The sequence below is a fragment of the Notamacropus eugenii genome, chromosome 6, assembly GCF_028372415.1.
Source record: "Notamacropus eugenii isolate mMacEug1 chromosome 6, mMacEug1.pri_v2, whole genome shotgun sequence".
NCBI classification, from domain to species: domain Eukaryota; kingdom Metazoa; phylum Chordata; class Mammalia; order Diprotodontia; family Macropodidae; genus Notamacropus; species Notamacropus eugenii.
The window spans coordinates 42993764-43065852 of record NC_092877.1 but is presented as its reverse complement, the minus strand read 5'-3'; the positions used below and the strand labels follow the sequence as shown (position 1 = coordinate 43065852).

The 72089-nt window shown below is 36.9% G+C and overlaps 5 protein-coding genes across 5 annotated transcripts; all 5 read right to left on the bottom strand.

The window, feature by feature from the left end:
• Positions 1-4575: 4575 nt before the first annotated feature.
• On the bottom strand, positions 4576-5529 carry LOC140512043 (olfactory receptor 5P80-like). The gene has a single exon (XM_072621414.1). The coding sequence runs from the start codon at positions 5527-5529 to the stop codon at positions 4576-4578; it is 954 nt and encodes a 317-aa protein (XP_072477515.1).
• Positions 5530-15710: 10181 nt separating this feature from the next.
• On the bottom strand, positions 15711-16592 carry LOC140512564 (olfactory receptor 5P80-like). The gene has a single exon (XM_072621729.1). It carries the CDS (start codon positions 16590-16592, stop codon positions 15711-15713), a length of 882 nt encoding a protein of 293 aa, XP_072477830.1.
• A 17541-nt stretch (positions 16593-34133) lies between these two features.
• LOC140512866 (olfactory receptor 5p57-like) lies at positions 34134-35066 on the bottom strand. Its single transcript, XM_072622234.1, has one exon. It carries the CDS (start codon positions 35064-35066, stop codon positions 34134-34136), a length of 933 nt encoding a protein of 310 aa, XP_072478335.1.
• Positions 35067-45948: 10882 nt separating this feature from the next.
• LOC140512042 (olfactory receptor 5p57-like) lies at positions 45949-51873 on the bottom strand. The gene is made up of 2 exons (XM_072621413.1): positions 51509-51873; positions 45949-46165 (listed from the first exon to the last, which is right to left on the bottom strand). Exons 1-2 carry the CDS (start codon positions 51871-51873, stop codon positions 45949-45951), a joined length of 582 nt encoding a protein of 193 aa, XP_072477514.1.
• Positions 51874-68034: 16161 nt separating this feature from the next.
• On the bottom strand, positions 68035-68973 carry LOC140512865 (olfactory receptor 5p57-like). Its single transcript, XM_072622233.1, has one exon. It carries the CDS (start codon positions 68968-68970, stop codon positions 68035-68037), a length of 936 nt encoding a protein of 311 aa, XP_072478334.1. The 5' UTR covers positions 68971-68973.
• Between the last annotated feature and the right edge of the window lie 3116 nt (positions 68974-72089).

Sequence of the window (72089 nt, the reverse complement as noted above, 5' to 3'; positions counted from 1 at the left end):
GAGAGAGAGAGAGAGAGAGAGAGAGAGAGAGAGAGAGAGAGAGAGAGAGAGAGAGAGAGAGAGAGAGGATGCTTTAAAGCCTCATCCAAAATTGAATTCAATACAAAGTCTGGCTTAGCAAGTGGAATAGGTCCCCTTGAAATGAGCTGCAAATCTGCAAATAAAAAAATTATATCTAAGTATTTTTATAGCCAAACCAAGAACAGCAGTGGTACCTATTGCTTCAAGAAGATGATAATTTTCTACTCCAAGTAATTATTTTTGCATGACAACACCAGATTTATGTTGAGTTCAGTAGCATTTGGGATATAGCCGATTGAGCACCTTAACTCCACAGATAGCCTACATCATTAAAATGCCTTTTGAAATCTACTGGGTTGGAGAAAATTTCAAACACCCAGAGGAGTTGTGTGAGGTCTAAATTCTCCAAGGCTTTCATTTATTTTTTTTTGTGTATGTTTATCCAAGATTTTTAAAAAGTTAAAAACAGCACTGGATAGCAACATAGCCAAACCAGTATGGTCTGTCATGGAAGCTCTCAAAAATTGTTCTTTAATCAACATGTGGACATTGTGGCTGTGACAGTGTTGACTAGATACAAGAATTGGTCTTCATCACATCACCAAATTTCATTTTGGTTAGTCTATAATCCATACTAATTACACATACACACAACTGAGGTTGAAAAGATCATTTATAAAACTCAGTTTAGTAGAAATTGCACACCCCTGGAACAGAGGCACTATTCACATAGAGGTACTATGGAGGACAATCATCCACATGAAAAGGCAGTATTGACAATCTTTGAAAGCTCCTGATAAAATTTTCCTGGAATATAAGAGTATTTGTGATATATGACACACACATTTACCACAAAACAATTGACATATGCTTTGAATCAGCTCACAGCCAGAGATAAGGAGATGAAGATCATTCACTCCCTGGACATGAAAAGGAAAAGAAATTCTGGAAATTGGTATAGGTCCTTTCCCTTTCCCTTTGATTTCTTTGGGGGTACAGATCTAGGAATGGTATTGCTGTGTATGCACAGTTTGATAGTTATGTTCTACATTGCTATCCAGGATATTTGGATCATTTCACAACTCCACCAATACTACATTAGTGTTCTAATTTTCCTACATTCCCTCCATCATTTGTCACTTTTTTTCATAGTATTCAATCTGATAGCTGTGAAGTGGTACCTCAGAGTTGGTTTAATTTGCATTTCTCTAACCAATTGTGATTTAGTGTATTTTTTTTCATATGACTATAGATAACTTTGATTTCTTCTTCTGAAAGCTGCCTACTCATATTTTGGACCATTTATCAATTAGGGAATGACTGACACTCTTATAAATTTGATTATGCTCTCTATGTATTTGAAAAATGAGATCTTCATCAGAGAAACTTATTATTTTTTCCCTATTTTCTGCTTTCCTTCTAACATTGGCTTCATTTGGGTATTTTTACGCAAATTTTTAAATTTTATGTGATCAAAATGATCCATTTTATGTCCCATAATAAAAAGTTGCAGTTCAAGCTTGGTATGCATTCAACTACCTCTGCAACTTTAGAAATATGTTACAGTAAAATGGAAGGAAGGCCTTCGATGAGCACCACTTTTGTGATAGAAAAGAACTGGAAACAAAGTAAATGGCCAGAGACTGAGAAAAGGCTGAGCAAGTTGTGACACATGAACATAATGGAATATTTTATTTATTTATTTTAAATTTATGGAATAAAACAAGCATTTCCGTAACGCAGCGCAATAAAAAGATGATTTCACATGAAACTGCAAATCTATTACATACAACTTGTTATTCCTTTCAAATACATAATAAAGTTATCCTGCAATTATTTCTTTTTTTCTTCCCTACCCCCTCAAATATTGCTGCCATTAGGCACAAATGGGTACACACACAATTATTTTGTACATATTTCTATTTATCATTTATTTCTGTGGATGCAGATGGTGTCTTTCTTCATATGTCCTTTATAGCTAATTTGATTATTTATAATAGTCAAAGTGATTCACTCAAAGTCATTCTTAAAATAATATTACTTGAATGTATGCAATGTTCTCTTGGTTCTACTCATTTCACCCTTCATTATTTTGTACAACTCTTTCCGTATTGTTGTAAGATCACTGAGTTCATAATTTCGTGTTGCACAGTACTCTTTCATCACAATCATATACTACATATACTTGTTCAGCCATTCACCAATTGATGAGTATTCCTGCAATGTCCAGTTCTTTGCCACCACAAAGAAAGCTACCATAAACATTTTAGAACATATAAGTTCTTTTCCTCTTCCTCAATCATCTTTGGAATTAGACCTAGTAATGATATTGCTGGGTCAAAGGGTATAGGACATTTAATAACTCTTTGGACCTAATTTGTTCTCCAAAATGGTTGGATCAGTTCACAATTTCACCAACAATGCATTAATGCTCTATTTTTCCACATCCCCTCTAATATTTGTTGCTTTCCCCTTCAATAATTTTAGCCAGTCTGGTAGGAGTGAAATGATATATCAAGGTTATTTTGATCTGCATTTCTCTCCTCAATAATGATTTAGAGCATTTTTTCATATGACTATAAATAGTTTTTATTACTTCATTGGAAAACTGCCTATTCACATCCTTTGAACATTAAACAATCAGGAAATGATTACTATTCTTGCAGATTGGATAATCTGCCTTTTCTGTATCATAATAAATTATACTCCAACCCTCCATTTTAGTTCTGTATGTATCTATCATTCTTAAAAGTTTTTCTTATATATAGTATATTGTTGAATTCTGATTTTTAACCCATTCTGGTACATTTAGGTAATTTCATCCCATTCACATTTAAAGTTACAATTACTATTTGTGAATTTTCCTTCTTCTTATTTTTGCTCACTATTTTCTGTTTCAGTCTCTTTTTTGACCCTATCCCTGTTTCCTTTACCCTCCTGTTCCTTATTTTACCCACCCATCTAAGAGTGTCTCCCTTATCTTCTCCCCCACCTTCCTAACCTTACTCTACACACCTCTCCAAAACTCCTTTCCTTATCTTCTCCCCCTCCTCCTAAATCTTAATCTATATACTCTCCTAAAAGTCCCTCCCCCATCCTGTACCCCAGTTTTCTCACCTGTTTACAAGTTCAGAAAACTTCTACACCTCTCCAGATGTAAACGTTGCTTCCTCTTCAACCCAGATGAGAGCAAGATTCCATCACTAGCTCTCCATCCCACCCACTTCTTCTCTATTAGTTTTCCCTTTCACACCCATTTTTATGAGATCATTGTTTCTCTTGACCCCTTTTAATTATGAACCCAGATCTTCTTTTACACCAAAGTAGCTATCCATGGTAGGGTACTTTTTCCTTTGCATATTCATTTTTATTTTATTTTATTTTTAGCAGCTTATTAATGTAATCAAGTTTTAATCCTGAGTTGTGGGTAATATTGTCTTCATACTATTTTAATTTTCAGAATTCTGTCTTGAGGTTCAACCTTAGTGGGGTCCTCTCCTCACATAAGGCATAGTTAGGCACCCCAGCCATGCTGCCCCAAAAGTGTTTTTGTTCCCTGAGCTACTGGCACTGCACTCATTGAGCATGTGCTCACTTATCCTTGCCCACACCACAGCCCAAGATCCCTTCTATTCAACACTACAAGGCCTAGCATCTGGATACAACCAGAGAAGGGGAGTCCTTCAATCTTCCCATGCTCAACAATTTGCTGTTCCTTAGATGAAAATTTGTGAGATAAAAGTTCACGAAATGAAAGTTCCTGAGGCAACGAGGTTAAAGTCAATAAAAGTTGAGGCTTAGTTTGTTACTTGATAGAGTTCTTTCAGTGCCTGTTGTTTTTTGATTCAGTAGAGTCAGCCTGGAGATGTCTCTACTTCACCCAGGCTGAATCTCAGCCCCCAAGGTCCTATTTTATGAAGGTCCTCTCAAATTGTCTTAGAAGGACAGCTCTTTTACCCCTTTATATTTTTGTTGCTCTACATTCATTTTATGTCAATTTTCAGTCTGTTTCTGGAGGAAAGCTCAAGAGCCTGGAAATTCTGACCTACTCCATCAGAATACCCTCAGCATAATGGGAAATACTGTTGTAAAATAAACAAATATGATTAATACAGAAAAATAGAAAAGATTTCCATGCTCTATTACAGAGTAATGACAGCAAAGCCACAACCACAGCATACATAGAGACTATAGTAATGTTAATGGAAACAACAACCTTCTCACAAATAATGAGTAAAATAAAACACCAAAAAAGTAATCATGGATTCAATGAAGAGCAGCGAGAAGGCACATTTTCATATTCCTTTGCAGAGATGGGAGGAACATGTTTGTGGGACATCCAATATAATTTCAGACCTTTTCAATCAGTCTTTTGATTCACAAATTTAATCCATGAACCTGAAAATACACCTTCTCTAAAGCCCATTAATTTGAAAAGACCTAACCATCGTGTATACTAAAATATTAGCTTCTTGTAAAAAAAAAGTTTCATTTTTGTCCTTGTATCTCCAAATCTGTCACAGTGTCTGAGATAGAGTATGTACTTAATAATATTTATTGAGCTGAATTCATGAAAAATAGGTACTTCTTACTCAAGAATTTTCTCAGAGCCCCCTTTACTTCATTATTTCTTAGACTGTAGATCAGAGGGTTCAACATAGGGATCATTACAATGTAGAAAACAGACACCACTTTATTCTCATCTGTTGTATAGCTGGACTTAGGCAACACATAAATGAATGTAATGGTGCCATAGAAAAGAGTGACTGCTGTGAGGTGTGATGTGCAAGTTGAGAAAGCTTTGGATCTCCCTTCGGTGGACCTTATCTTCAGGACAGAGGAAAGGATGTATACATAAGAGATTATGATGATTAACACTGTGATCATAATTACTAACCCAACAGAGGCAGCAGGAAGAACTTCAGCAAGATTATCTTCAAAGTAGGAAAGCTTCAAAAGTGGTGAATAATCACAAAAAAAGTGATTGATCTCATTGGGTCCACAGAAGGACCGATTCAATAAGCAACCAGTAGCAATCCAGGCATTTACACAACCACCTAGGTAGGATGTGGTGAGTAACAGAATGCAGACCCTAGTAGGCATGTTGATGGAATAGAGTAAGGGTCTACAGATGGCCACATATCGATCATAAGCCATCACAGCCAGAAGGAAGCACTCAGCAGTCCCAAAGGTGGCTCCACAGAACATCTGAGCTACACAGCCTTCCAGAGGAATTGTGATTTTGTCCACAAGGAAGTTCTTCAGCATAACAGGTGTGACAGATGAGGAATATCCAATATCCACAAAAGCCAAGTGGCTGAGAAAAAGGTACATTGGAGTGTGAAGTTGGCAGCTATTTCTGATCAATGTGATTATGGTAAGGTTACCAACTAAGGTGATTGCATAGGCACCCAGAAATATAACAAAGAGGAAGACACGAAGGGTTGTATCCTCTGTTAACCCTAAAATAATGAATTCAGTCACAGCAGTGCAGTTATTGCCAGACATCTGTCTCGGAAAGAGTGCTTATGACAGAAGAAAAGAAGATTTAAGTAGAATACAGGATTGAACTTTAGATATGTCTATTTATGTACTCAGAAAACTTTCACTGACCACCTTTTACATACACATCCTAATATGTTATTCCAATACTTTGCCCCAGTGCACCCTGGCAAGGTCCCCATAAGCAAATCAGAGATGAATTAAATTGTTTCCTCCAAATTTTTCCCTACAAACTAACAATACTCTTTGATTTGTCAATTTTACCATTTTAAAGGGCAAAAAAGTTTGTAAAAGTGTAGAGGATAGCTGAATTTCCAATGTAGGAAACTTTCTTAAATATATGCATGGACAATATCCAAATGTGTAGATGCTGTTCTGCCAACTAACCACCATTGTTAATTCCTTCCACAGAAACTGAGTCTGCTTTTTGATTCCTGATCTCTCAAAGATCCACTTTCCACTACTGAAAATGTTATCTATCTCATGCTAATTGACTATGAGTAAAGTCCTAGTTTCCAAGATGATCCTTGTGCTCTAGAAACACTAAAGAGAATGAATGGGGAATGTGTGTTGTATTTTGCTAAGAACTTAGTATTACTGCAAAGTACTCTCATTAGGCTAGATGTTGCTAGCATGAAGGATTGTGGGAATTTTCCCATGGGAATTTCTATTGTTTCTAGGTAAAACAATGGAAGGTACTTGCTCACTCTGCTATAACGTTATAAACCTTGTTTACTTATTGCACCCTTCAATTTCAGAATAGCTGAGCACACTGTGATATAAGCAATTAGAGACAATTTTATGTACCATACAAAGTGATGGATATGTCTGCTTTGGACTTCTATGGAAATGCTTTTATTAACTGATACAGAGTGAACTCAATAGAACTTGAAGAGCAATTTATGTGATGACCACAATAATCATGAGAGAGGAAACTACTTTGAAAGACCTGAGTGCTTGGACCAAAATAGTGACAAATTATATCTTCAAAAGACTAATGAACAAATACTACCTACCACTTCTTGGCAGAGAGGTGATGGACTAGAAGTCCAGAATGAGACACGCATTCTCAGACATGGTGAAGCTATTGATGTATAGAAATATCTCTTATGAGGGAGGTCTTCCACTGGGTCAGGAGAGGAAGCTAAGTGGGTAGTGACAGACAAGGAGGGAGAGAAAGAACAACATTTGCCTTTCAAAATGTAAAAAAAAAAAGACAAAAGTGAAGTACAACTTGAATTGTATACATATTATCTATGTACATACACACATATAAATATATTTGTATAATTTTTTCCTTTAAAAATTAAAGTATCTTCAAATACTTGCATTTGTTGATGGCTTACAAGTTCCAAATAAATGAAATTATCTTAGAATATTGCTCTTTCCTGGAATGTTCTTATTACTCTCAACTCTGAATTGATTTTTATTCTCTTCTAATTCCAGTAAGAAGGAATATAAAATATTGAGATACTGTTCAGTTCAGAAAGAACCTCATCATAACAATCATTTAGAAGTCTATGGTCCAACTCTTTGTGAACACAAGAAAAAAAAAGAAACTCCTTAACTAGACAAATATTTGTAGAGAACTGAATGAATTTTTCAAAACTTCCTACTTCCCCTCTCCCTCTCAAGAAAGGACTTTGCATCCTACTTTTCTGACCAAAGGAAGACTGTCCTTGTGGACTCTCTTTTCTTTCTTCCACAGTTCAAAACTTCTCAGTATCATCCCCTATTGTCTTCGCTTTGGGCATTCCTATAAAGTCCAATTCCTTGCCACCGCAAAGAGAGGTACTATAGATGTTTTAGAACATATCGGTTCTTTTTCTTTTTCCCTAATCATCTTGGGAAACAGACCTCCTAGTGGTATTTTGGGATCAAATGATTTATACAGTTTTATAATTCTATGTGCATAATTCCAGATTGCTCTCTAAAAATGGCTGGGTTAATTTATAGTTCCACCAACAGTGAATGTGTCCCAATTTTTCCACATCCCCTCCAACAGTTGCTGCTTTCCCCTACAATCATTTGATAGAATTGAAATTATCTACTTTATACTTTACACTGCTCTCTGTCTCTTGCTTATTCATAAATTAATCACCTGTCCATAAATGTTATAAATAATATGTTCCATGGTCTTCAAATTTTCTTTAATATCTCTATATCTAAGTCATGTATACATTTTGACCTTATCTTGGTAAATGGTGTAAGGTATTGGTGTATGCCCAATTTCTGTCAGACTGCTTTCTAGCTTTCCCAACCATTTTTACCAAATAATGAATTCTTATCCCCAACTCTTAAGTTTTTACACTTGTCAAACAAAAGGTTATAGTCATTTGCTACTGTAAATTGTATGTCTACTCGATTCCAGTGACCTACCCTTCTGTTTCTTAGGCAGTGCTAGATAGTTTTGACAATCACTACCTTATACTGGAGTTTAATATCTAGTGTTGCTAAATCTCCTTCCTTTATACTTTTTCATTAATTCCTTTCATGTTCTTGACCTTTAGATACTGAAATTAATCTCTACTCTTCTCTATATCTTTCCACCTTCACATTGTCAGTTGTCAAATCTTGCAACTTCCACATCAACCACATGTATCATATGTCTTCTCTTAGGTACCTTCATAGCTACTGTCCTAACTCAGGCTTGGCTTTTCTCTGAGGACTCTAAATTAGAAGTTGAACCTCTCCTTCCTCTAAACTGTCCTCTAAAAACCTACAAAATTGTCTTCCTAAAGCACATGACTGACTATGTCACTTGCTTGTTCAAGCCTTGAACATATCCTTTATAGCCTTGAGAAGAAAATAATAATTGTTCAGCTTGATATTTAGAGTGTTGAACAATCTGAATCTAGTCTCCCTTTTCAGATGTATTTCACTTTGCTCTCAGACATATATTCTACATTCTTGCCCAGTTGTCTACTGATTGTTCCCCAAATTCAGAAATCTATCACCGTCTAGGTCCCTTTAGACAGGACATTCTCCATGCTTGAAATGTCTTACCACATCTGTGCTTTTTAGAATCACAAGCTTCCCTCATGTCTCAGCTATTGGGCCATCACTTACAGGAAGCTTAGTTCCTAAAGTTCTGTCCATCCTCATCTTGTATTTACTTGTCTGTGTAAATATGTTATCCCTTTAAACTCAATAAAATTTAAACTTGCTGAGATTAAGGACTTTTGCATTTTTTTGTATTCCCAGTACCTAGGACAGGGCTCTGTGCAGAGTGAGCATATCAAAATATTAGTTGAATGAAAAGCAACAGGTTATTTTTGAAAACCTCCTCTCATTAAATTGGTAACATAATCATAATAATCAAGTAACAGGAATTCTAAAAACTGAATGTCACAATTTTAATTTCATAGTTTACTTTTCTCTCACAATTTTTAGAGGAAAATATTGTTATCTCATCTTACAGATGCAAAAGTGAGGATCACTTACCCACTATCACAGTCAGCCAGTAAATCTCAGATTTAGGATTCAAACTCAGCTCTCTTGATATCAAGTCCAATTCTCTTTCCACTGTATGAACCAACAAATATGTCAGTGAAATTTCTCCTCTCAGAGCTTCAATTTGAGAACTTAAGTGATGAGGGGAAAAGTAATATGTGAAACAAATGTACCTACATATACACAGAGAGCTTTACTGAAGGTGTTCTTATTTCACCATGTTCTATAAGGTAGTTCCTATTTTGTTTTCATTTTTTAGGTACTTCCTATTTTTAATGATGTTTCAGGATGTATGATATGACCTGTGAGAGTTTAGAATTTTATTTATTACCTTGCCATAATAAAGCTCCATGCACATGCTTTACGTCCAAATCTTTGACTTTATAGGGTACTACAAGGGACCAGAAACATGAAGATTCAAATCAGGAGTGAATCGTAAGGAGAGAAAAAGGCATATAGAGAGATAGACACAGAGTCAAAAACGGAGAGACAGGGAACCTCAAATAAAATTAAAATCAGAAAAAAAGATAGACCCTGTTGAGGTGAGCTACAAATAAAAATTATATATAAATATTTTTAGAGCCAAACCAAGAACAGCAGTGGTACCTGTTGGGGCCAGAAGATGATAACTTTAAACTCCAAATGATTATCTTTGCATGTCAGCACCATATTTATTTTGAGTCTAGTAGTATTTGGGATGTAAGCCATTAAGTACCTTAGCTCCAATGTAGCCTACATCATTAAAATGTCATTTGAAATCCACTGGAGTAGAGAAAATTACAAACATGCAGATGAGTTGCTGAGAAGTTTTGTAAATTCTCAGGGGGTCTTCATTTTTTTTTCATTGTCTGTGTTTATCCTGGAGTTTTGAAAAATGAAAAACAAGTTTGGATATCAACATAGCCAAACCAGTAAATTTGATCTGCTACAGAAGCTCTCAAAAATTGTTTTAGGATTATAATGTGGCAATTGTGGTTGTGATAATGTTGACCAGATATGAATACTTATCCCCATCACCTCACCTGATTCAGTTTGAGCTAGGCCTCAATCATACTAATTACACACACAAACAACTGAGATTTAAAATACCATCTGTGAAACTTAGCTTCATAGAAATTGCAGATCCTGGAACAGAGGCACCACTCACAGTGATGACAATCATCCATGTGTGAAGGCATTACAGATAATATTTCAAGGCTCTTGATAAAATTTCCCTGGAAGTAAGGAACATTTATGACATATGACACCAAAATTTTCCATAGAACATTTGATATATTGTGTGAATCTGCTGAGGGCCAGGAGATAAGGATCACTCACTCCCTGGTCATGAAAGGAAAATTGATCCCTTTCCTTTGATGATTTGGTCTTGTCCTTTCTGTCTGAAACAAAAAAGTTAGAAATAATTTTCTTACAAAAATTTTCATATGTATTAGCTTATCCTACGATAGAACACCCAAGGATCAGTTGGAGCTTGTGTTTTCCAGTGCTTTAGACCTCAGTAATATATTTGTATTTTACTTTCAGCATGTTAAATACAATTTTATTTGGATGAATATTTTGGAGGGAGGGTCAAATTAAGGAGCAAACCAAGATGGAGAAACCAGTGAGTAGGGACTCTTGAACCAGACAAATTGTGTGTTATTGGAATATCCAAAACCATAGACAGGAACCCAGGAAGACACTGGAAAAATAAAAATGTTGGGAAGGCCTAGGCAATATGAGTCAATCCGCAAATTTTCAGAGAAAATAAGGTTGATTCTTAAGGCTATAGCTTTCTAGGAATTTTTCTTCTTATTCAGTTGGTTGAAGCACTGTATTTGAAACTTATATTGCCATTCAATGGCTTACTCAGATCCAAAGGTGCTACTCCAGATGTAGCATCTTTTCTGCTATATGAAACATGTTTTATGAACTTGACATAACTTTATCATAAACCTTTGTACTCTTTCGTTTTGTACTCTTGAGCTATATTTTCCAATGTTTTTCCTTCTTCTTACCTATGTTCACCTTTACACTGAAATAACTGAATTTTAAATTAGATGGTGTAATTGAGTTATTTGTAATCTTTCCCACTGCTTCATTCTTTGTAAAAAGGATTGCATTAATTTACACCCAATTTATATCTGATTTTACAAAATTTATTTATTTTCAATTTCATGTAAATAAAAATTTTTAACTTTTTTATTTTGAATTCTGTATTTTCTCTATCACTTCTTTCCCTTTCCCCAATTGAGAAGGCAAGCAATTTGATGTAGGTAATGTATTTGTAGTCATGTAAAATATTTGTGTATTAGCAACAGTGCAAAAGAAAATACAGACCAAAAAAAATCAAGAATGACAAAGAAGGTAAAAAAAGTATACTTTGATCTGCATTAAGATTCCATCAGTACTTTCTCTGGAGGTGAATAACATTTTTCATCATAAGTTCTTCAGAATTGTCTTGGATCATTGTATTACTGAGAATAGAAAAGTTGTTCACAGTTGATCATTGCACAGTTTTGCCATTATATTTTGTAATTTTCTCCTGGTTCTTCTCTCTTCATGTAAGCCTTCTCAGGTTTTTCTGCAAGTATTCTGCTCCTCATTTCTTAGAGCACAATGGTATTCTATCATAATTATATACCACAACCTAGTCAGCTATTCCCAATTGATGGGCTTGAATTTCCAGTTCTTGTTCACCACAAAAGAGCTGTTATAAATATTTTCATACATATGTCTTTTTCCTTTTTCTTTAATTTCTTTGGAGTACAGACCTAGCAGTTGTATTGCTAGGTCAAAAGGTTTGTACAATTTCATTGTTCTTGGGCTTAGTTCAACATTGCTATCCATAAATGTTGGATAACTTTGTAACTCCACCAATAGTATATGTGTCTGAATTTTTCCACATCCCCTTAAACACTTGTCATTTTTTCTTTCATAATATTCAATCTGATGATTGAATTGTTTTCATTTGCATTTCCCTAATCAAATTGTGATTTATTAATATTTTTTAATTTTTTCACTATGCAATCAGGGGTAAATGACTTACCTAGGGTCACATAGTTCTTAAGTATCAAGTATCCAAGGTCAAATTTGAACTCAGGTCCTCCTGACTCCAGGTCCAGTATTCTATCCACTGACTCACCTGTGAACTTGACCAGACTACACAAAAATTTCAGGAGATACTGGAGTTGTTATGGTGGTGGATGGGGCGGCATTTGGACAGCAACTAGGGTTCCATCTATTTTGGCTGCCCCATCTACCACAACAACTCCAGAGAGTAACCTGAGAGTATTATTTGAGAAGATTAGTCATTTGATATCCTTCCATTCAGTACAACTGGTATCATTGATTGCCAGATCTTCACCTCTCTCTCTAGCTGGGAATGACTGAGTTTACTCAAAAGTTTTCTTGTTTTATCTAATTTGTTTACATTTCTCTTCAATCAGCATTGAAATATGGCATCAATTAATGATGTGGTTAATCATAATGATTTCTGATTTGTATATGTTTCATTATTGAGAGTGGGATGCTATAAAGAGGGCTATGGCAGGCTACCCAAAAAATTTGACAGACAATATGCTGTTGAAAAGTGTCAGAATCTTCATGCCTCAGAACTCTGAGATTAATTAAAGAGGATCACCTTGATTTTTATTCTATAACTTCAAAAGTGAGGTAAAATCATGAAACTGCTTGTTGCCCTTAGGCAAAGGGTGAGCCCAATAACAGTTTCTGTATGATGAAAGAATTGGGAAGCTTATATAGGACAAATGGCCTTCAGTTTTCTGTCCATGCCCAGAAAGAGGCCCCCATTCAAGTGTGGAGCCAAGAGTGGGGACTAAAAGAAAGCCTTATTTTATGGTAGACAGAGGGGAATAGCTGTCCACACCAGGAAGGTGAGGAACAGACAGGGAGAGATTAAGAATCCAATCCTTTGTCTCTTGCTGCAGTCTAGCTGATCATTTCAACCCCTCCCAGAGATGCTGCTTCACATTTTCCTTTGTTTCATGAATAGTGACAACCATAGTTTTCATCCCAGGTGGTCAGGCTACTGATGATGAACTTCATTGTACTTAGGCAAGTTTTAAAAACGCACAGATGGTTTCTTGCCAGAACCATATTTTAAGACTTTACAGCATAAGAGAATTTTGGAAAGTTTGTGTTCCAATGGCTCATCCTTTGAACACCCAAGAATCCCTCCATGCTAGAATGAGGAATTGGACCTGGATTTCCTACATTGCTGTTGTTGTTCATCCTTTATTCTTAAAGAGAACAAATGACATAAGAAGAGTGATTTCTTGACTTACACATGAAGTGGATTTAAGTTAGGCAGAGCTGTGGAAAATTCTCAGTTTCATTCTCTCCTCCAGCCTCTTTCAAAGTTCAATGACAAGACAAAAGTCAAGACGACTGGTGATGACCCAGGATGCAGTGTAAGAGTTTGGCTTTCCTAAATCAAGGTCTTTCCCAGGTCTCGTGTGAGACAATGCCCAGTGAATGACAAAGGACTAGGTAAGAAATGAGACAAAAGATGATGTAACTTACCAACACAAAATATCAATCTTAAGTACAGCCACTGAACTAATTCTGAAGTCATTTAACTATTCTATCATCTAGTATATGCTGTGTCATATTTTCTGCAAGAATGACATTAAAAGGTGGACTGTGTGATTTATTAAAACATTAATAACAGCTACTTTTTACATTGCTAGTAAATTTTGCAAAACATTTTATATAAATTTGTCAACTCATTTCATCTAGGCAAAAAAATACATATACACAGATATATAATATATGTATATATATATATATATATACATATATATATATATATATATATATATATGGATTAAAAGACATCAGAACTCTGATCAATCATTCATTTACAAATCTTAACTGCACAATGATGAGGATAAGAATATAAAAGCTTTACCCAACATGGCTAAAAATATTAAACTAGCAGTTCATCTCCTTAACCATTGATCTTCTGACTATCTTTGGTAAATCTAGAATTATTGGATCATTGAATTTTAGAAATGAACTTGGGGGACTCAAACTTCCAGGACTGTTCTTTCCATTTCATCATGTTGCCTCCCCAGTAGGAGGCCAGACACCCTAACGTGTCAAAGTCTTAAAATAGTCATTTTTATTTTCTTTCACAATGAAAAACTATTAAGGAGTTCTTAACAACTGCTGAAAACATATTTTTTGTTTCTTCTCTTACTTTTAAGTGAAAGTAAAATATCTTTTGTATAAACTTTTGCATGGACTCCCTGAAGAGTGTGAGTGTGTTTGTGTATGTATGTATGTGTGTGTATGTGTGTGTGTGTGAGACAGACAGAGAGAGAGAGAGAGAGAGAGAGAGAGAGAGAGAGAGAGAAGAAAGAGACAGAGAGAGACAGGCAGAGAGAGAGAGAGAGAGAGAGAGAGAGAGAGAGAGAGAGAGAGAGAGAGAGAGAGAGAGATTCCTCCTTGAAGTTATTTGGTCTAGCATATTAAGGAGCAAACATGCAGTCAGGAAAGAAGGAGATGGCAATCATACAAAGGGGAAAAAGTTCCAGCATTCCAGCAGTTCACATTGTATTGGGAGACACACCAGTAAATAGCCAGCAACATACAAATTATAGGCAAAGTAGATGAAAGGTAACCTTAGAGAAGAAGTTACTATTAGCTTGAGAGGTCAGAAAAGGCTTTTTGCAGAAAGCGGTATTTGAGTTGTTTTGAGGAAGTCCCAGAAAATTAAGTGGTAGTTTGGAGAATAAAGCATTTCAGGCCTGTGAGGCAGCCAGTGTAAAGATGGAGTATCATATGTAGGGAAAGGCAGACGGTCCAGTATAACTAGATTGGACACTGCAGGGAAGGGAGTAAAGTGCAGGACTGAATAGGTAAAAAGGGGTCAGATTCAGAAAATTTTTATTTCTTAAATAATTTATTACAGGTTTATTATAGGTTTTACTTTTTCATGACCTAAGTTTCTTTCAGTATCACTTCCTCACATCTCATGACGAGCAATCCCACAGGAAAAATAACACATTTTTCAGGTGTATTATTCCATAAAGATGGTCAATGAGAAAAGGGAAGTCCCCACATATGCAAAAATATTTACAGCACAACTTTCCTGGTAGCAAGGAACTGGAAACAAATCAGATGAACAGTGACTGAGGAATGGCTAAATAAACTGTGGTACATGAACATGACAGAATATAACTGGGCTGTAAGAAACAACAAATATAATTAATATGGGAACAGAGAAAAGTTTTACTTGGTCATTTACAGTCACCACAGCAGAATCAAGAACACAATACATACAAAGAATATATTAATGTAAATGGAAAGAAAAAACCCCACAAATAAATAGAAAATGAGTGTTGCAAAACTGAAAAATAATCATGGACCCAAAGAGAAAAAGAAGACAGTTCTCCATACACTTTTGCAGAATTGTGAGATCCATGTTAGTTGAAATTTCCATGTTATTTTCAGGCCTTTCCAACCAACATTTAAATTACAAATTAATCCATCAAAATGAAAACATATTTTTTCTAAAGCTGAGTTATTCGTGTCCCTTAATCTTAACCATTATGTCAGTAGAATATCAGATCCTTAAGGGAAGAGAATGTTTCATTTTTTTCCTGGCATCCATGAAATATAACAGGACATGGGACATAATAAGCACTTCATAAACACTTGTTGTATTGAGCTGAATTCATGAAAAAGAATGTTTGCTACTCAACAATTTTCATAGCGCCCCCTTGATTTCATTGTTCCTTAGACTGTAGATCATGGGGTTCAACATGGGGATTATTACAATGTAGAAAACAGACCACTTCATTAATTTCTGTTGAGTAGCTGGACTTTGGCATCACATAAAATGTAGTGGTGCTGTAGAACAGAGTGACTGCTGTGAGGTGAGAGGTGCAAGTTGAGAAAGCTTTGGATCTACCCTCAATGGAGCTTATCTTCAGGACAGAGAAGAGGATGTATACATAAGAGATTATGATAATGAACACTGTGATCACAATCATTGACCCACCAGAGGCGGCAGGAAGAATTTCAGCAAGACAGACCTGGGAGTAGGAAAGCTTCAAAAGTGGTGAATAATCACAAAAAAAGTTATTGATCTTATTGGGTCCACAGAAGGAAAGATTCCATAAGCAACCAGTGAAAATACAAGCAATTACACATCCACCCAGGTAGGATGAGATGAGTAACAGAGTGCTAACCCTAGGAGACATTTTGGTGGAGTAGAGTAGAGGGCTACAGATGGCCACATACCTATCATAAGCCATCACAGCGAGCAAGAAGCACTCAGCTGCCCCAAAGGTGGCTGCAAAAAACATCTGGGCCACGCATCCTGCAACAGGGATTACAGTTTTGTCCACAAGGAAGTTCTTCAGCATAACAGGTGTGACAGATGAGGAATATCCAATATCCACAAATGCCAAGTGGCTGAGGAAAAGGTACATTGGAGTGTGAAGTTGGGAGCTATTTCTGGTCAATGTGATTGTGGTAAGGTTACCAACTAACGTGACACCATAGACACCCAGAAATGTCACAAAGAGGATGACACGAAAGTTTGGATCAGCTGTTAACCCTAAAATAATGAATTTAGTCACAGTTGTACAATTATTGTCAGTCATCTGTCTTGGAAGTAGAGCCTATTAGACCATAGAAAAGGAGATGAATTGAGGATTAAGCTTTGGATGTATCTATTGATGTATTCAGAAAACATTCACTGGTCATTTGTACATGCTATCACTCTCTAATGCTTCGCTCCTATGGATTATGTCAGGATGCCCTCAAGTGAAGCATGAATGAGTATATTTCTTGCCTCCAAATTTTTTCCCTGGATCAACCATACAGTAAGACTCTCCAATTTTGCCATGGTGAGATTGTAAAAAAGGCTGTAAGAGAGAAGATAATTGCTTCATTACATCATTGGAACCTGTCTCAACTACATGAAGAGACTAGATCCAATCTGTACATGTCCTGCAACTAAGCACCATTGTTAATGCTTTACAAAGAAATAGGTTCAGCCCTCTATTGCTTCACCTCTCAACGGACCATTTTCCACATCTGAAGATTTCATCTGCCTCTTGCTAATTGACTATCAGGGAAGTCGTGGTTTCAAAATCACACTTGGGTTCTAAAATCATAAGAGAGGAGGAATGGAGATTCTCAGTTCTGAGTCTTCCTTTAGTTTTTGTTTTTGCAAGGCAATAGGGGTTAAGTGAGTTGCCCATAGTCACACAGTAACTAAGAGTTAAGTGTCTGAGGCAGGATTAGAAGAAAGATTCTGACTCCAAAGCTGGTGCTCTAACCACTGTGACACCTAGCTGCCCCTTCGCGTTGCATTTTGCTCCTAAAATATGGCATTACTCCAAAGAGGAATTATTAAGCTAGATATCGCAAACGTGAAGGACAATGGAAAATTTCCCCCTAGAAATGCTGGTTTTTTTGAGGAAAACACTTGTTCAACCTGATCTGATCATATCCTGTTTCCCTATTGGGTCCTTCAATTTCAGAATAACTGAACACATTGTAGTACAGAAAAGTAGTGACAATTTTATGTGCCATAAGAAATGATGAATAAGACTGCGTTGGATGGCATAGAAACATTTCTATTAACAGATGCCAATTGAAGTCACAAGAACTAGAAGAACAATTTATGTAATAACGACAATAATCATGAGAGGGGAAACCATTTCAAAGACCTCAGAAACTGGATCAAAATAGTGACATATCATTGGCCTTCAAAAGACCAATAAGGAAATATTATCTACTGCTTATTAGGAGAAAAGTGATAAGACTATATGTACAGAATAAGACACGAATTCTGCAACATGGTGAATCAGTTTAGTTTCCTTGACGATATACATCTTTTACAAGGGAGGGCTTGCACTGTGAGTGGCAAAACAAGTAGTTGACCTGATAGTGATAAATAGGAGTGGAAGAAAGGAACAAAAACAAAACATTTTCAAAATGTACAAGGGAAAAAAGGAAGTACAACACAAAGGTAATCTTATACATACTCATGTATATGTATATAACAGTGTTGCATTTCTTTTAAAGACCTTGAAAATTTGCATTTGTTAATCTTTGTTAAGTTCCAGATGCAAGAATTTGTCTTAAATATTACTTTTTCCTGAAATGTTCTTATTACTCCCAAGTCTAAACTCACTTTTCTTCTCAGTGTAGTAAAAAAAGATACATTATATTGAGATATTGTTTATGTCAGAGAAGATTTTGACTATGACACTCATTTATGACTCTATGATTCTACTTTTTCTTTGTGAGCACAAGAAAAAAAATACTTTAGCTTAGTTAAACATTTAAAGAGTGATAAGATAATTTTTCAACAATTTCTACATCTCGTTTTCCTCTCAAGAGAGGACTTTGCAACCTACTTTTATGTCAAAAGAAAGGCTATCCCTGTGAGATCCCTTTTCTTTCCTCTTCCACAACTCAATATTCCTCAATATCATCCTCTAGTATCTTTGCAACAATATGTGAAAGGAAGAGATTCCTTCTTTTCTCCAGGACCAATTCCTTTACTTGTTTCATTGATCCAATCCTTCCTATTTCAATCTTAAGCTTCCCCCATTGAAAAACTACCCTATAATCTTCAATCTTTTTATTTATAGGCTTTTCCCCTCATTTCAATAAATGTACTCAGATCTGTCCAATCCTTTAAAACCTTTCATTTCACCATGACATTTTTTCAATCTATCATACCACATCTCTTTTCTTTCCCTATCAACTCTCAGGGTGGTGGGGGAGAAATCTAACTTTGATGAGTCCATTTCTCCTCCTACTCACTTGTGAAAGCATTCTAGTCTGATTTCTGACCCCATCATTCCACTGCATCTATTATCTTCAAAGTTCCCAATAAGTTCCAAATCATAATGTTTTTGTAATCTTTATTTAAATTCATAGATGTTAATCTATGTATTTGTATTTCTATGACTTTGTATTTGTATCATTAATATCTATGAAAGTGGCTAAAAATATTAGGTGCTTAATAACATCTGTCGATTGATTGATTCATGGCCTCTTTGCAGCATGTGACACTGTGGACCACTTACTCCTATTGGATACTTTTTCCTTATGAATTTTCATGACAATATCTCTCCTGGTACTAGTATTCTACCTACCTGTCTGAACTTTCCTTCTCAGCTTCTGTTGGCAAATTATTAACCCTGTGCTGACTCCTAATCATACGTGTTCCCCCAAGTTCTGTCCTAGACCCTCTTCACTTTTTCTATACCTTCTCAATGAATTCATTAGCTTCCAATGCCATTAACATCTCCATCCAAATGAATCCTAAGCCAGCAAATTCAGCCCTGATCTCCAATCTACACATCACCAATAACTGGACACATAGATGTCCCCAAAGCATTTGAAACTTGACAAGTTCAAAAAAGAAATCATATTATTCTCAACATTCAACCTAAAACCACTTATTTACATAAATTCTTATTTCTGTATAGGGTCCCACCATCCTTCCAAGAAGACTGTTTTGCAATCCTGAAATCAGCCTTTCTTCTTCTCTTCATTTTTCATTTCATAACCAGGCACCTGTCAAGTTTTACTGCTTCATCTCCAACGTGTATCTCATAACCTCTCATAGCCGCTTAAATAGCCATCAATCTAACTCAGGTTTTCATCTCCTCTCACTTGGACTATCACAAAATCCTCTCAATTAGAAGTTCAGTCTCTCCTTTCTCTAAAGAATCCTCTAAAAATCTACAAAAATCATCTACCTCAAACACATGGCAAACCAATCATGTTACCTGCTTACTCAAAGCTTGAAGACATCTCTTACTGCCTTGAGGACAAAATAAGCATTTTTTACCTCGATATTTAGAGTCATGCCCCATCAGAATCGAGCTTACCTCTCCATGTTTATTTCACTTTACTCTCATACGTGTAGTATATATTCCAGCCCAACTGGCCAATGGCTTATTCCCCAGACTCAGAATTCTACCCCCATCTCTGTCCCTCTGCACAGGTCATCCTCCTTTGTCTAAATGCCCTACCTCATTTCTACTTCTTAGCATTTCAAGCTTTCTTTGTGACTCTGCGACTGGGTCACCAGTTACAGTAAAATTAGTTTCCAAAAGCCTGTCCCTCCTCAACTTATCTTGCAATCACCTCTTTGTTTAAATATGCTATCCTGTTATCTCCAACAGAATGCAAGCTCACTGAGATTAAGAACACTTAGACTCTTTCCCCCTCTCAGTCCCCAGTGCTTTGGACAAGCTTCTGTAAATAGTGTGTGGAGAAAAATATTCGTTTAATGGAAGGCACCAACTCACTTTTGAAACCATTAATTCGTATGTATATTGGTAACATAATCATAATAAGCAGATAACAGAAACTCTAGTAAATATCACTATTTAAATTTCAGAAATTACTTTCCTCCCAAAATTTTTAGGGGAAATACTGTTTCCTCATTTTATAAATGAGACAACTGAGTATCACAGAGGTGTGAACACTTATCCACAATCATAGTCACAACCAGTAAGACTCATATGTGGGATTGAAGCCCAACTCTCCTAACTTCAAGTCCAATTCTCTTTCCACTACAAGAACTGCTAAATACATAAGTGAAATTTCTTCAGCTAAAGCCTCAGCCTGAGAAGTAGGGAGGAAACTAATACATGAAACACAGAGATCTTTACCTAAGGCATTCCTATCCAACTATTTCCTATCATGTACTTACCATTTGCAGTGATGTTTCAGGATATATGATATGATCTATGGTACATCAGAATTTACTAACATGCTGTAATAATGTTGCATGCAATCACCTCACTTGCAAATCTTTGACTTAATATGACCCTACAGGGGACCATACATATGAAGACCCAAATCAGGAATGAATCGTACTCATTAAGATATGGTGAGGTGGGGGAGGGAGATTAAAACTCCATGCCAATCTCAAACAAATTAAAATTTTGGCATTTTAAGAGGAATAGAAAGCACCTCTTGAACTGAGCTACAAATAAAAAACCAGAGCTAAGTGTTTTTACAGAAAAACCAAGAATAGCAGTGATATCTACTGACATAAGAAGATGGAAACTTTAAACTCCAAGGATTACCTTTGCACAGGAAGGAAATATTTATATTTGGTTTTGTGGCTTTGGGACTTGGACCACTTTAACACTTTAGCACTTTAACACTAAATATAGCCAACATCATCAAAATTCCATTTGAAATCCACTGGGACTGAAAACATTGATTAACAGATTTGCTTAAGATGTTCTCTAAATTCTCAGGGGCCTTCATTTACTTTTTCTTTGTCTATATTTTTTTATGATTTTTGAGAATATATAAATTATTTATTTTCAGTTTTTCAGCATTCACTTCAACAAGAAATTAAACTCAAATTTTTCTCCCTATCTCTCCTCACCCTCACCGCAAGACAGTATGCACCCCATCCACCCTTTCTTCCAATCTGTCGTCCCTTCTTTTACTCCCCTTTTCTGATATCCCCCTGCCCTCTATTTTCCTGTAGGGCAAAATAGATTTCTATACCCGGTTGCCCATTTTCCAGTAGCATGCAACAACAATTTTTAACTTTCATTTGTAAAGCTTTGAGTTCCACATTCTTTCCCTTCCTCTCCCCCTCCCCACCCTCATTGAGGAAACAAGCAATTCAATATAGGTCAAACGTGTAGACATGCAAGATGCTTCCATAATAATTAAGTTGTGAAAGACTAACCACATGTCCTTCCGTCGTTACCTGCCCTCCATTCATTCCATGGTCTCCCTTGACCTGTCCTAGCACAATAGTGTTTACTTCTGATAATCTCTTTCCACAATTTGCTGTCCCTTCCATTACCTTCCCTCTCCTATCCACTTCCCCACCCCCTCTCTCCTGCATGGTAGCATATATTTCTCTATTCAAATGACTGTATTTGTTATTCTCTCATTAAGCAAAATCCCATGAGACTAAGGCTCACTTATTCCCTTTTGCCTTCCCCCTCTTCTTCTCTAATGTGGAAAGCTCTTCCATACTTCTTTTATGTGAGATGATTTGCTACATTATACCTCTCCCTTTCTTTTGCTCCTAGTACATTCCACTCAAGAGCAGATTTTATTTTTTATGTATTCTCCCTTCACCCTCATGTCACTCTGTGCCCTCTGTGTATATGTGTGTGTACACACATACACCCATGTACATATTCATACCTACACAAATGTAATGGACACACACACACACACACACACACATATATACATATCCTTACGCACTTACATATATGTGTGTCTATATATTATATATGCATATATATGTATATTGATATTGATATTACCTCTAACTTCCCTAATACTGAAAAAAGGTCTCCTGAGTTACTAATATCATCTTTCTGTATAGGAATGCAAACACTTCAACTTTAATAAGTTCCTTATGGCTTCTCTTTCCTATTTACTTTTTTATTGTCTCTTGATTCTTGTATCTGAAAGTCAAATTTTCTATTCAGCTTTGGTCTTTCAATAACAATGCTTGGAAGTTCACTATTTCATTCAAGTTCCCTGAAGCATTATACTCAGTTTTCCTCATTAGATGATTCTTGGTTTTAATACTAGCTTTTTTGACCTCTGAATAATATGTTCATAGCTCTTCAGTCCCTTAGTGTAGAAGCTGCTAAACGCTGTGTTATCCTGATTGTATTTCCACAATACTTGAATTGTTTCTTTATGAATGCTTGTAATATTTTATCCTTGACCTGGGAAATCTGGAATTTGGTTATCATATTCCTAGGAGTTTCATTTAGGAGTTTCCTTTAGGAGGGAATTGGTGAATTCTTTCCATGTGTATTTCTCTCTCTGGTTCTAGAATATGAGAGCAGTTTTCCTTGATAATTTCTAGGCTCTTTTTTATTGTGGTTTTCAGGTAGATCAATAATTTTAACATTATCTCTCCTGGACTTTTATTTTCCCAGCAAATAGTTTTTACAATGAGATATTTTACATTGTCTTCTATTTTTGTGCAGTTTTTATATTATTTTTATAATTTCTTGATGTCTCATAAAGTCATTCACTTTTGTTGGCTTTGTTCTAAATGCTAATGAACTGTTTTCTTCAATGAGGTTTTAGATTTCCTTTTCCATTTGGCCAGTCCTGCTTTTTAGTGCATTCTTTCTCTCATTGGTTTTTTGAACCTCTTTTGCCATTTGGATTAGTCTATTTTTTATGTTTTCTTTTTGTTTGTCATTTTTAATTAATTAATTTATTTATTCTTTGTTTTCAACATTCATTTCCACAAGATTTTGAATTTCAAATTTTCTACCCATCTCTCCCCTCCTTTCACATCACAACATCATGCATTCTGATTACCCCTTCCCACAATCTACCCTCCTTTCTATCCCACCCATCCCTTCCCTTATCCCCATCTTCTTTCTTTCCTTATAGGGCAAGGTAGATTTCTATACCCAATACCTGTATTTCTTATTTCCCATTTAAATGCAAAAACAGTTCTCAACATTCATTCCTAAAAGACTGAGTTCAAATTTCTCTCCCTTCCTCCCTCACTACCCAAGCCCACTGAGAAGGCAAGTAATTTCCTATAGGTTATATGTGTGTGGTTTTGCTAAAGACTACCATTACAGTCATGATGTGAAAGATTAATTATATTTCCCTCCATCCCATTCAGCCTCCCATTTATTCTATTCTCTTCTTTGTTCTTATCCTTCCACAAAAGTGTTTACTTCTACTTACCCCCTGCCTCTCATTTGCCCTCCCTTCTATCATCCCCCACTCCCACTTATCCCCTTCTCTCCCACATTTCTGTAGTGTAAGATAAATTTTCATATTAAATTGTGTGTGCATGTCATTCCCTCTTCAAACCAAATGTTATGGGAGTCAGCTTCCCTTTTTCCCTCTCAACTCCTCCTTTTCCCCTCCATTGACAAAGCTTTTACTTGGCTTTTTTATGAGAGATAATTTGTCCCATTCCATTTCTCCCTTTCTACTTGCAGCATATTCCTCTCTCAGCCCTTATTTTTATTTTTTTAGATTTCATCCCTTCCTATTCAACTCACTCTGTGACCTCTGTCTATATATATGTGTGTATGTATATGTGTGTGTGTGTGTGTGTGTGTGTATAATCCCTGCAATTTCCCAAAGACTGAGACAAGTTTCAAGAGTTAAAAATGTTATCTTTTCATGTAGGAACATAAACAGTTAAACTTTAGTAAGTCTTTTATGATTTCTCTTTCCTGCTAACCTTTTCATGTTTCTCTTGATTTTTGTATTTGAAAGTCAAATTTTCTATTCTGCTCTGGTCTTTTCATTAAGAATACTTGAAAGTCCTTTATTTAACTGAATGATCATTTTTCCCCCTGAAGTATTATGCTCAGTTTTGCTGGGTAGGTGATTCTTGGTTTTAATCCTAGTTCCTTTGCATTCTGGAATATCATATTCCAAGCTCTTTGATCCCTCAATGTAGAAGCTGTCAGATCCTGTGTTATCATGATTGTATTTCCACAATACTGGAATTGTTTCTTTCTGGCTACTTACAATATTTTCTCCTCCATCTGGGAACTCTGGAATTTGGCTATAATTTTCAAAGGAGTTTTTCTTTTCAGATTCTTTCAGGAGGTAATCCGTGAATTCTTTCAGTATTTATTTAACTCTCACAGTTTCAGAATATCACACAGTTTTCCTTGAAAATTTCATGATAGATAATGTCTAGGCTCTTTTTTTGATCACAGTTTTCAGGTAGTCCCATAATTTTTGAATTTTTTCTCCTGGATCTATTTTCCAGGTGAGTTATTTTTTCCAATGACATATTTCACATTGTCTTCTATTTTTTCATTCTTTTGGCTTAGTTTTGTAATTCCTTGGTTTCTCATAAAGCCATTCTCTTCTACCACTTCCACTCTCATTTTTAAAAAATTATATTCTTCAGTGAGCATTTCAACCTCCTTTTCCATTGGGTTAATGTTGCTTTTAAAGCATTCTTCTCCTCATTGGTCTTTTGGGCCTCTTTTGCCATTTGAGTTAATCTATTTTTAAAGGTGTTAATTTCTTTAGCATGTTTTTGGGTTTCCTTTAGCAAGTTGTTCACTCACTTTTCGTGATTTTCTTACATCGCTTCCATTTCTCTTCCCAATTTTGCTTCCACCTCTCTTACTTCATTTTCAAAATCCTTTTCGAGCTCGCACATTTATTTTGAAGGTTTTTGAAGCAGAAGCCTGCACTTCTAGGTCTTTCTCTGATGGTATGCATTGTTCTTCCTCAACAGAAAAGGATGAAAGAAAATACCTGATCACCAGGAAGGTAACCTTCTATTGTCTTATTCTTTTTCCCTTTCTGGACATTTTTCCAGGCAGTTACTTGACTTTTGAGAAGGGTATACTCTGGGGACTTGTAAGTCCTCAGTTCCTCCAAGGTGGCACAATCAAAGGAGAAGAGTTTACTCCTTTCCTGACCTGCACTCTGGTCTGGGAGGAACTATAAGCACTCTTTTCTGGTAGTAGAACTCCCTCTCCAAAGCTGCCAGCATCTCCATTATGACAGCACTCTTCCTTACCCCAGGGCCACCACTCAGGACTGAGATCCAGATCAGCAGCTCAATTCCCCCAATGTTTTTAAACCAGGACTCCAACAATGGAAACTGCTGCTGCCTTGGGCCAGGAGTAGACTGCTGACTTCCATTCTCCCCCAGGTGAAAGAGCTTTCTCACTGACCTTTGAAGGTGTCTTTGGCATTTGTGCGTTCAGAAAGCTTGGACCTGCAGCTGCTGCTGGTGGTGTCTTAAAGCCTGCTCCAGTCCTGTCCTTTTGTAGAGCAATCAAGGCTGAAGTGCACTCTGCTCCGCACTCAGATAGACCTTTCCTGTGGGTCTTCCAGGCTACCATGGGCTGGAAATCTCTTTCACTCTGTTGTTTTGTGGATTCTGCTACTCTTGCATTTGTTTAGAGTCATTTTTACTGGTATTTTAAAGGCTGTGGGAGGACAGCTTTTAGAGCTTTTTCCTTCTACTCCATCACAGTGCTTCTGCCACTGTGTCTTAGTCTGTTTTTAAAGGCACTGTTTTCTCCAGCATTCTTTAGCAAGCTGTTGACTCGTTTTTCGTGATTTTTTGCATTCCTCTCATTTCTCTTACCAATTGTTCCTTCACCTGTCTTACTTCACTTTCAAAGTCCTTTTTGAGCTCTTCCATGATCTGAGACCATTTCATTTTTGGGGAGAGGCTTTGAGTGGAGGAACCAAAATCTTTCTATCTTCCTCAGGTTGAATGCTTTGATCTTCTGATTAGATGTTTTGCTCTTCTTCTTCCACAAGGATGAAAGAAAATAACTTTTCACCAAGAAAGTAACCTTCTAAAGCCTTATTTTTCCACTTTGGGGGCATTTTTCCAACCAATTACTGGCTTTTGAGTTCTTTGTCAAGTGGAGGGTATATTATCATAAGTTGCAGAGGTTTTGTACAGCTGTTCTCTGAGATATCTCTAGATACTGTAACTTCTTAATTTCCTCCAAAGTGGCATAGTCAAGGGAGAAGGTGTTTACTCTTCTCCTAGCCTGTGCTCTGGTCTGTGAGTAACCACAAGCACTTCTTTTCTGCCCTGGATTTGTGAGTAGAATTCCATTTCCACAGCCACCACCACCTCTGCCACACCAGAACTTCTCTTCACCTCAGAATGCCACTGAGAACTGGGACCTAGATCAGCCACTCAGTTCCCCCAGGGTCTGTAGGCCAAGAATTCCCAAAGCAGCTGTACATACAGCAGTGACTGCTGCCACCCTGAAACTGAGGCTTGGACAGCCCTGTTCCCCTTTCACCCAGATCAAAGAGCTTTCTCACTGACCTTTGAAGATGTCTTTGCCATTTGTGGGTTGTGAAATCTGGAAACTCATACCAGTTGCCCATGATTCAGTGCCCTGAAGCCTGCTCCAGTACCACATGTGCAATATGACCCAGCTGGGATCCATTCAGAGCTGGTGCTATAGATCATTCCTGTCAGCTTTTCAGGCTATCTTGGGCTGGAAATCTGTTTCAGTCTGTCAATTTGTGATTTCTGTTGCTCTAGAATTTGTTTAGAGTAATTTTTTAAAGGTATTATAAGGACTTGGGATGAGAGCTTGGGCAGGTAGGTGCTTCTACTCTCATTTTTAAAAATATTTTTAAAATGGACAAACAAGGCTGAATAACAATATAGCAAAACCAGTATTATCTGCTAGAGAAGATCTAAATATTCTTCTGGGGTCAGTATGGCAAACTGACATTGTGACCATGTTAAGTAGGTATGAAAATGCATCCTCATCACATCATTCCATCCTTATCACATTTTACCATTTAATTGTCTACAATGTAAGCTAGCAGTTATGTTGTTGATTTATTTAAGAAATTTGAAGAATCCTGAGAAATCCAAAACTATTTTTTAAAGTGTCCTAGAAAGCAGACCTCTGAAAATCTTTTCAATGATATAAAGTCATCTGTTCTTGTTGCTTTCTAAAAATTATCTACTCCAATTAAATATCCACCTTAATTAATAACATTTTCTAGTTCAGTTCTTTCTACCTCATTAATAGTGTTTTAAAATGCACCCTAGTTCTAATTCCAAGACCAATCAAAGAGGCTCTTCCTTAACATGTACATATCAGAACTATATCTAAATTATCTCAACTAGCTCTAAATTTCTTTTTTTTGTTTTATTTTTATATATATTAAATTTATTTATTTTTAGTATTCTACCATCACTACCATTTAACTTAGATTTCCCCCCTACATACATTCCTATTAAATACATTTTCACTATAGCCATGCTGTGCAGAAAAACTAAAATGAATGGGAGAAATCATATAACAAACCAAAACATAATACATATCCAAAAAAATGATCTGCTATATTCTGTGATTGAATTCCATAGTTCTTTCTCTGGATGTGGAAGACATTTTGCTTTAGAAGACCAGTGGGATTTTGTTTAAGTCCTTGCATTGCTATGAAGTTCCAAGTCTACCAGAAAACCTCTTGCACACTGTTGTTGTTGCTGTGCACAAAGTTCTCCTGGTTCTGCTCCTTTTGCCCAGTGTCAGATTATATAAGACTTTCTAGGCCTCTCTGAGGTCTTATTATTCATCATTTCTTATAGCACAATAGTATTCCATTACATTCATATACCAATTCTGGCCTTTTTGTCAGGAAGACCTGAAAATCCCTTACTTCATTGAATAATCATTTACTTGCCTGAAATATTATGCTGAACTTTGGTGGGTAATTGATCCTTGGTCATAGTCCCAGCTGCTTTTCCTTATGGAATATCAGATTCCAATTCCTTCAGTCTTTTAATGTGGAATCTTCAAGGTCCTGTGTGATCCTGACTGTATCTTCTCAATGTTTGAATGGTTTCTTTTTGGTTGCCTGTAGTATTTTCTTCTTCACTTGACAGTTCTGGAATTTGGCAACAATATTTCTTGGAGTTTTGAGTTTGGGATTCCCTTTGGGAGGTGAATCATGGATTCTTTTGATGACTACTTTTCTCTCTGGATTTAGCACTTCTGGGCAATTTTACTTGATGCTTTCCTGGAAGATATTGTCCAGACTCTTTTTTTCATCATGGCTTTCTGCCAGGACAGTCATTCTTAAATTTTCTCTCCTGGATCTGTTTTCCAGGTCAGTTGTTTTTTCAATTAGACATTTTGCATTTTCTTCTATCTTTTCATTGTCTATATTTTGTTTTACTAATTTTTGCCATCTCATAGAGTCATTAGTTTCTACTTGCCAAATTTTAATTTTTATCAAGTTATTTTCTTCAGTTAACTTTTGCATTTCCTTTTCCATTTGTCCAATTATTCTTTTAAAGCAATTATTTTCTCCAGTTAGTTTTTGAACTTCCTTTTCAATTTGTCCAATTTTCCCAGGTAGGTTTTGTGCTTCCTTTCCCATTTGTTCAATTTTCCCTTTTAAGGAGATATTCTCACCAGTGAATTATTTTTTCATACTTTAAAAATCATTGGCCAGTTTCTCTTCTATTTCCTTCTTCACCTGTTCCAAGAGAACTTTTTGTGCATGTGAGCAGTTCATAGCGCCTTCTGAAGTTTCAGATGGAAGCACAGTCTCACTACTAACCTCGTTGGTATTTGTGTTTTGGTCTTTGTACCCATAGAAAGATTCTGTGGTTTTTTACCCTTGTTTTGCTTTTTCTTGCTTATGATGGTGATTGTGTGCTGTGGCTTCTGGTTCTTTCAGTTAGAAGCTGCAGAACTTGGTGTTGAGCTGACTGGTGTGAAAAAGCTTAGGGCAGGTGCTAGTTTAACTTTTTGTTTTGTGTTTCCCCAATCAGCCCTGGGGCTAGATTGTTAAGTGTGGTGGAGGGGTAGTCTGGTCACAGGAGATATTCTCAGCTGAACTGAGGCAAAGGCAAGCTCAAGGGTTGGTGATCCTAGCTGCTTTATTGTCTTCCCGTTTTCCTGGGAGCGCTGTTCACGCCTGGATCTTAGTGCGAGTTTCTCCCCCCACCTCTCCTGGGGCTCCTCTCCTTCCAGTTTACCTCTCCTACAGTAGGAGGAACCCCTCTTAGTTATTTTCTTAGCCTCAGGTGTTCTGAGACTGTTTGCCTCCTTGGCTGTTCCCACTGATCCAGGATTTTTCTTGGGAAATATTTTATCATTCTTTGGAGATCAACAAGGTGGGAAGGGGGGAACATTTACTGATCACTCTGCTGTCTTGGCTCCTGGAAATTTAAGCAGGTGACTTAAAGACATTAATCTGTGGGCTGAAAGTCTCAGGAGCTGCTGCCACTGATATCTGGGGCTCAGTAGCTGTCACTCAGCTCCTCAAGTCTTCCACCCTGGGCTGCCACTCAGCTGTGTGCCTGCTCCTGCCTTAGGCCTCCCCAGGGCCCTCTCACTCTGCTGTACTGGACACTCTGTGCTCTGTGCTCTTGGCTCACCCCCTCGGAACAGATCCTTCCTGTCAACCTTCCAGTCTGTTCTGGGCTGTGAATCTGCCAAAGTCTGTCTCTTATTGGATTCTGCACCTCCAAAGTTTGGTCAGATCTTAGAGGTATCTGAAGGTGTTTGTTTAAGAGCTTAGGGGAGTCCTTGGTCTCACTCCCCCATCTTGGCTCCACCCCCTCTCTGAATTCATTGAAGGCATTTTCATTACATGTCAGCATGCCATTCAGGAAGCAACCTCTTCAACATGGGATACTATATCTTCACCCCACTACACATATTATAGTCTAAAAACTCTATGAGTCTTGTAACCCTTTTCTCCTTTTCATGCTCCCCTACTATCAACACTGAAAAATCAGAAATGACCAATTACAACTCAGGAATATTTTGCATTTGCAGCAGCCACCTTACCAAAGGATCCTCAGTTTATTTTGATCTACTGACTGAAGAGGGACTATGCTTTAAAGAGGCTGGGTCCTCTTCTCCTTTCTCTACAGGATGTGCACAGGTGAGAGGGTGAGTTTGGCCACAGTCCATAAGTTTCAAGAGAGACTGGAACAGGTCTAGTGGTGGATGGGGCAGCACTTGAACAGCAAATAGTGTTTTATCCATTTTGGTCATGAGAGCAGCCTGAGAATCTTAGTTGGGTACACCAGTCATTGTTTTTGTTCTATGCAGCACAACTGATATTAACGATTCATCATTTCTTCCATTTTCTCACTTAATTTGGAAACGTCCATAGTAACAGAAAAGTTTTTTTTAAAATCTAATTTATTTATATTTCTTTTGAATTCACATTGCAATATGGCATGAGCTAAAACTGTGGTTGATCATAGCAGTTTCTGGTTCATACATGTTTCATTATTGAGAATGGGATGCAATAGAGAAGCACAGAAGCAAGGTGCACAAAAAATATATTAAAGAAAATAGAGACTTTTGGAAAATGACAAGATCTTCCTGTCTGGGAAGTCTGAGCTTAATTAAAAGGCTCATAGTGATTTTTATTCTATAACTTCCAAAACTGGGTTAAAAAGTATGAATTTAATTTTATTCTTAGACAAACATGAGCCTACAACTACCATGTTGTCAACTTGCGAAAATCCACCCTTGAAATGTAGGGCAGTTCTGGTTGAATCTGACAAAATTGTTCATAAAAGGACAACACAGATATACATGTTAGGCCCCTATATCCAACCCCCAGCCCAGGAGGAGCAGGAGAATTTTATACTTGAAAACCACAAAGCAAAGGGGTTATGGTGGAGAATGGACAGCCCTTTCTAGAAACCAGTGGGAAAGAGGAAGATGATTTGCAGTATCAGTTCAGCACAAGCTTGTCTTAAGCCAGTTCAAAGTGCACAGCGTAGCAATTCCAGGGAAAAAAACACCAATAAAGTGTCTGGCAGTGAGCAATACATGTGGTTCCCTGCAGGCTCCTGATTCACATCTTTAAGCAAACTGGCTTACTTTGTGTCCCCTACATCAGTATAGTGAGATAACTCATGGAAAACAGACAAGTTAGTCTCAGGAGTACTTTCACAACATATATCTTCAACGTACCCCCACTCTATCACTTGCGTGATCTGGAATGACAATCAAAACAATACTGCTTTTTTGTTCCTGAAAAGTGTCAGTTTGTTCTCCTGAAGCTCCACTCACCAATTTCATGCAATATCTGTAACAAAAATTACCTCATTTTAAACCTATAATACATATTTTTTTTGTCTCCAAAGGACAGTGTAGTTCCCTCCTTTTCAGCTTTATAGTTTATTAGATGAGAATATTATAACTTTATTCATTATTTCTCTAAGCCCCCAGGAAGGAAAATTCTAACATTCCAAATACAGTCAGTAGTCTTATCCCTTTGCACAAGTTGGCCTTGTGGTCACTGCTGCTTTTGTTGTGCCTATTCTGACATGTTAGGTGGAGAACGAATAGACAAAACTGAGACCATGTGATTTTCTAAAGATCAGAAGAACAAAATGCCTTAAGTTTGAATATTGGAGTCTCTACTAGAGTCTATGGGCAACCAATTCCAGACGACCAGCAGAGCACTAAGTAAAATTAGAACCTTTGATTTTTACAATTAAGGGCTCAGCTACTACAAACAAGAAAGGGACTATGCATTAACTATGTTACATTTGGCAGTGAAGTTGGTAGAATCAATGCTTTGTGCTAAGTGTTTTAAATTTTAGTCTCCTTTTCGAGGGACTGGGTGATATAGGGGACACTATGTTAATGGTCCATTGGCATGTGCATCTAACTTTTGGTTGTACTACATCTTCTCGTAAATATCTCTTTAAAAAGTTAATTTGGTTATAAGATATTGGAAAACAAGATACTACGTCAAATGATGATTATAGGCAAATATTAATTGGTACTGTAGATTGAAGTTAGGCAATTGAAGTTAGACATTGAAATGGGGACAGTGGTTCAGATTAATGGTATTATGAAAAAACAGCTCAATCTCTTAAGGTTACCCCTTAGAATCTGGAGGGTAGATATAGACAGCCTTGCTCTGTGGGCCCTGACTCATTAGTTTGCATGTATTAGTTGCAATAAGTACCCCAAGAACATGCATGAACCGAACAACAATATAAAGGGAAGTTATGAAGAAAACAGAGACAGAGGAAGTAGCATTATCAGAGTTCAAATTATTCTATGCAATTGATTAGGAACAGGCTATACTGCAACATGATTATTTGCCAAACAATGTCATGTTGGATAAAAGGCAGAATTATACTATAGAATAAGCAATGCAGAATTGTAATTAAATTAATGCTTGGAAAAAAGTAAAGATTACAAAACAAAAGGGAAAGATAATCATTTTGGAGTAGTACATCATGTCAACCAGAAAGACCAATAGCTTGAATTAAGAAAAATATGGGATCCACAAATAGGAAACTGATAATTTTCCTCATTTCTGCTTTCATAAGACCAGAAAAAGGAATTCTATGTTCAGGTCTGACCTTATTCTTTTAAAAAAATATGAAAAGTAGGGAGGCTGTCTAGAAGAGAAGAGATGGTGGTCAGTCAACAAGGATTTTCAGGGCTCAGTATATTACAGGCTCTATCCTGTAACTTCAAATACAAAAGAAAACAAGTCGCAGCCAGCCAGGAGATCACATTTTATTGGTAGAGACACAATGCAAATAGCCAGCTACATACAAACTACAGATAGAGCAGATGGATAGTCATTTATAGAAGTTACTATTAGTTTAAGAGGCTGATAAAGACTTTTTGTACAAAGCTGTATTTGAGTTGTTTTGAGGCAATTCCAGAAAACTAAATGGCAGAAGTGGGGATCAAGGTATTCCAAGCCTGTGAGACAGCCAGGGTAAAGACACAGGAGGTGAAGCATCATGTGTGGGGAAAGACAGATGGTCCAGTGAGGTTAGACTGGACACTACAGGGAGGGGAGTACAGTGCAAGATTAAATGAGTAAAAAGGGGTCAGATTAATGAAATTTTTATTTTTTAAATGATTCTTTATTAATTTCATTTCTTTTTCATTATCTAAATTTCTTTTAGTTTATCTCCCTTTGAACATCTCATGAAGAGGTATCACACAGGAAAAAGAATACATTTTTTTCAGGTGTATTATGCCATACAGGTATCCATTCAGAAAAGTCCCCACATGCACCAAAATATTTTCAGCACAACTTTTGTGGTGGCAAGAAATGGGAAGCAAAGCAGATGTTCAGTGACTGAAAAATGGCTAAACAAATTGTAGCAAATGAACATGGAATATGAATGCTATAAGAAATAACAAATATGATTAATATAGGAACAAAGAAAAGATTTACTTGATCTATTACAGATTCACAATAGTAGAGCCAAGAACACAACACACACTATGAACATAACAATCTAAATAGATAGAATAGTCCCTTCCCCACGAAATCAATGGAAAATAAGTGTTGCAATATTCCACAAAAAAAAAAAAGAAAAACACATGGACCCAAAAAAGACCAAGAAGACACTTCTCCATACACTTTTCCTGACTTGCAAGACTCATGTTTGTGGAATCATGTATGTATTTTCAGATCACTGGAATCAACACAGAAATACACAAATTAACTCATGACAGTGAAAATATATTCTTCTAAAACTGTGTTTTTGGTATCACTTAATTCTAAACATTATATCAGTTCAATGTTAGATTTTCAAAGAAATAAAATGTTTGATTTTTTCCTTGAATCCTTAAAATTTAAAACAGTGCATGGGACATACTGTGCTTTTAAAAAATACTTGTTGCTTTGAATTGAAATTATTAAAAATGTTTCCTACTCAACATTTTTCGCAGGGCCCCTTTTACTTCATTGTTCCTTAGACTGTAGACCAGGGGGTTCAACATAGGAATGATTACCATGTAGAAAACAGACACCACTTTATTCTCATCTGTTGAGTAACTGGATTTAGGTATTACATAAATGAATGTGAGGGTGCCATAGAAGAGAGTGACTGCTGTGAGGTGGGAGGTGCAGGTTGAGAAAGCCTTGGATCTCCCTTCAGTGGAACTTATTTTCAGGACAGAGAAGAGGATGTATACATAAGAGATTAGGATAATTAGCACTGTGATCATAATTATTGATCCAGCAGAGGCAGCAGGAAGAATTTCAGCAAAATAGTTCTGGGAGGAGGAAAGCTGCAAAAGTGGTGAATAATCACAGAAAAAGTGATTGATCTTATTGGATCCACAAAAGGACAGATTCAATAAGCAACCAGTGAAGGACCAAGCATTTAAAAAACCACCCAGGTAGGATACAGTGAATAAAAGTGTGCAGATCTTAGGAGACATGTTGGTGGAGTAGAGTAAGGGTCTGCAGATGGCCACATACCGATCATAAGCCATCACAGCCAAAAGAAAACATTCAGCTGTTCCAAATATGGCTACAAAACAAAACTGAGCCACACAGCCTCCAAGAGAGATTAAAGTCTTGTCCACAAGGAAGTTGATGAGCATGAGAGGTGTGACAGAAGAAGAATAACCAAGATCCACAAAAGCCAAGTGGCTGAGGAAAATGTACATTGGAATGTGAAGTTGGGAGCTATTTCTGATCAATATGATTATGCTAAGGTTACCAACTAAGGTGACAGCATAGACACCCAGAAATATCCCAAAGAGGATGACACGTAGTGTTGGATCACTTGTTAATCCCAAAATAATGAATTCAGTCACAGGAGTGCAGTTATTGACAGACATCTGTGTTAGAAAGATTGCCTGCTAAATAGAAGAAAAGGAGATTAAAATAAAATGCCTAACTAAGATTTGCATATGTCTGTTGATGTATTCAAGAAACATTCACCAGCTACTTCCTACCTGCCCATGCTACTCTACTACTCTAGTACTTTGCTCCTATTCACCCTGACAGGGTGCCAATAAATAGAGCAGAGGTAAACAAATTATTTTCCTTCTGATTCATCCCCATGAGCTAACACTATCATGTGATTTCCCAGTTTTGCCATTGTGACAGTATAAATAAAATTATATAAGAGTGAAGAGGATAGCTGAATTCCCACCATAGTATACTTTCTTAAATATTTGTAGAGATAATATCCACATGTAAATTCCATTTTAGCAGGTAACCACTCCTCTTAATCCTTTTCAAAGAAACTGAATCTCCTTTGTGATTCCTGAGTTCTCCCAGGACCATTCTCCACTCTGAGGATGTTATCTACTTCATGCTGTTTTATTGTAAGGAAAGTTCTGGTTTCCAAGATAATCCTTGTGGTCTAGAATCACAAAAGACAAATAAGGGAATCTGCCTTCTAAGACTCCTCATTTTACTTGGTTTCTAGAACTTAGTATTGCTACAAAGGGCTATCATTAGGCTAGATATTGTAAGCCTGAAGGACTATGGGAAATTTGTTATTGGACCTTTGCTATTTCCAGGCAAAACAATGGAAAGCACTTGGTTAACCTACTGTAACCACATGCTTTTTACCTGTTACTTCCTTCCACTGGAGACCAAACTCTGGTATAGGAAAGTAGTGGCAAATTATTATACCACAAGAAACAATGAATATAACTGCTTTGGAGTAATATGGGAACACTTTTATTAACTGATGCAAAACAAACTCAATAGAACAACTAATATGGTGACCCCAATAATCATGATAGGGGAAACAACTTTGAAAGACCTCAGGACCTGAACCAAAATGATGATGAACCATGTCTTCAGAAGGCCAATGGGGAAATATTACCTACTACTTATTGGCAGACTGGTGATGGACTTGAAATATTAAGACTGATTCTGTATTTTTTATTGATCTATTTAAAATTTATTGGTTTCATCCTGTAACTGCCTTTGTCCTATAATTACTTAAGGCATTTTTCTTTACCTCTGAAATGAGTTCAGATTTCAACTAGCCTGTAATGGGCTAATTTTAGAAAACCTGATCCCCAGCTAATCACTGATATAGTCTTGCCTTGAAGATATTAGCTGCCTTGAGGAATATGTGGAAGAGCAAGGGAGTGGGGCATGAGATCTCTACATCATGAAGCCATCTATCAAGAATGTTCAGGAGTCTGGGACACTAACTTGCACTTGCACTCAGATAATGAGCATTTCTTATTCTCATGAGAAAATAAGAGTAGTCATTGCTAGCCCTAAGTAACAAACTTTCAACTAATCATGTTGTTCCCTGTGCCTCAGCTCTGTAACCAATCATGGTGTTCTGAAGCCCATGACACCATTTACCCTATTTTGTTTTTTTGTTTTAAAACAAAACCTATAGAAAAAGCTAACTGTTCTCTTGCTCAGGGACTTTGACATTGATAGGAGTAATCCACACATCAATTTAGTGACAGGCATCATGTCCTGCTAATAAATGTCATCTTGCTCAGAGAATTGTCTCAGTTTGTCTTTTTGTTCAGTTTCAGACATGACAGAGTAGAAGTACAGAATGACACACCATTCTCTGACATAGTAGAACTGTTCTTTTCTATTTCTTGAGTACACATATCACTTAAAAGGAGGAAATGTAGCTAAGTGGGTGGTGACAGACATAGTAGAAGAAAAGAGCAACAGCAAAATAGTTTTATAATGCAGATAAAGACAAAGTGGAAGGGAAGTACATTTACTTGTATATATGTTACATTCTTTTAAAAACTAAACTGTCTTGAAATGTTTTCATTTAGTGATGCCTATTGACTTTGAAACAAAATAATCCTTCTTAAATATTATTTTTTTCTGAAATGTTCTAGTTACTCCCAACTCTAAACTCATTTTACTTCTCTTCTCAATCTAACAAGAAAGATAGAAGATACTGAAATACTGTTCAGTTGAAAAAGAAACTGATTACAGCACTCATTTATGGTTCTATTATCCATCACTTTCTGTATGGCTGACCACAAGAAAAAGTAATTTCTTTGCTAAACAAAAATTTGTAGAATGCTAAGTGAATTTTTCAATGTCTCCTTCTTTAACTTTCCCTCTCAAGAGAGGACTTGGCATCCAACTTTTCTAACAAAAGAAAGGCTGCCCCTGTGGGCTCCCTTTTCTTTTCACTTCTACAATTCAGAACCCCTCAATATCATCCCTTATTGTCATTTCAACAGTCTCTGAGAAAAAATATCCTTCTTTTCTCCAGGGCCAATTCCTCTGTTTCTTCCATTAATTCCATGTTTCCTATTTCAACCCTAAGCTTTCTCCAGTGAAAAATTTCCTTTTTAACTTTTAATCTTTTTCATTTATGGACTTTCCCCTTTCTCCTAATAATTGATTCAGATATGTCCAACCTTATAGAAATTTCCATTTGACCCTGACATTCTTTCAAGGTATCACATTATTCCTCCTCCCTTTCCCAATAAAATCTCAGGAAAAATATCTAATATTCTTTAACCCATTTCCTCTCCTCCTAATTACATCTGAACACATTATAGTCTTGTTTCTTACTGCATCAATCCACAGGAAATATTCTCTACAAAGTTACCAATAATTTTTTAATTTGTAAATAATATTTTCATAATCTTCATTTAAATTCCTAGGTAATAGGAATTGTAACATACTTTGTATTTTTATCATTAGCACCTTGGAAAGTAGCTGGAAAAAAAGTCTACTCTCTCTATATATACCGATTGATTAATTGATTGATTGATTGATTCTTGGCCTCTGCCAAGCACATGACCAGGTGGACCACCAACACCTCGTGAGTTTTCATGACTCTCTGTTACTCATACTATTCTACCTGTCTGACCTATCCTCCTCAGCCTCCTTTGCCAGATCATGATCCCTGTGCAGTATCTCAGTCCTACACATGCCTCTCTCTACATTCTAGGCTCTATCCTTCCTTCTTTATCTTTTTTCTACAAATTTATTTTTTGTCAATTTTCAAAAATCACTTCCATTATTTTTAAATTTTCTCCCCCTCTCCCTAAAATGGCATGCAATCTCATGTGGGCTCTGCACATGCATTTTTATTAAACACATTTTCACATTACTGATATAGCAGATAAGAATTAAAACAAATGGAAGAAAGCATGAGAAAAACACAAAAATCTAGACACACAAAAAATAAAACAGTCTGCTTCATTCTGTGTTCTGATGGTGTAGTTCTTTCTCTGGATGTGAATGATATTTTACATGATGATTCATTTAGGTTACATTGCCATTAATTTTGCTCTTCAGATGAATCCCAACTCTATATATTCACCCCTGAATTCCAATACATAGACGACCAATAGCTGAACATTAATACATAAATGTCTCACAGGCATTTCAAACTCAATAACTTCAAAAGAGAGCTCATATCATCTTCAACCTTCAATGAAAAAATTATTTCCATAATTTCTTTTTTCTATTCAGGGCCCTTCTCCTCTTCAACATACCATGGTTTGGAATCCTGGCATTAATCTCTACTCTTCCTTCCATCTTACCTTAAACAACCAATCAGTTGCCAAATATTGCCACTTCTATATCCACAACATACATCACATAGATTCTTATGCCCACTAACACAGACACCTCCTTAACTCAATTTTGTGTCTCCTCTCAGTGAGGTCATTGCAAAAGATTCCTAATTTAAAGTGCAGTTTTTATCAGCTCTTAACTGTTCTCTAAAATCCCACAAACATGATCTTCCAAAAGCACCTGGCTGACCACATCATTTGATTACTCAAACCTTGAACACATATCTTATTGACTTAGGAACAAAATAATGATTCCTCAGTTTGATATTTATACTCCTATGCCACATAAATCCAGTCTCCCTCTTCAGACTTCTTTCACTTTACTCTCAGGAATGTCTATACCCCAGATCAAGTGGTCTGCGTATTCCCCAGACCCAGAATTCTATCTTTATCACTGTCCATTTACACAAGCCATCCTCCAGACCCAGAATTCTATCTCTATCACTGTCCATTTATGCAAGCCATCCTTTATGCTCCAAATAAACTAACTCAACTCATCTCAGATTTTCAAGCTTTCTTTGTTTCTCAGGTAGCAGATCACTTAAAGGAAATCTAGTTTCTAAAACTATATTCCTCCATAATTTATCTTTTCTTTACATATTTCTGTATATATTTCATCCCTTCCTCTCCAATAGAATGTAAACTCCCTGTATTTTATTCTTTTTGTCCCATGTGGCTAGGACGGGACACCCTGCAGAGTGTGCACATCCAAATATCAGTTGAATGGAAGGCAACAATGCACATTTGAAACTCTCACATCTCATTCATATTGGTATCATAATCAAAATAATCACAGAACTTGAATATTAACAACTCAATATGACATTTTTAATTTCCCAAATTGCTTTGTCTCCACAATTTTTGGAAGATCTTATTATGCTAATTTTACAGATGAGGCAACTAAGGATGCCAGAGGTGCGGTCACATAACCATGATCATAGTCAGAACCATTAAAATTCAGATGTGGAACTCAAACTCAGTTTGCCTCACTTCAAGTTCAATTCTCTTTCCATTATATCAACGAACAAATATATCTGTGGGATTCTTCACCCAAAGCCTCATTTTGAAAAGTGGAGGGAAAGTAATAAGTGAAACAAATGTACTTATATAAAGAAAAAGATTTTTCGCGAAGTTTTCCTTATCATGTCATGTATAATCATATACTTACTACTTGCTTTGATGTCCTAGGATATATGATATGACCTGTAAGAGATCAGAAATTTACACCATGCTGTAATAATTCTCAACACATAGGCCTCATTTCCAAATCTTTAACAATATATGGCCCTATAAGGCATCAGAAACAAGACAAAAATCAGGAATGAATCTTACTCATTGAGAGAGAGAGGGCGGGGGGACAATGAGAAAGACAGAGAGAGAGAGAAAGAGAGAGAGAGATACATTAAAGCCCTATGCAAAACTGAAATCAACATAACACATATGAAGAAGAATAGAGTTCCCTGAAATGAGCCACAAATCAATAATTAGGTTTAAGTATTTTACATTAAAACCAAGTGGTACCCATGGATGCAAGTAGATGATTACATTAAGCTCTAGTTATTATGTTTGCATAGTAGCACCATATTTATGTTGAGTTTCATAATAGTTGGGATTAAACCCTGGGGCACCTCAGCACTAAATGTAACCACCTTAATTAAAATGCCTTTTGAAATCCATTAGGATAGAGAAAATTATAAACACATCAATAAATTGTGTGAGAAGTTCTCTAAATTCTCAAGGGGCTTAATTATTTTTTCTACATCTATGTTTATCCAAGGTTTTTGAAAAGCAAAAATAAACAAGAGTGAATAACAGCAAGCTAACCTAGTCTGATCTGTCATCAAAACTCTGAAAAATTGTTTTGGAAACAACTTGTGGCAATTGTGCTTGTGATTCTGCTCACTAACTATGAAACTTGGTCCTCATCATGTCACCAGGTTCATTTTGGTCAGGCCATACCACATACATATATAAAACTGAAGCTGAAAAACCAACTCTGAAACTCAGATTAGTAGAAACTGCAGGTCCTTGAACAAAAGTATTATTCATAGTAAGGACAATTATCCATATGTAAAGGCAGTATTGACAATCTTTTCAAGGCTTCTGATAAAATTTCACTGGAAAATAAGGGCACAAATAATGTATGACACAAAAATTTTCCATAGGATGATTGATGTATGCTGTGAGTCAGCTGAAGGTCATGAAATTCCACAGTGCACTCTATATCTGGTTTGGTCATAAATTCTTCCCTTATGCCTATATCTGAAAAGGAAATTATACTATGCCTCACTTAATTGACTCATAATTTCCCCATTTATATCTTATAGTGGACTCTTTGCTGGCACTGAGGACAGGACTCTGTTGCTTTGCCCCTATGTTCATCTGTGTTATAGCCCTGAGTAGCAGTCTCAGGACAAGGAGAAGCAGTAGCACAAGCAGAGCTTATGGCCACACAGAAGCAGGAATTATTGTCATAGTAACAGGGCAGAAAAGAGTGTCTGTCCTCAATCACAAACCAAAGTACAGACCAGAAGAGTAGTAAGCACCTCTACTTAGAGCATAACACCTTGGAAGAAGGGAAAACTTAGAGTTTTATAGAGGTACATCTGAAAAGAGCAGCACAAAATCCCTGAAGCTTGGGACAGTGCATCCTCCACCCTGGGAGGCAGAACTTCACTTTAGCAAAGAGTTAAAAATCAAAAATGAGCACACAACAGAAAATATTCCAACAAAAGAGAGTCACTGTGGTGACAAGGAAGATCAAAACACACACTCAAAAGAAATTAAAGTCAAAATTCCTACATGCAAAGACTCATCGAAAAATATGAATTGGTCTCAGGCCACAGAAGAGTTCCAAAAGGATTTTTAAAATTAAGAAAAGGGAGCAGAGGAAAAATTTGGAAGAGAAATGAGAATGATACGAGACAATCATGAAAAAAGTCAATAGCTTGGTAAAGGAGACACAAAAGATCACTGAAGAAAATAATACCTTTAAAAAACAGAAATGCTCAAATGGTAAAAGTAATATAAAAACACAATGAGGAGATGAATTCCTTGAAAAGCAGAAATGGATAAATGGGAAAAGATATTTACAATTTCACTGCAGAAAAGAACTCCTTAAAAAAGAGAATTGGTCAAATTGAAAAATAGCTACAAAAGCTCACTGAAAAAAATAATTCCTTAAGAATTAGAACTGAGCTGGTAGAAGCCAATGACTTTATGAGACATCAAGAAGCAACGAAACAAAATCAAAAGAAAGAAGAATAGAACGCAGTGTGCAATATCTCATTGCAAAAGCAACTGACCTAGAAAATAAATGCAGGAGAAATCATTGAAGAATTATTGAACTACCTGAAAGCCATGATGGAAAAAAGAGCCCAGACAGCAACTTTTAAGAAATTTGCATGGAACACTTCCCTGATATTCTAGACCAGAGGGTCAAATAAATACTGAAAGAATTCATTAATTACCTCCTGAAACTGATCCCAAAGTGAAAACTCCCAGAAATATAATAGCCAAATTCCAGAGCTCCCAGGTAAGGAGAAGATATTGCAAGCAGCCAGAGAGAAAAAATGGACATTTGATCAACAGTCAGACTTTCAGGACTCTGTTTATAAAAATCTGAACTCAATAAAAGATTTGACATACAAGAGCCAAGAGAAATATAAGATAACATACCACTGCCAATTACAAGGGACTAAATAGGGATAGAACATTTACCTTTATTGTATAGAAAACAAAAAAAGTATGTGTAATATTGTTACTAATAATTGGATAGCTTATAAGAAAGACTGAGGTAGACCTGAGTATAATGTGCATTCAAAAAGTAAAACCATTCAAGAGCATCTCAAAGAGTAATTATCTTATATAAATGAGGTGCAAGAGGAAGAACCAATAGAGGGTAATTAGATGGGGGAGGTGGGCTGTTAGTTCTGGAAACCTACTTTCATTGGGAATGGGTTTAAGAGATGAAAATACATATACATCTAGAAGAGTATAAATGTCTTTTAAATTTAGAAAAAAATTAAAACTCTAAGGGAATAGGGAGGGGGAAGAAGATGAAGGAGGGATCTTTAGAGGAGAATGTGAAGGAACAGATGAAAAGCGGGATATAGAAAGGTCTTTGGACTGAGGGGAATGGGAGGATAAGGGAGGAATTGTGGAAGTGGGGGTATGTTAAGTAACAGAAGAGCAAGGCAGCAGTCAGAAGTAAAGTACAGCAGTTAGGAAAGATAGGAGAAAAGAGATATGCACAAACATAAAAACAAGATTAGGAGTAGAATCTGTTAGGGAAAGTATATGTTTATATATGTATGTATGTGTTTATGTGTATACCTATAGGTATATATCTATACTTATGCATAAATATATGAATGCTCAATTGTGTTTTTGTAGCAGCAGATAGAAGGGAGGAAACAGGAAAGAAGAACAAAAGAAAAATGTACAGCAGAGAGCAAAAGAAAACCTATAAGGAAGCAAAGAGAAGATGGACAGCTTTCAACATAGCATACAGTATTTAATATGTAGCCTTTCTTGACATGATAAGTTATTGCTACATATTCCCAATCCTCTCCTACGTTCTGCTGTGCACAGGATATGTTTTTTTATTTTATATTTGTTTGATATTTAAGTTTGTAATGTTTTTTCTTATGTATTGAAGTTTTAGTATTTTTCTAAAATTTAAGAAGAAAAAAAAGCCTTGCTGACTGGTGACCACCTTGATTTTCCTCCTCTGGATCCTTTCCAAATTAATTGTTCTTTAAAAGTTTGATAGAATTCACTTGTAAATCCATCCGGCCCTGGAGATTTTTTTCTGGGGAGTTCATTGATGGCTTGTTCAATTTCTTTTTCTGAGAAGGGGTTGTTTAAGTATTCAATTTCCTCTTCTGTTAATCTGGGCAAATTATACTTTTTTTAAAAATACTCATCCATCTCACTTAGATTGCCAAATTTATGGGCATAGAGTTGGGCAAAGTAATTTCTAACTACTGTTTTAATTTCCTCCTCCTTGGAGGTGAGTTCACCTCTTGCTTTTTTGATATTGGTAATTTGGTTTTTTTCTTCCTTTTTAAAAATCGTATTGACCTAAGATATATCAATTTTATTAGTTTTTTCATAAAAGCAACTATTAGTTTTATTTATTAATTCAATAGTTTTCTTAATTTCAATTTTATTAATCTCTCCTTTAGTTTTCAGTATTTCTAATTTGGTATTTACTCGGAAATTTTTAATTTGTTCTTTTTCTAGCTTTTTCAGCTGCATGCCCAAGTCATTGATCTTCTCTTTCTATGTTTGATTCATGTAGGCATTCACAGGTATAAAACTTCCCCTAAGAATTGCATTTGCAGCATCCTATAAGATTTGGTAGGTTGTCTTACTATTGTCATTCTCTTGTATGAAGTTGTTGATTGTTTCTATGATTTGTTCTTTCATCCTGAGTTGTGGGTAATGTTGTCTTCATTACTACTTTAATTTGCAGAATTCTGTCTTGAGGTTCAACCTTAGGGGGGTCCTCTCCTTCCATAAGACACAGTGAGGAACCCCAGGCATGATGCCCCAAAAGTGTTTTTGTTCCCTGAGGTACTGGCACTGCACTCACTGAGCATGTGTTCACTCATCCTTGCCCACACCACAGCCTGGAGTCCCTTTTATTCAGCGCCCCAAGGCCTAACATCTGGAAACAAGCAGAGAAGGGGAGTCCTTCAGTCTTCCCATAGTCAACAATTTGCTGTTCCTTAGGTGAAAATTTGTGAGGTAAAAGTTCATGAAATGAAAGTTCCTGAGGCTATGAGGGAAAGGTTAATAAATGGTGAGGTCTAGTTTGCTACCTAATAGAACTCTTTCAGGGCCTGCTGTTTTTTGATTCAGCAGAGTCAGCCTGGAGGTGTCTATACTTTACCCAGATCACCCCTCAGCCCCTTGAAGGTCCTGTCTTTTCTAAAGTCCTTTCAAGTTGTCTTAGAAGGACAGCTGTTTTACCCTTTTATATTTTTGTTGCTCTACATTCAATTGATGTCAATTTTCAGGGTGATTCTGGAGAAAAGCTCAAGAGCCTGGAAATTTCTGACCTACTCTACCAGAATACTCCCAGAATCATGGCAAATTTCTGTTGTAAGAAAACCAAATATGATTAATACAGAAATATAAAAAGATTTACATGATCTGTTGCACAGTAATGATAGCAAAGCCAAAGCACAGCATACACAGTAACTATAGAAAAGGAAAAAAAGAAATGGAAACAAGACCACCCCCTTACAAATAGTGAGTATAATAAAATACCAAAAAAGAAATCATGGATTCAATGAAGAGCAGTGAAATGGCACATCTCCATACCCCTTTGCAGAGGTGGGAGGAACATGTTTGTGGAACATTCAGTATATATTCAGACCTTTGTAATCAATCTTTAGATTCACAAATTAAACCTATCCACCTGAAAATATACCTTTTCTAAAGCTCATTAATTTGAAAAGACCTAACTATCATGTATATTAAAATATTAGATCCTTATAAAAAAAAGAGAGCTTCATTTTTCTCGTATCCCAAAACCTATCACAGGGTCTGGGTAACAGTATGTACTTAATAATATTTATTGAACTGAATTCATGAAAAAAAGGTATTTCCTACTTATAAATTTTCTCAGAGCCCTGTTTACTTCATAATTACTTAGACTATAAATCAGAGGGTTCAACATAGGGATCATTACAATGTAGAAAACAGACACCACTTTATTCTCATCCATTGTGTAGCTGGAATTAGGCAACACATAAATGAATGTAATGGTGCCATAAAAGAGAGTGACTGCTGTAAGGTGGGAGATAGAAGTTGAGAAGGCTTTGGATGTTCCCTCAATGAACCTCATTTTCAGGACAGAGAAGAAGATGTATACATAAGAGATTATGATATTCAACACCGTGATCACAATCACTAACCCAACAGAGGCAGCAGGAAGAACTTCAGCAAGATTATCTTCAGAGTAGGAAAGCTTCAAAAGTGGTGAATAATCACAAAAAAAGTGATTGATCTCATTGGGTCCACAGAAGGACTGATTCAATAAGCAACCAGTAGCAATCTAGGCATTTACACAACCACCAAGGTAGGATTTGATGAGTAACAGAGTGCAGATCTAAGTAGACATGTTGGTGGTGGACAATAGAGGTCTACAGGTGGCCACATATCAATCATAAGCTGTCACAACCAGGAGGATGCACTCAGCCATCCCAAAGATGGTTCCATAGAACATCTGAGCTACACAGCCTTCCAGAGGGGTTGTGATTGTGTCTACAAGGAAGTTCTTCAGCATAACAGGTGTGACAGATGAGGAATATCCAATATCCACAAAGGCCAAGTGGTTGAGGAAAAGGTACATTTGAATGTGAAGTTGACAGCAATTTCTGATCAATTTGATTATGGTAAAGTTACCAACTAAGATGATTGCATAGGCACCCAGCAACATCACACAGAGAATGACACCAAAGGTTGTATTCTCTGTTAACAGGAATAATGAATTCAGTCACAATTGTGCAGTTATTTCAGATATCTGTCTTGGAAAGAGTGCCTATGACCAAAGAAAAGAAGATTTTAATAGAATACAGGATTGAACTTTAGATATGTCTATTCATGTACTCAGGAAACATTCACTGATCATCTCTTACATATACATTCTAATATGTTATTCCTATACTTTGCTCCAGTGCACCTTGGCAGGGTGCCCATAAGCAAAACAGAGAAGAATTAAATTGTTTCCTCCAAACTTTTCTCTATGAACTAACAATACTCCGTTTGATTAACTCTTCCTTTTAGGGAATTATTTTCTCCAGTTAATTTTTGAACTTCCTTTTCCATTTGTTCAATTTTCCTTTTCAAAGTGATGTTCTCATCAGTGAATTCTTTTTTTATAATTTTAAAATCATTGGCCAGTTTTTCTTCTATTTCCTCTTCAGCTGTTCCAGGAAAGCTAGTTGTGCTTGCGAGAGGTTCATAGTCCCTTCTGAGCTTTCAGATGGAAGTACAGTCTCAGCTCTGACCTCTTTGGTGTTTGTGTTTTGGTCTTTATCCCCATAGAAAGATTCTATGGTTTTTTCACTTTTCGTCTGCTTTTTCCTATTCATGATGTTGGCTGAGTGTTTGTTGTAGCTTCTGATTCTTTCAGTCAGAAGGTACAGAACTTTGTGTTGAGCTGATGTGTGAAAAAGCTAAAAGCAGGTTTTTGTTTTTTGTTTCCCAGATCAACCCTGGGGTTAGCTTGTTAAGTGTGTGGGAGGAGTGGTCTGGTTACAGGAGATCTCCTCAGCTGAACTGAGGCAAAGGCAAGCTCAGGGGATGGTGATCCCAGCTACCCTATTGTCTTCCCTTTTCCCCTGGAGGGCTGAGGCACGCCTAGATGCTAATGCGTGTTCCCACCCCTCCTGGGGCTCCTCTCTCAGGTGCTGAGGCTTGCCTGGGAAATTTTCTCAGTGCGAATTTTCTCTGCCCTGGGTCCTCTGTCCTTCCGGATCGCCTCCACCACACTAGGAAGAATCCCCCTTTGCTATTTTCCTAGCCTCTGGTGTTATGAGACTATTTGCCCCCTTCTGCTGTTCCTGCTGATCCAGGATATTTCTGGGGAAATATTTTATGGTTCTTTCATGGTCATCGGGGGGAGGAGAGAGCATTTACTGATCACTCCGCCATCTTGGCTCCCAGAAGTTCAAGTAGGTGACTTACCGAAGTTTAGTCTTCAGGATGAAGGTTTCAAGGGCTGCTGCACTGATATCTGGTGCTCAGCGGCTCTCATGGGCTCAGTTTGGCTGGTCTCCTGCCCTGCTGGTTCCGCCCGCTGCTCTCAGGTTTCTCAGGTCCCTTCTGCCCTGCTGCGCTGACCATGCTGCGCTGTGTGCTGGGGGCTCACCCCCACAGAACAGATCCTTCCCGTGGACCTTCCAGTCTAACTTGGGCTCCGAATCCGTCAAAGTCTGTCACCCACTGGATTCCACACCTCCAAAGTTTGGTCAGATTCTCCTTTCAGAGGTATCCAGAGGAGTTTGTCCAGGAGCTTAGGTGAGTCGTTGCTTTCACTCCGCCATCTTGGCTCGGCCCCTGAACAATACTCTATGGTTGGTCAATTTTGCCATTTTAACGAGTCAAAAAAATTCATGAAAGTGTAGAGGAAAGTTGAATTCCCAATGTAGGAACCTTTCATAAATATATGTGAGCTTGGCCAGAGTACACAAAAATTTCATGAGATACTGGAGTTGTTATGGTGGTGGATGGGGCAGCATTTCTACAGAAACTAGGTCTCCATGCATTTTGGCTGCCCCATCCACCACCATAACAACTCCAGAGAGCAATCTGAGAATCCTATTTCAGATCAGTCATTTGTTATCCTTCCACTCAGCACAACTGGTATCATTGATTGCCGGATCTTCACCTCTCTCTCCCTAGCTGAGAATGCCTATGTTGACTCAAAGGTTTTCTTGTTTTATCCAATTTGCTTACATTTCTCTTCAACTAGCATTGAAATATGTCATCAATTAATGATGTGGTTAATCATAGCAATTTCTGATTTGTATATGTTTCATTATCAAGAATGAGATACAATAGAGAGGGGCAGTGGCAGGTTACCCAACAAATGAGGCAGAGAAAATATGCTGTTGAAAAGAGTGAAAATCTTCATGCCTCAGAACTCTGAGATGAATTAAAGAGGATTACAATGATTTTTATTCTGTAACTTCAAAAGTGAGAAAAAATCATGAAGCTACTGATTGCCTTTATGTGAACGGTGAGCCCAATAACAGTTTCTGCTTGATGAAAGAATTGGGAAGCTTATATAGGACAAATGGCCTTACCCTTTCTGTCCATGCCCAGAAAGATGCCCCCCTCCAAGGGTGGAACCAAGAGTAGAGATTAAAAAGAAAGCCTCCTTTTATGGTAGACAGAGGGGAATAACTGTCCAGATCAGGAAGGTGAGGAACAGACAGGGATAGATTAAGAATCCTAATCCTTTGTTTCTTGCTGTAGTCTAGCAAATCATTTCAACTCCTCCCAGAGATGCTGCTTCACATTTTCCTTTGTTTTATGAGAGGTGACAACCATAGTTTTCATCCCAATTTGTCAGGCTACTGATGACTAACTTCATTGTACTCAGCTAGGCAGATTTTCAAAAGTCACAGACGGTTTCTTGCCAGCACCATATTTTAAGATTTTACATGCATAAGAGAATTTTGGAAAGTTTGTGTTCCAGTGGTTCATCCTTTGAACACCCAGGAATCCATCCATGAGAGAATGAGGAATTGGAGTTGGGTTTCCTACATTGCTATTGTTGTTGTAAGAATTCTTCATTCTTAAAGAGGACGAATGACATATCAAGAGTGATTTCTTGACTTACACATGAATTGGATTTAAGTTGAGCAGAGATGTGGAACATTCTCAGTCTCATTGTCTCCTCTAGCTCTTTCAAAGTTCAGTGGCAAGACAAAAGTCAAGATTACTGGTGATGATCCAGGATGCAGTGGATGAAGTTGCCTTTTCTAAATCAAGGTCTTTCCCAGGCCTCAGTGTGAGGCAATGCCCAGTGAGTGACAAAGGGCTAGATAAGAAGTGAGACAAAAGGTGGTCTAACTTATCAACACAATATATCAGTCTTAGGTACAACCATTCAACCAATTCTGAAGTCATTTAACTATTGTATCACATTTTTCACACGAATTATATTAGAAGGTGACCTGAATGACTTATTAAAACAATAATAATACCTACTCTTTTGCATTACTTTTAAGTTTTGGAAAGCAATTTATATAGATATGTCAACTCATTTCAAATAGGTAAAAACAATGCATACACACATATATATGTATAGATAGGGAGAGAGACGGACAGACAGACAGACAGACAGATAAACAGATAGGTTAAAAGACAGGACTCTGAGCAAACATTCAATTACCAATCTTAACAGCAGAGCAATGAGGACAAGACAATAAAAGCTTAGCCCAAGTTTGCTAACCGCACTAAATTAGCAATTCGTCTCCTTAACCGCTGATCTTCCATCATTGGGAAATCTCGAATTATTGCACCATTGAATTGTAGAAATAAACTTGGGGGACTCGAAATGTTTATTCCATTTTATAATGCTGCCTCCTCAGTGGGAAGTCAGACACTCCAAGCAGTCAAAGTTTTAAAATGATCTTTTTATTGTCTTTCACAATGAAAGATTATTAAGGAGTTCTTAAAAACTGACAGATGTGGGGAAGTAAAGCATTTCAGCCCTATGAGACAGCCAATGTAAAGACACAGAAGATAGACTGTCATATGTAGGGAAAGGCACATGGTCCAGCGTAGTTAGATTGGACACTGCAGGGAGGGGAGTAAAGTGCAAGACTAAATAGGCAAGAAAGGGTCAGATTGAGGAAACTTTTATTTTTTAAACGATTCATTGTTGATTTGCTTTTCTTTTTTATGATCTAAATTTCTTTCAGTATCTTGCCCTCTTCACCTCTTATGAAGAGCTATCCCACAGGAAAAAGAATCCTTTTTTTCAGGTGTATTATGCCATAAAGATGGTCATTGAGTAAAAGTCTCCACATAGGCAAAAATATTTACAGAACAAATGTTGTGGTAGCAAGGAGCTGGAAACGAAGCAGATGTCCAGTGACAGAGGAATGACTTAACAAATTGTGACACATGAACATAATAGAGTATAACTGTGTTATAAGAAACAACAAATACTATTAATATAAGAACACAGAAAATACTTACTTCATCCAATAATGACATGGTAGTAGAGTCAAGAATACAACACACATAGGGAACATAAAAACGTAAATGGAAAGAAAACCCCCCCCACAAATATATAGAAAATGAGTCTTTCAAGAATAAAAAATAATGACGAACCCACACAGAACAGTAAGACAGTTCTCCATACACTTTTGCAGAATTGTGAGATCCATGTTAGTGGAACCTTGCATGTTATTTTCAGATATTTGCAAACAACATTTAAATTACAAATTAACCCATCAAAATGAAAATATATTTTTTCAAAAGCTGAGTTGTTGGTATCACTTAATCCTAACCATTATATCAGTAGAATATGAGATCCTTAAAGGAAGAGAATGTTTCATTTTTTCCCTTGCATCTACGAAATAGAATAGTACATGGGACATAATATGTACTTAATAAACACTTGTTGAATTGAGTTGAATTCAGGAAAAAGACGTTTCTTACTCAACAATTTAGGTAGGGCCCCCTTCACTTCATTGTTCCTTAGACTATAGATCAAGGGGTTCAACATGGGGATCATTACAATGTAGAAAACAGAGACCACTTTATTAATTTCTGTTGAGTAGCTGGACTTTGACATCACATAAATGAATGTAGTGGTGCCATAGAACAGAGTGACTGCTGTGAGGTGGGAGGTGCAAGTTGAGAAAGCTTTGGATCTACCCTCAATGGAGCTTATCTTCAGGACAGAGAAGAGGGGGTATATATAAGAAATTATTATAATTAGAACTGTGATCATAATCATTGACCCACCAGAGGCAGCAGGAAGAATTTCAGCAAGATAGTCCTGGGAGTAGGAAAGCTTCAAAAGTGGTGAATAATCACAGAAAAAGTGATCTTATTGGGTCCACAGAAGGAAAGATTCCATAAGCAACCAGTGAAGATACAAGCATTTACACATCCACCCAGAGATGAGTAACAGAGTGCTAACCCTAGAAGACATTTTGGTGGAGTAGAGTAGAGGGCTACAGATGGCCACATACCTATCATAAGCCATCACAGCGAGCAAGAAGCACTCAGCTGTCCCAAAGATGGTTGCAAAAAACATCTGGGCCACACATCCTCCAATAGGGATTACAGTTTTGTCCACAAGGAAGTTCTTCAGCATAACAGGTGTGACAGATGAGGAATATCCAATATCCACAAATGCCAAGTGGCTGAGGAAAAGGTACATTGGAGTGTGAAGTTGGGAGCTATTTCTGATCAATGTGATTGTGGTAAGGTTACCAACTAACGTGACACCATAGACACCCAGAAATGTCACAAAGATGATGACACGAAAGTTTGGATCAGCTGTTAACCCTAAAATAATGAATTCAGTCACAGCTGTACAGTTATTGTCAGTCATCTGTCTTGGAAGTAGAGCCTATTAGACCATAGAAAAGGAGATGAATTGAGGATTAAGCTTTGGATGTATCTATTGATGTATTCAGAAAACATTCACTGGTCATTTGTACATGCTATCACTCTCTAATGCTTCACTCTTATGGATTATGCCAGGATGCCCTCAAGTGGAGCATGAATGAGTATATTTATTGCCTCCAAAGTTTTTCCCTGGATGAACCATGCAGTAAGACTCTCCAATTTTGCCATGGTGAGATTGTAAAAAAGGCTGTAAGAGAGAAGATAATTGTTTCATTACATCATTGGAACCTGTCTCAACTACATGAAGAGACTAGATCCAATCTGTAAATGTCCTGCCAACTAAGCACCACTGTTAATGCTTTACAAAGAAATAGGTTTATCCCTCTATTGCTTCACCTCTCAGTGGACCATTTTCCACATCTGAAAATTTTATCTGCCTCTTCCTAATTGACTATGAAGAAAATCCTGGTTTCAAAATTACCCTTGGGTTCTAAAATCACAAGAGAGGAGGAATGGAGATTCTCAGTTCTGAGTCTTCCTTTAGTTTTTGTTTTTGGCAAGGCAGTAGGGGTTAAGTGAGTTGCCCATAGTCACACAGTTATTAAGAGTTAAGTGTCTGAGGCAGGATTAGAAGAAAGATTGTGACTCCAAAGCTGGTGCTCTAACCACTGTGACACCTAGCTGTCCCTTCTCGTTGCATTTTGCTCCTAAAATATGACATTACTCCAAAGAGGAATTATTAAGCTAGATTTTGCAAACGTGAAGGACAACGGAAAATTTTCCCCTAGAAATGCTGTTTTTTTGAGGAAAACACTTGTTCAACCTGATCTAATCATATCCTGTTTCCCTATTGGGTCCTTCAATTTCAGAATAACTGAACATATTGTAGTATAGAAAAGCAGTGACAATTTTATGTGCCATAAGAAATGATGAATAAGACTGCCTTGGATGGAATAGAAACATTTCTATTAACAGATGCCAATTGAAGTCACAAGAACTAGAAGAACAATTTATGTAATAACGACAATAATCATGAGAGGGGGAAACCACTTTCAAAGACCTCAGAATCTGGATCAAAATAGTGACAAACCATGTCTTCAAAAGGTCCATGAGGAAACATTATATGCTGCTTATTAGGAGAAAAGTGATGGGCTACATGTGCAGAATAAGACATGAATTCTCAAACATGGTGAATCAGTTTAGTTTCCCTTGACTATATACATCTTTTACAAGGGAGAGCTTGCACTGTGAGTGGCAAAACAAGTAGTTGACCTGGTAGTGATAAATAGGAGTGGAAGAAAGAAACAAAAACAAAACATTTTCAAAATGCACAAGGGAAAAAAGGAAGTACAACACAAAGGCAATCTCATACATACTCATGTATATGTATGTAACAATTTTGCATTTCTTTTAAAGACCTTGAAAATTTGCATTTGTTAATCTTTGTTAAGTTCCAGATGCAAGAATTTGTCTTAAATATTACTTTTTCCTGAAATGTTCTTATTACTCCCAAGTCTAAACTCACTTTTCTTCTGAGTGCAGTAAAAAAAGATACAGTATATTGAGATACTGTCTACGTCACAAAAGATTCTGACTATGACACTCATTTATGGCTCTATGATTTTACTTTTTCTTTGTGAGCACAAGAAAAAAAACTACCTTAGCTAAGTTAAACATTTGAAGAGTGATAAGATAATTTTTCAACAATTTCTACATCTCGTTTTCCTCTCAGGAGAAGACTTTGCAACCTACTTTTATGTCAAAAGAAAGGCTATCCCTGTGGGATCCCTTTTCTTTCCTCTTCCACAACACAATATTCCTCAATATTGTCCCCTAGTATCTTTGCAACAATATGTGAAAGGAAGAGATTCCTTCTTTTCTCCAGGACCAATTCCTTTACTTGTTTCATTGTTCCCAGCCTTCTCATTTCAACCTTAAGCTCCCCACACTGAAAAACTACCCTAAAATTTTTAATCTTTTTATTTACAGGCTTTTCCCCTCATTTCAATAAATGTAGTCAGATCTGTCCAATGTTTTTATATCTTTCATTTCACCATTACATTCTTTCAATCTATCATGCTACATCTCTTCTCTTTCCCTCTCAGCTCTCGGGGGAATGGGGGAGAAATCTACCTTTGATGAGTTCATTTCTCCTCCTACTCACTTGTGAAAGCATTCTAGTCTGATTTCTGACCCCATAATTCCATTGCATCTGTTCTCTTCAAAGTTCCCAATAAGTTCCAAACCAAAATGTTTTCGAAGTCTTTATTTAAATTCATAGATGTTAATGATTGTTACAGACTTTGTATTTGAATCATTAGTACCTATACAAGTGGCTAAAAATAGTAGGTGCTTAGCAATATTTGTTGATTGATAGATTCATGGCCTCTTTGCAGCATGTGACACTGTGGACTACTTACTCCTATTGGATACTTTTTCCTTATGAATTTTCATGACAATAAATCTCCTGATACTAGTATTCTACCTATCTGTCTGATCTTTCCTTCTCAACCTCCATTGCCAAATTATTAACCCCTTACTGTCTCCTAATCATAAATCTTCCCCCAAGTTGTCCTAGACCCTCTTCACTTTTCTATACCTTCTCAGTGAATTCATTAGCTTCCAGTGCCATTAACCTCTCCATCCAAATGAATCCTAAGTCAGCAAATTCAGCCCTGATCTCCAATGTACACATCACCAATAACTGGACACATAGATAGATGTCCCCAAATCATTTGAAACTTGACAAGTTCAAAAAAGAAATCATATTATTCTCAACATTTAACCTAAAACCACTTTTTTACCTAAATTCTTATTTCTGTATAGGGTCCCACCATCCTTCCAAAAAGCCTACTTTGCAATCCTGAAGTCAGCCTTTCCTCTCTTTATTTTTCCTTTCATAACCCGTCAGCTGCCAGGTTTTACTGCTTCATCTCCAACATGTATCTCATAACCTCTCCTAGCCGCTTAAACAGCCATCACTCTAACTCAGGTTTTCATCTCCTCTTACTTGGACTATTGCAAAATCCTCTTAATTAGAAGTTCAGTCTCTCCTTTCTCTAAAGAATCCTCTAAAAATCTACAAAAATCATCTACCTCAAACACATGGCAAACCAATCATGTTACCTGCTTACTCAAAGCCTGAAGACATCCCTTATTGCCTTGAGGACAAACTAACCATTTTTCACCTTGATATTTAGAGTCATGCCCAATCAGAATCGAGCTTACCTCTCCATGTTTATTTCACTTTACTCTCATGCATGTAGTATATATTCTAGTCCAACTGGCCAATGGCTCATTCCCCAGACTCAGAATTCTACCCCCATCTCTGTCCCTCTGCACAGGTCATCCTCCTTTGTCTAAATGCCCTACCTCATTTCTACTTCTTAGCATTTCAAGCTTTCTTTGTGACTCTGTGACTGGGTCACCAGTTACAGTAAAATTAGTTTCCAAAAGTCTGTCCCTCCTCAACTTATCTTGTAATCACCTCTTTGTTTAAATATGCTATCCTGTTAATCTCCAACAAAATGCAAGCTCACCAAGATTAAGAACAGTTAGGCCCTTTCCCCCTTTCTATTCCCAGTGCTTTGGACAAGCTTCTGTAAATAGTGTGTGGAGAAAAATATTATTTTAATGGAAGGCACCAACTCACTTTTGAAACCATTAATTCTTATGTATATTGGTAACATAGTCATAATAAGGAGATAACAGAAACTCTAGTAAATATCACTATTTAAATTTCAGAAATTACTTTCCTCCCAAAATTTTTAGGGGAAATACTGTTTCCTCATTTTATAAATGAGACAACTGAGTATCACAGAGGTGTGAACACTTACCCACAATCACAGTCATAGTCAGTAAGACTCACATGTCGGATTGAAGCCCAACTCTCCTAACTTCAAGTCCAATTCTCTTTCCACTACAACAACTACTAAATACATAAGTGAAATTTCTGCAGCTAAAGCCTCAGCCTGAGAAGTAGAGGGGAAAGTAATACATGAAACACAGAGATCTTTACCTAAGGCATTCCTATCCAACTATTTCCTATCATGTACTTACAATTTGCAGTGATGGTTCAGGATATATGATATGATCTATGGTACATCAGAATTTACTAACATGCTGTAATAATGTTGCATGCAATCACCTCACTTGCAAATCTTTGACTTAATATGACCCTATAGGGGATCATATATATGAAGACTCAAATCAGGAATGAATTGTACTCATTAAGATATGGTGAGGTGGGGGAGGGAGATTAAAACTCCATTGCAATCTCAGATAAATTAAAATTTTGGCATTTTAAGAGGAATAGAAAGCAGCCCTTGAACTGAGCTACGAGTAAAAAACCAGAGCTAAGTGTTTTTACAGCAAAACCAAGAACAGCAGTAGTACCTACTGACACAAGAAAATGGAAACTTTAAATTCCAAGGATTATCTTTGCACAGGAAGGAAATATTTATATTTGGTTTTGTAGCTTTGGGACTTCGACCATTGAGCACTTTAACACTAAATATAATCAACATCATCAAAATTCCATTTGAAATCCACTGGGACTGAAAACATTGATTAACAGAGGTGTTTGAGATGTTCTCTAAATTCTCAGGGGCCTTCATTTACATTTTCTTTGTCTATATTTTTTTACGATTTTTGAGAATATATAATTTATTTATTTTCAGTTTTTCAACATTCACTTCAACAAAAAATTAAACTCAAATTTTTCTCCCTATCTCTCCTCACCCTCACCCCAAGACAGCATGCACCCCATCCACCCTTTCTTCCAATCTGTCCTCCCTTCTATTACTTCCCTTTTCTGATATCCCCCTGCCCTCTATTTTCCTGTAGGGCAAAATAGATTTCTATACCCGGTTGCCCATTTTCCAGTAGCATGCAACAACAATTTTTAACTTTCATTTGTAAAGCTTTGAGTTCTACATTTCCATTCCTCTCCGCCTCCCCACTCTCACTGAGGAAACGAGCAATTCAATATAAGTCAAACATGTGTAGACATGCAAGATGCTTCCATAATAATTAAGTTGTGAAAGACTAACCACATGTCCTTCTGTCATTATCTGCCCTCCATTCATTCCATGGTCTCCCTTGATCTGTCCTAGCACAATAATGTTTACTTCTGATAATCTCTTTCTACAATTTGCTGTCCCTTCCATTATCTTCCCTCTCCTATCCACTTCCCCACCCCCTCCATCCTGCAGGGTAGCATATATTTCTCTATCCAAATGACTGTATTTGTTATTCTCTCATTAAGCAAATCCCATGAGACTAAGGCTCACTTATTCCCTTTCATCTTCCCCCTCTTTTCCTCCAATGTGGAAAGTTCTTCCATACTTCTTTTATGTGACATGATTTGCTACATTCTAGCTCTCCCTTTCTTTTGCTCTTAGTACATTCCACTCAAGAGTAGATTTTATTTTTTAGGTATTCTCCCTTCACCCTCATGTCACTCTGTGCCCTCTGTGTATATGTGTGTGTACACACATACACCCATGTACATATCCATACCTACACAAATTTAATGGACACACACACACACATATATATATATGTATATATATACATATATACATATATATACACATCCTTAAGCAGTTACATATATATGTGTGTGTGTCTATATATTACATATGCATATATGTAGATATATATTGATATTGATATTACCTCTAACTTCCCTAATACTGAAAAAGGTCTCCTGAGTTACTAATATCATCTTTCTGTATAGGAATGTAAACACTTCAACTTTAATAAGTTCCTTATGGCTTCTCTTTCCTGTTTGCCTTTTTATTGTCTCTTGATTCTTGTATTTGAAAGTCAAATTTTCTATTCAACTTTGGTCTTTCAACAACAATGCTTGGAAGTTCACTATTTCATTCAAGTTCCCTGAAGCATTATACTCAGTTTTGCTCATTAGATGATTCTTGGTTTTAATACTAGCTTTTTTGATCTCTGAATAATATGTTCCTAGCTCTTCAATCCCTTAGTGTAGAAGCTGCTAAACGCTGTGTTACCCTGATTGTATTTCCACAATACTTGAATTGTTTCTTTATGAATGCTTGTAATATTTTATTCTTGACCTGGGAAATCTGGAATTTGGTTATCTTATTCCTAGGAGTTTCATTTAGAGTTTCCTTTAGGAGGGAATTGGTAAATTCTTTCCATGTGTATTTCTCTCTCTGGTTCTAGAATACCAGAACAATTTTCCTTGATAATTTCTAGGCTCTTTTTTATTGTGGTTTTCAGGTAGATCAACAATTTTAACATTATCTCTCCTAGACTTCTATTTTCCAAGCAAATAGTTTTTACAATGAGATATTTCACATTGTCTTCTATTTTTGTGTAGTTTTTATTTTGTTTTTATAATTTCTTGATATCTCATAAAGTCATTCACTTCCATCGGCTCTATTCTAATTGCTAATGAACTGTTTTCTTCAATGAAGTTTTAGACCTCCTTTTCCATTTGTCCAGTATTGCTTTTTAATTCATTCTTCGTCTCATTGGCTTTTTGAACCTCTTTTGCCATTTGGATTAGTCTATTTTTTATGTTTTCTTTTTTTTTTTCTTTTTATTCTTTTTAATTAATTAATTAATTAATTCTTTGTTTTCAACATTAATTTCCGCAAGATTTTGAGTTTCAAATTTTCTACCCATCTCTCCCTTCCTTTCACATCACAACATCATGCATTCTGATTACCGCTTCCCACAATCTACCCTCATCTTCTTTCTTTCCTTATAGGGCAAGGTAGATTTCTATACCCAATACCTGTATTTCTTATTTCCCATTTAAATGCAAAAACAGTTCTCAACATTCATTCCTAAAAGACTGAGTTCAAATTTCTCTCCCTTCCTCCCTCACTACCCAAGCCCACTGAGAAGGCAAGTAATTTCCTATAGGTTATATGTGTGCAGTTTTGCTAACGACTAGCATAATCATGATGTGAAAGATTAATTATATTTCCCTCCATCTGGTTCAGCCCCCCATTTATGCTGTTCTCTTCTTTGATCTTATCCCTCCACAAAATTGTTTACTTCCACTTACCCCCTGCCTCTCATTTACCCTCCCTTCTATCATCCCCCACTCCCACTTATCCCCTTCTCTCCCACATTTCTGTAGTGTAAAATAAATTTTCATATTAAATTGTGTGTGCATGTCATTCCCTCTTCTAACCAGACGTGAAGCGAGTCAGCTTCACTTTTTCCCTCTCAACTCCCCCTTTTCCCCTCCATTGAAAAATCTTTTACTTGGCTTTTTTGTGAGAGATAATTTGCCCCATTCCATTTCTCCCTTTCTGATTGCAGCATATTCCTCTCTCAACCCTTTATTTCATTTTTTTAGATTTCATCCCTTCCTATTCAACTCACTCTGTGACCTCTGTCTATATGTATGTATGTATGTATGTATGTATGTGTGTATGTGTGTGTGTGTGTGTGTGTGTGTGTGCAATCCCTGCAATTTCTCAAATACTGAGACAAGTTTCAAGAGTTAAAAATATTATCTTTTCATGTAGGAATGTAAACAGTTAAACTTTAGTAAGTCTCTTATGATTTCTCTTTCCTACTAAACTTTTCATGCTTCTCTTGATTTTTGTATTTGAAAGTCAAATTTTCTATTCTGCTCTGGTCTTTTCATTAAGAATACTTGAAAGTCCGTTATTTAACTGAATGATGATTTTTCCCTCTGAAGTACTACACTCAGTTTTGCTGGGTAGGTGATTCTTGGTTTTAATCCTAGTTCCTTTGCATTCTGGAATATCATATTCCAAGCTCTTTAATCCCTCAGTGTAGAAGCTGTCATATCCTGTGTTATCATGACTGTATTTCCACAATACTGGAATTGTTTCTTTCTGGCTACTTACAACATTTTCTCCTTCATCTGGGAACTCTGGAATTTGGCTATAGTTTTTGAAGGAGTTTTTCTTTTCAGATCCAGGAGGTAATCAGTGAATTCTTTCAGTATTTATTTAACTCTCACAGTTCCAGAATATCAGCACAGTTTTCCTTGAAAATTTCGTGACAGATAATGTCTAAGCTCTTTTTTTCATCACAGTTTTCAGGTAGTCCCATAATTTTTGAATTTTCTCTCCTGGATCTATTTTCCAGGTGAGTTATCTTTTGCAATGACATATTTCACATTGTCTTCTATTTTTCATTCTTTTGGCTTAGTTTTGTAATTTCTTGGTTTCCCATAAAGCCATTAACTTCTACCTCTTCCGTTCTCATGTTTAAAAAATTATTTTCTTCAGTATTTTCTTCAGATGGAAGAAAATACCTTTTCATCAAGAAATTAACCTTCAAAAGTCTTATTTTTCCACTTTTGGGGCATTTTTCCAGCCAATTATTGGACTTTTGAGTTCTTTGTCAAGGGGAGGGTATATTACCATAAGTTGCAGAGGTTTTGTACAGCTGTTCTCTGAGCTATCTCTAGATACTGCAACTTCTTAATTTCCTCCAAAGTGTCATTGTCAAGGGAGAAAGTGTTTACTCTTCTCCTAGCCTGTGCTCTGGTCTGTGAGTAACCACAAGCACTTCTCTTCTGCCCTGGATTTGTGAGTAGAATTCCATTTCCACAGCCACCACCAGCTCTGCCACACCAGAACTCCTCCTCACCTCAGAATGGCCACTGAGAACTGGGACCCAGATCAGCTACTCGATTCCCCCAGGGTCTGTAGGCCAAGAATTCCAGAAGCAGCTGTACATATAGCAGTGACTGCTGCCACCCTGAAACTTGGGCATAGGCCGCCCTGTTCCCCTTTCACCCAGATCAAAGAGCTTTCTCACTGATGTTTGAAGATGTCTTTGCCATTTGTGGGTTGTGAAATCTGGAAACTCATACCAGTTGCCCATGATTCAGTGCCCTGAAGCCTGCTCCAGTACCACATGTGCAATATGACCCAGCTGGGCTCCATTCAGAGCTGGTGCTATAGATCATTCCTGTCAGCTTTTCAGGCTATCTTGGGCTGGAAATCTGTTTCAGTCTGTCAATTTGTGATTTCTGTTGCTCTAGAATTTGTTTAGAGTAATTTCTTAAAGGTATTATAAGGACTTGGGATGAGAGCTTGGGCAGGTAGGTGCTTCTACTCTCATTTTTAAAAATATTTTTAAAATGGACAAACAAGGCTGAATAACAATATAGCAAAACCAGTATTATCTGCTAGAGAAGATCTAAATATTCTTCTGGGGTCAGTATGGCAAACTGACATTGTGACCATGTTAAGTAGGTATGAAAATGCATCCTCATCACATCATTCCATCCTCACTACATTATTCCATTTAATTGTTTACAATGTAAGCTAGCAATTATGTTGTTGATTTACTTAAGAAATTTGAAGAATCCTGAGAAATCCAAAACTATTTTTTAAGTGTCATAGAAGCAGAACTTTGAAAATCTTTTCAATTATATAAAGTCATCTGTTCTTGTTGCTTTCTAAAAATTATCTACTCCAATTAAATATACACTTTAATTAATAACATTTGCTAGTTCAATTCTTTATACCTCATTGATAGTGTTTTAAAATGCACCCTAGTTCTAATTCCAAGACCAATCAAAGAGGCTCTTCCTTAACATGTACATATCAGAACTATATCTAAATTATCTCAACTTGCTCTAAATTTCTTTTTTTGTTTTATTTTTATATATATCAAATTTATGTATTTTTAGTATTCTACCATCACTACCATTTAACTTAGATTTCCCCCCTACATACATTCCTATTAAATACATTTTCACTATAGCCATGCTGTGCAGAAAAACTAAAATGAATGGGAGAAATCATATAACAAACCAAAACATAATACATATCCAAAAAAATGATCTGCTATATTCTGTGATTGAATTCCATAGTTCTTTCTCTGGATGTGGAAGACATTTTGCCTTAGAAGACCAGTGGGATTTTGTTTAAGTCCTTGCATTGCTATGAAGTTCCAAGTCTACCAGAAAAAACTCTTGCACACTGTTGTTGTTGCTGTGCACAAAGTTCTCCTTGTTCTGCTCCTTTCTCCCAGCGTCAGATTATATAAGTCTTTCCAGGCCTCTCCAAGGTCTTCTTGTTCATTTCTTATAGCACAATAGTATTCCATTACATTCATATACCAATTCTGGCATTTTTGTCAGGAAGGCCTGAAAATTCCTTACTTCATTGAATAATCATTTACTTGCCTGAAATATTATGCTGAACTTTGGTGGGTAATTGATCCTTGGTCATAGTCCCAGCTGCTTTTCCTTATGGCATATCAGATTTAAATTCCTTCAGTCTTTTAATGTGGAATCTGTAAGGTTCTGTGTGATCCTGACTGTATCTTCTCAATATTTGAATGGTTTCTTTTTGGTTGCCGGTAGTATTTTCTCCTTCCCTTGACAGTTCTAGAATTTGGCAACAATATTCTTGGAGTTTTGAGTTTGGGTTTCCTTTCGGGAGGTGAATCATAGATTCTTTTGATGACTACTTTGCTCTCTGGACTTAGCACTTCTGGGCAGTTTTACTTGATGCATTCCTGGAAGACATTGTATAGACTCTTTTTTTCATCATGGCTTTCTGCCAGCACAATAATTCTAAAGTTTTCTCTTCTGGATCTGTTTTCCAGGTCAGTTGTTTTTTCAGTTAGACATTTTGCATTTTCTTCTATCTTTTCATTCTTTATATTTTGTTTGACTAATTTTTGCCATCTCATAGAGTCATTAGTTTCCACTTACCCAATTTTAATTTTTATCAAGTTATTTTCTTCAGTTAACTTTTGCATTTCCTTTTCCATTTGTTCAATTATTCCTTTAAAGGAATTATTTTCTCCAGTTAGTTTTTGAACTTCCTTTTCCATTTGTCCAATTTTCCCAGGTAGGTTTTGTGCTTCCTTTCCCATTTGTTCAATTTTCCCTTTTAAGGAGATGTTCACATCAGTGAATTATTTTTTCATACTTTAAAAATCACTGGCCAGTTTCTCTTCTATTTCCTTCTTCAGCTGTTCCAGGAGAACTTTTTGTGCATGTGAGCAGTTCATAGTGCCTTCTGAAGTTTCAGATGGAAGCACAGTCTCACTACTGACCTCGTTGGTATTTGTGTTTTGGTCTTTGTACCCATAGAAAGATTCTATGGTTTTTCACCCTTGTTTTGCTTTTTCTTGCTTATGATGGTGATTGTGTGCTGTGGCTTCTGGTTCTTTCAGTTAGAAGCTGAGAACTTGGTGTTGAGCTGACTGGTGTGAAAAACCTAAAGGCAGGTGCTAGTTTAACTTTTGTTTTGTGTTTCCCCAATAAGCCCTGGAGCTAGATTGTTAAGTGTGGTGGAGGGGTAGTCTGGTCATAGGAGATATCCTCAGCTGAACTGAGGCAAATTCAAGCTCAAGGGTTGGTGATCCCAGCTGCCCTATTGTCTTCCTGTTTCCCTGGCAGGGCTGTTCACGCCTGGATCCTAGTGTGAGTTTCTCCCCCCACCTCTCCTGGGGCTCCTCTCCTTCCAGTTTACCTCTCCTACAGTAGGAGGAACCCCTCTTAGTTATTTTCTTAGCCTCAGGTGTTCTGAGACTGTTTGCCTCCTTGGCTGTTCCCACTGATCCAGGATTTTTCTGGGGAAATATTTTATCGTTCTTTTGAGATCAACAAGGTGGGGAGGAGGGAGCATTTGCTTATCACTCTACTGTCTTGGCTCCTGGAAATTCAAGCGTGTGACTTACAGACATTAATCTGTGTGCTGAAAGTCTCAGGAGCTGCTGCCACTGATATCTGGGGCTCAGTAGCTGTCACTCAGCTCCTCAAGTCTCCCGCCCTGGGCTGCCACTCAGCTGTCTGCCTACTGCTGCTTTAGGCCTCCCCTGGGCCCTCTCACTCTGCTGTACTGGACACTGTGCTCTGTGCTGTGGGCTCACCTCCTTGGAACAGATCCTTCCTGTTGACCTTCCAGTCTGTTCTGGGATGTGAATCTGACAAAGTCTGTCTCCTATTGGATTCTGCACCTCCAAAGTTTGGTCAGATCCTTAGAGGTATCTGAAGGAGTTTGTTTAAGAGCTTAGAGAATTCCTTGGTCTCACTCCCCCATCTTGGCTCCAGCCCCCTCTCTGAATTCATTGAAGGCATTTTCATTACATGTCAGCATGCCATTCAGGAAGCAACCTCTTCAACATGGGATACTATATCTTCACCCCACTACACATATTACAGTCTAAAAACTCTATGAGTCTTGTAACCCTTTTCTCCTTTTCATGTTCCCCTACTATCAACACTGAAAAATCACAAATGACCAATTACAACTCAGGAATATTTTGCATTTGCAGCAGCCACCTTACCAAAGGATCCTCAGTTTATTTTGATCTACTGACTAAAGAGGGACTATGCTTTAAAGAGGCTGGGTCCTCTTCTCCTTTCCCTACAGGATGTGCACAGGTGAGAGGGTGAGTTTGGCCACAGTCCATAAGTTTCAAGAGAGACTGGAACAGGTCTAGTGGTGGATGGGGCAGCACTTGAACAGCAAATAGTGTTTTATCCATTTTGGTCATGAGAGCAGCCTGAGAATCCTAGTTGGGTACACCAGTCATTGTTTTTGTTCTCTGCAGCACAACTGATATTAACGATTCATCATTTCTTCCGTTTTCTCACTTAATTTGGAATCGCTCATAGTAACAGAAAAGTTTTTTTAATCTAGTTTATTTATATTTCTCTTGAATTCACATTGCAATATGGCATGAGCTAAAAGTATGGTTGATCATAGCAGTTTCTGGTTCATACATGTTTCATTATTGAGAGTGGGATGCAATAGAGAAGCACAGAAGCAAGCTGCACAAAAAATATATTAAAGAAAATAGAGACTTTTGGAAAATGACAAGATCTTCCTGTCTGGGAAGTCTGAGCTTAATTAAAAGGCTCATAGTGATTTTTATTCTATAACTTCCAAAATTGGGTTAAAAAGTGTGAATTTAATATTATCCTTAGACAAACATGAGCCTACAACTACCATGTTGTCAACATTCAAAAATCCACCCCTGAAATGTAAGGCAGTTCTGGTTGAATCTGACAAAGTTATTCATAGAAGGAAAACACAGATATACATGTTAGGCCCCTATATCCAACCTCCAGCCCAGGAGGAGCAGGGGAAGTTTATACTTGAAAACGACAAAGTGGAAGGGTTGTGGTGGAGAATGGACAGCCCTATCTAGAAACCAGTGGGGAAGAGGAAGATGATTTGCAGTATCAGTTCAGCACAAGCTTATCTTAAGCCAGTTCAAAGTGCACAGCAAAGCAAGTCCAGGGAGCAAACACCAACAAAGTGTCTGGCAGTGAGCAATACATGTGGTTCCCTGCAGGCTCCAGATTCACATCTTTAAGCAAACTGGCTTATTCTGTGTCCCCCACATCAGTTTAGTAAAACAACTCATGGAAAACAGACATGTTAGTCTCAGGAGTACTTTCACAACATATATCTCCAACATGTCCCCACTCTGCCTCCTCACTTGCCTGATCTGGAATGACAATCAAAACAATACTGCTTTTCTGTTCCTGAAAAGTGTCAGTTTGTTCTCCTGAAGCTCCACTCACCAATCTCATGCAATATCTGCAATAAAAATTACCTCATTTTAAACCTATGATACATATTTTTTGTCCCCAAAGGACTATGTAGTTCCCTCCTTTTCAGATTTAGAGAGTTTATTAGATGAGAACATTATAACTTTCTTCATTATTTTTCCAAGCCCCCAGGAAGGAAAATTCTAACATTCCAAATACAGTCAGTGGTCTTAGCCCTTCACACAAGTCGGCCTTGTGGTCACTGCTGCTTTTGTTGTGCCTATTCTGACATGATAGGTGAAGAATGAATAGATAAAGCTGAGACCATGTGATTTTCAAAAGACCAGAAGAACAAAATGACATAAGTTTGAATACTGGAGTCTCTACCAGAGTCTGTGGGCAACCAATTTCAGACCACAAGCAGAGCACTAAGTAAAGATTAGAACCCTTGCTTTCACAATTAGGGGCTCAACTACTACAAACAAGAAAGATGCTACATTTGGCAGTGAAATTGGTAGAACCAATGCTTTGTGCTAACAGCTTTAAATTTGAGACTCCTCTTCCAGGGACTGGGTGATACAGGTGAAACCATGCTAATGGTCCATTGGCATCTGTATCTAACTTTTGGTTGTACTATATCTTCTTAGTAAATATCTTCTCAGTAAAGTTAATTTGGTTAGAAGACATTGGAAAACCAGATACTACATCAAATGAGAATTTTAGACAAATATTAATTGGTACTGTAGATTGAAGTCAGGCAATTGAAGTTAGACATTGAAATGGGGAGAGTGGTTCAAATTGATAGCATTATGAAAAACAGCACAATCTCTTAAGGTTACCCCTTAGAATCTGGAGAGCAGATATAGACAGCCTTGTTCTGTGGGCCCTGACTCATTAGTTTGTGTGTATTCGTTGCAATAAGTACCCCAAGAACCTGCATGAACTGAACAACAATATAAAGGGAAGTTATGAAGAAAAGAGAGAAAGAGGAACCAGCATTGTCAGATTTCAAATTATTCTATGAAATTGATTAGGATCAGGTTATACTGCAACATGAATATTTCCCAAACAATGTCATGTTGGGTAAAAGGCAGAATTATACCATAGAAAAAGCAATGCAGAATTGTAATTAAAGTTATATATTAAATTAGTTCTTGGAAAAAAGTAAAGATTACAAAACAAAAGAAAAATATAATTATTTCTGGGTAGTACATCATGTCAACCAGAAAGACTAATAGCTTGAATTAAGAGAAGTATGTAATCCACAAAGAGGAAACTGATAATTTTACTCATTTCTGCTTTCATAAGACCAGAAAAAGGAATTCTATGTTCAGGTCTGACCTTATTCTTTTAAAAAAATGTGAAAAGTAGGGAGGTTGTCTAGAAGAAAAGACATGGTGGTCAGCCAAAAAGGATTTTCAGGGCTTAGTATATTACAAGCTCTATTCTGTAACTTCAAATACAAAAGAAAACAAGTTGCAGCCGGCCAGGAGATCACATTCTATTGGGAGAGACACAATGCAAATAGCCAGCTACATACAAATTACAGATAGAGCAGATGGATGGTCATTTAGAGAAGTTACTATTAGTTTAAGAGGCTGATAAAGACTTTTTGTACAAAGTGGAATTTGAGTTGTTTTGAGGCAATTCCAGAAAACTATATGGCAGAAGTGGGGATCAAGGTATTTCAAGCCTGCGAGACAGCCAGTGTAAAGACACAGGAGGTGAAGTATCATGTGTGGGGAAAGACAGATGGCCTAGTACAGTTAGACTGGACACTGCAGGATGGGAGTACAGTGAAAGACTAAATGAGTAAAAAGGGATCAGATTAATGAAATTTTTATTTTTTAAATGAGTCTTTATTAATTTCATTTCTTTTTCATCACCTAAATTTCTTTTAGTTTATCTCCCTTCAAACATCTCATGAAGAGGTATCACACCAGAAAAAGAATACATTTTTTCAGGTATATTATGCCATACAGGTATCCATTGAGAAAAGGAAAGTCCCCACATGCACCAAAATATTTTCAGCACAACTTTTGTGGTAGCACGAAATGGGAAACAAAGCAGATGTACAGTGACTGAAAAATGGCTAAACAAATTGTAGCACATGAACATGGAATATGTCTGCTACAAGAAACAACAAATATGATTAATATAGGAACAGAGAAGAGATTTACTTGATCTGTTACAATAGAGTCCCAATAGTGGAGGCAAGAACACAACACACACAATGAACACAACAATCTAAATAGATAGAATAGCCCCTCCCCGAGAAATCAATAGAAAATGTTGCAATATTCCACAAAAAAAAGAAAAAGAAACATGGACCCAAAGAAGACCAATAACACACTTCTCCATACACTTTTCCTGACTTGCAAGACTCATGTTTGTGGAACCTTGTATGTATTTTCAGACCACTGAAATCAACATAGAAATTCGCAAATTAACTCATGAAAATGAAAATATATTTTTTCTAAAGCTATGTTTTTGGTATCACTTAATCCTAGCCATTGTATCAGTTAATGTTAGATCCTTAATGAAAGAAAATGTTTGATTTTTTCCTTGCATCCCTAAAATGTAAAACAGTATATGGGACATACTATGCTCTTAAAAAATACTTGTTGTTTTGAATTGAAATCATTAAAAATGTTGTTTCCTACTCAAGAGTTTTCGCAGAGCCCCTTTTACTTCATTGTTCCTTAGACTGTAGACCAGGGGGTTCAACATAGGAATGATTACCATGTAGAAAACAGACACCACTTTATTCTCATCTGTTGAGTAACTGGATTTAGGTATTACATAAATGAATGTGACGGTGCCATAGAAGAGAGTGACTGCTGTGAGATGGGAGGTGCAGGTTGAGAAAGCTTTAGATCTCCCTTCAGAGGAACTTATCTTCAGGACAGAGAAGAGGATGTATACATATGAGATCAGGATAATTAGCACTGTGATCATAATTATTGATCCAGCAGAGGCAGCAGGAAGAATTTCAGCAACATAGTTCTGGGAGGAGGAAAGCTTCAGAAGTGGTGAATAATCACAGAAAAAGTGATTGATCTTATTGGATCCACAAAAGGACAGATTCAATAAGCAACCAGTGAAGGACCAAGCATTTAAAAAACCACTCAGGTAGGATACAGTGAATAAAAGTGTGCAGACCCTAGCAGACATGTGGGTGGAGTAGAGTAGGGGTCTGCAGATGGCCACATACCGATCATAAGCCATCACAGCCAAAAGAAAACATTCAGCTGTTCCAAAGATGGCTACGAAACAAAATTGAGCCACACAGCCTCGCAAAGGGATTGAAGTCTTGTCCATAAGGAAGTTGATGAGCATGAGAGGTGTGACAGAAGAAGAATAACCAAGATCCACAAAAGCCAAGTGGCTGAGGAAAATGTACATTGGAATGTGAAGTTGGGAGCTATTTCTGATCAATATGATTATGCTAAGGTTACCAACTAAGGTGACAGCATAGACACCCAGAAATATCCCAAAGAGGATGACACGTAGTGTTGGATCACCTGTTAATCCCAAAATAATGAATTCAGTCACAGGAGTGCAGCTATTGTCAGACATCTGTCTTAGAAAGATTGCCTGGTAAATAGAAGAATAGGAGATTCAAACAGAATACCTAACTAAGATTTGGATATGTCTATTGATATATTCAAGAAACATTCACCAACCACTTCCTACCTGCCCATGCTACTCTGCTACTCTACTACTCTGCTACTTTGCTACTATTCACCATGACAGGGTGCCAATAAACAGAGCAGAGGTAAACAAATTATTTTCCTTCTGATTCATCCCCATGAGCTAACACTATTATGTGATTTGCCAATTTTGCCCTTGTGACAGTATAAATAAAATTATACAAGAGTGAAGAGGATAGTTGAATTCCCACCATAGTATACTTTCTTCAATATTTTTAGGGATAGTATCTGTGTGTAAATTCCATTTTAGCAAGTAACCACTGTTTTTAATCCTTTTCAAAGAAACTGAGTCTCCTTTGTGATTCCTGAGTTCTCCCAGGACCATTCTCCACTCTGAGGATGTTATGTACTTCGTGCTGTTTTACTGTAAGGAAAGTTCTGGTTTCCAAGATAATCCTTGTGGTCTAGAATCACAAAAGACAAATAAAGGAATCTGCCTTCTAAGACCGCTCATTTTACTTGGTTCTTAGAACTTAGTTTTGCTACAAAGGGCTATCATTAGGCTAGATATTGTAAGCCTGAAAGACTATGGGAAATTTCCTATTGGACTTTTGCTGTTTCGAGGCAAAACAATGAAAAGCACTTGGGCAACCTACTGTAACCATATGCTATTTAACTATTACTTCCTTCCATTGAAGGGCAAACTCTGGTATAGGAAAGTTGTGGCAAATTATTATACCACAAGAAGAAATGAATATAACTGCTTTGGAGTATGATGGGAACACTTTTATTAACTGATGCAGAGCAAACTCAATAGAACAATTAATATGATGACCCCAATAATCATTATAGGGGAAACAACTTTGAAAGACCTCAGGACCTGAACCAAAATGGTGATGAACCATGTCTTCAGAAGGCCAATGGGGAAATATTACCTACTACTTATTGGCAGACTGGTGATGGACTTGAAATATTAAGACTGATTCTGTATTTTTTATTGATCTATTTAAAATTTATTGGTTTCATCCTGTAACTGCCTTTGTCCTATAATTACTTAAGGCATTTTTATTTACCTCTGAAATGAATTCAGATTTCAGCTGGCCTGTAATGGGCTAATTTTAGAAATTCTGATTCCCAGCTAATCACTGATATAGTCTTGCCTTGAAGATATTAGCTGCCTTGAGGAATATGTGAAAAAGCAAGGGAGTGGGGCAAGAGATCTCTACATCATGAAGCCATCTATCAAGAATGTTCAGGAGTCTGGGACTCTAACTTGCACCTGCACTCAGATAATGAGCATTTCTTATTTTCATGAGAAAATAAGAGTAATCATTGCTAGCCCTAAGTACCAAACTTCCAACTAATCATGTTGCTCCCTATGCCTTAGCTCTGTAACCAATCATGTTGTCCTGAAGTCCATGACACCATCTACCCTAGTTTGTTTTTTTGTTTGTTTGTTTTATACACCCCAAAAATCTATAGAAAAAACTAACTGTTCTCTTGCTCAGGGACTTGGACATCAATAGGAGTAATCCACACATCAATTCAGTGACAGGCATCACGCCCTGCTAATAAATGTTATCTTGCTCAGAGAGTTGTCTCAGTTTGTCTTTTTGTTCAGTTTCAGACATGACAGACTAGAAGTACAGAATGACACAACATTCTCTGACACAGTAGAACTGTTCTTTTCTATTCCTTGAGTACACATATCACTTAAAAGGAGATAATGTAGGTAAGTGGGTGGTGACAGACATAGTGGAAGGAAAGAGCAACAACAAAATAGTTTCAGAATGCAGAAAAAGACAAAGGGTAAGTACTTGTTTACTTGTATATATGTTACATTCTTTTGAAAACTAAACTGTCTTGAAATGTTTTCATTTAGTGATGCCTATTGACTTTGAAACAAAATAATCTATCTTAGATATTACCTTTTTTCCTGAAATGTTCTAATTACTCCGAACTCTAAACTCATTTTACTTCTCTTCTCAATCTAATAAGAAAGACAGAAGGTACTGAAATACAGTTCATTTGAAAAAGAAACTGATTACAGCACTCATTTATGGTTCTATTATCCACCACTTTCTGTATGACTGACCACTAGAAAAAGTAATTTCTTTGCTAAACAAAAATTTGTAAAATGCTAAGTGAATTTTTCATTGTCTCCTTGTTTAACTTTCCCTCTCAAGAGAGGACTTGGCTTCCAACTTTTCTAACTAAAGAAAGGCTGCCCCTGTGGGCTCCCTTTTCTTTTCACTTCTACAATTCAGAACCCCTCAATATTACCCCCTATTGTCATTTCAACAGTCTCTGAGAAAGAATATCTTTCTTATCTCCAGGGACAATTCCTCTGTTTGTTCCATTAATTCCATGTCTCCTATTACAACCCTAAGTTTTCTCCAGTGAAAAATTCCCTTTTAACTTTTAATCTTTTTAATTTATGGACTTTCCCCTTTCTCCTAATAATTAATTCAGATGTGTCCAACCAAATTTTCCATTTGACCCTGACATTCTTTCAAGGTATCAAATTATGCCTCCCCCCTTTCCCAATAACATCTTGGGAAAAATATCTAATATTCTTTAGCCCATTTCCTCTCCTCCTAATTACATCTGAACACATTATAGTCTTGTTTCTTACTGCATCAATCCGCAGGAAATATTCTCTACAAAGTTACCAATAATTTGTTAACTTGTAAATAATATTTTCATAACGTTCATTTAAATTCCTAGGGAATAAGGATTTTAACATGCTTTGTATTTGTATCATTAGCACCTTGGAAAGTAGCTGGAAAAAAGTCTATGCTATATATATACTGATTGATTGATTGATTGAGTCTTGGCGTCTGCCAAGCACATGAGCAGATGGAACACCAATCTTCATGAGTTTTCATGACACTCTGATACTAATACTATTCTATCTGTCTGACCTTTCCTCCTCAGCCTCCTTTGCCAGATCATGATCCCTGTGCAGTATCCCAATCCTACACATGCCTCTCTCTACATCCTAGGCTCTATCCTTCCTTCTTTATCTTTTTCTCCAAATTTGCT

Bases quoted from the DNA above. Each gene is read 5' to 3' on its own strand.
- LOC140512865 (XM_072622233.1), bottom strand. From the start codon at position 68,970: ATGTCTGACAATAGCTGCACTCCTGTGACTGAATTCATTATTTTGGGA.
- LOC140512564 (XM_072621729.1), bottom strand. From the start codon at position 16,592: ATGACTGACAATAATTGTACAACTGTGACTAAATTCATTATTTTAGGG.
- LOC140512866 (XM_072622234.1), bottom strand. From the start codon at position 35,066: ATGTCTGTCAATAACTGCACTCCTGTGACTGAATTCATTATTTTGGGA.
- LOC140512043 (XM_072621414.1), bottom strand. From the start codon at position 5,529: ATGTCTGGCAATAACTGCACTGCTGTGACTGAATTCATTATTTTAGGG.
- LOC140512042 (XM_072621413.1), bottom strand. From the start codon at position 51,873: ATGACTGACAATAACTGTACAGCTGTGACTGAATTCATTATTTTAGGG. The intron at 46,166-51,508 runs GTATGTGGCCAT...CAAATTGATCAG, and splicing joins GCTGTGATGGCTTATGATAG to AAATTGCTGTCAACTTCACA.